Source organism: Prionailurus bengalensis, chromosome D1, assembly GCF_016509475.1.
Source record: "Prionailurus bengalensis isolate Pbe53 chromosome D1, Fcat_Pben_1.1_paternal_pri, whole genome shotgun sequence".
NCBI classification, from domain to species: domain Eukaryota; kingdom Metazoa; phylum Chordata; class Mammalia; order Carnivora; family Felidae; genus Prionailurus; species Prionailurus bengalensis.
In genome coordinates, this window is record NC_057346.1 from 9,649,126 (window position 1) to 9,720,781 (window position 71,656).

The 71,656-nt window shown below is 43.1% G+C and overlaps 2 protein-coding genes across 3 annotated transcripts; both read left to right on the forward strand.

Annotated features, from left to right (window-relative positions):
* The first annotated feature begins 5,279 nt into the window (after positions 1 to 5,279).
* HOATZ (HOATZ cilia and flagella associated protein) lies at positions 5,280 to 31,280 on the forward strand. Of its 2 annotated transcripts, XM_043579284.1 has the most exons (7): positions 5,280 to 5,418; positions 7,514 to 7,987; positions 8,992 to 9,062; positions 17,122 to 17,220; positions 28,057 to 28,116; positions 28,699 to 28,751; positions 31,091 to 31,280. In XM_043579284.1, the coding sequence occupies exons 2-7, from the start codon at positions 7,759 to 7,761 to the stop codon at positions 31,146 to 31,148; spliced, it is 570 nt and encodes a 189-aa protein (XP_043435219.1). In that variant the 5' UTR covers positions 5,280 to 5,418; positions 7,514 to 7,758; the 3' UTR covers positions 31,149 to 31,280. The 2 variants fall into 2 exon arrangements, with proteins under 2 accessions (XP_043435219.1, XP_043435218.1); XM_043579283.1 differs by lacking the exon at positions 17,122 to 17,220.
* A 3,262-nt stretch (positions 31,281 to 34,542) lies between these two features.
* LAYN (layilin) lies at positions 34,543 to 58,677 on the forward strand. The gene is made up of 7 exons (XM_043579286.1): positions 34,543 to 34,922; positions 37,893 to 38,190; positions 44,321 to 44,478; positions 49,116 to 49,148; positions 49,764 to 49,847; positions 51,931 to 52,027; positions 54,753 to 58,677. The coding sequence occupies exons 1-7, from the start codon at positions 34,838 to 34,840 to the stop codon at positions 55,114 to 55,116; spliced, it is 1,119 nt and encodes a 372-aa protein (XP_043435221.1). The 5' UTR covers positions 34,543 to 34,837; the 3' UTR covers positions 55,117 to 58,677.
* Positions 58,678 to 71,656: the final 12,979 nt, after the last annotated feature.

Genomic DNA, 71,656 nt, shown 5'->3' on the forward strand with positions numbered 1-71,656 from the left:
ACTTCTGACAGAAAGTGTATTTTTTTTATTTTTTTTTATTCTTTATTTTTGAGAGAGAGACAGAGAGACAGAGTACGAGCAGGGGAGGAACAGAGAGAGGGAGACACAGAATCTGAAGCAGGCTCCAGGCTCTGAGCTGTCAGCATAGAGCCCGACGCGGGGCTCAAACCTACAGACAATGAGTTCATGACCTGAGCAGAAGTCTCACACTTAACCAACTGAGCCACCCAGGAGCCCCAGAAAGTGTATTTTTTAAATAACCTAAGTAAGTAGCACTGTTTTATAAAGCCTCCAGCAGATGCTGGAGGGTCAGTGAAAAATAAGACGTCATACCTGTCTTAGAGATCTCATTTATCCTCGGCACTTTAACTATTGCACCTTTAGAATAACTAAATCTCTCCTTTCCGGAGTTGCAGCCCCAAATATCCACCTTTACCAAGGTCCTTTCATCACCTAAACATGCCTGACCGTAAATGCATCCTGATTAGCATCTGACTACTTTTGCCTCCCAGTGTCTTCATTTGTCATTGGAAACTGGAGGTTCATTTTGGTCTCTCTCCACTTTAGTCACCAGGTCCTGTGCACTTTCCCTCCCCAAGCCTCTCCCATTCATACCATATTTTCTACATCACTGCATGCCAAGGCCAGTAAAATAATTGCCTAACTGGACGTTGAGGCTCCTCAGTCTCTTCCTCTTCTAATCTATGCCACTTTATTAATCTCCATAGAACAACACATCATGTAAGTCATAGCCCCATCAGAAGAATGAGATTAAAACTCTCTGGCCTGACACCTAAAGTCCCCCACGATCTATTTCTTACTTACCCACCTCTCTAATCTTATTTCCCCAAGTACGGACACACTCATTGCTCTCCCAACTGACCGTGTATGTTATGGTCTCCATGAATTTGATCGTTATGTTTCCTTCATGAGTTGTTCCTGCTACCAAGAACATCCACCTCTGTCTTCTCCCCTTATCTGAGTCCTATTTTTTCTTCTAGACCCAGATTGATCCCTTATTTTCCATATAGCCTTCTCCATGTCCCCACCTTTGGTGATTTGCTTTTTCTTTTTCCCTAAATACTGGCAATAATGACACTTATGTAAATTGTGCAGCCACTAGAAAAAACACTATGAAGATTGCTCAAACAAAATAAAAATATCATATGATTCAGTAATTCCAATTCTGGGTATTTATCCAAAGAAAACAATTAACACTGATTTGAAGAGATAACATTTGCCTATGTTTATGGCAGCATTATTTACAACAGCCAAGATATGGAAGAACCCAAGTGTTTATTAATAGATGACTGAATAAAAAAGATGTGGTGCATATATAGATATGCCATGGAATATTACTCAGCCATATAAAAAAAGAATGAAATCTTGCCATTTGTGACAATGTGGATGGACCTAGAGGGCATTATACTAAGTGAAATAAGTCAGACCGAAATACAAATACCGTATGATTTCAGTTGTGTGTCGAGATAATTATCTATTATTAAACATTAAAAAATTAAAAATTAATTTTAAAAGAACAATGAAGCTTACATTAGTATTAAGAAGTCTTGAAGCATCTATTAATCTAACCATCTTGGTACTTAAGTAATTATATATAATATAAACATATAAATAATATATGAATAGTATATTGTATATATTAATATTAATATAATTACTAAACCCTTTCTTAATTAGCTGTGTATACAACCTGTCTATCTCTCCGACTAAACCATAAATCCCTGGACTGTGTTCTTTCAAGATGGTTAATAAGAAAAATGTTTGTTCGTACCGTTAAAGCCTTAACAAAGAGCTCAAGCAATTTTAATTACGAAGTCTATTTTTTTAGATTGTTTCTGATTTACTAAAAGATAAATTAATTGAACATTTTCATATTGAAAGCAACAGTATTGATTAATCAATAAATATAAATAAGAAGCTAATGAATCTGGGGCAATCTTACTAATGAGAGCACAAGGAAATGGAATCAGAAGTATGAAATTATAAAAACTCCTGACAGCTCATTTTAGCTGGAAAGAAAATCTCCTGTCATAATTACACAGATTCATTAATTTTTAGCTCTTCAAAGGCACTAGGTTGACTTCAATCTAGTCTTGCATCAACATATACACTAGTTCTTAATAGAGTAGCGTGAATGGTAATAAGGTAGTCTGACATTTATTGGTCTATATAAAAATCAAAACATGGTGTTATATTTCCTAAGAGAAAATATGCATTTAGAAAGTGGGTTTAGGAGCGCCTGGGTGGGTCAGTCAGTTAAGCATCTGACTTCGGCTCCGGTCCTGATCTCGCGGTTGGTGAGTTCGAGCCCCACATCGGACTTGCTACCCTTAGCTCATACACTCTCTCTCTCTCTCTCTCTCTCTCTCTCTCAAAAATAAATAAACAATTAAAAAATAGGTTTAAAAATAAGCTGCTAAGCAGAGCCTAGGTGGCTCAGTTAGTTAAGCATCCAACTCTTGATTTGGGCTCAGGTCAAGAGCTCATGGTTTGTGGGTTAGAACCTCTGCTGTCAGCACAGAGCCCGCTTCAGATCCTGTCTCTCTCTCTCTGCTGTTCCCCCGCTTGCACATAGTCTCTCTCTCTCTCTCTCTCAAACAAATGAACATTTGAAAAAAATGAAAAAATTAAAAAAAAATCTTTCTAAAATGAGCTGCTAAACTCCAATAAATTTCTAATCAGTCTGATTTTTCACTTCTTCCTCTCTAACGGCATCCTTCAAAAGCTATGGAACATAGAATATGTTCAGATGGTGTGTCTGTGTGTGTTAAAAGAAGAAAGTAAGTTTGTCTCCACCTTTTGTAATTCCCAATCCCCATCACTCTAGTCTTTCATCTAGGAGTGGTAAATTTAACCAATGTAAGTTCTCCAAAGCTAAAGCAGAAGGTGTATGTTTTCTATACTCTTCTCGGTTTCCTCCTGATCATTAACTCTCATCGCCTCCCCTTAGCAATCCTTCCCCATCACCCTAATCACCAAAAGCTCAGAAATTCAATAAAACAGTAAACACTCTCCCTGAAAGGTACCTTCCTGGTTTTGTCTAAAACAAATGCAATCTTCTGTTTGGTATTTTAAAACACCACAAGCATTCTTACTTAGATTAAATCATGGGTCTCCCTGGTCTCCAGGCATGCCTAGACATGAACCATAAAGGGAATGAGATCCTTGGAGTTTCTCTAGTAACTACAGGCCAAGTCAACAGCAACCCTAAGAACAAGCATTCTTTAAAAAAAAAAAAAAAAAAGACATTTTTTTCTTGTTATTTTACTTTTTTTAGTTGCACTACCTGCAAAATGAACTGCGTTTAAAAAAAAAATCTATTTCTGGAGACAATGCATCTTGATGACTTTTACATATGTTTTCTTTATTTTTTTTTTATCATCCTTGAAGAACAGCCCTAAAAATATAAGTTTCAAGGCATCTACTGCAACCAGCGCTTTGGATGGCAGCAATCCAACTCAGGTAAGACATGTTAGATGCAACTAATGATCCTAAAACATCAACCAGGAAGAGGTATTTAATATTGTATTGGGTAAATTGACTCGCAATTTGAAAAAACAGAACTGCTTTTATAATTACGTCCTAACCAAAACTTGTAAGTCTGCATGTTGTTAATGGAATGAAAGCTATTTCACTCCTGCACTTATTTATGCGTGTATATTTAACTACAAAATACAAAATTGGCTCTATAGTTATCTTTAGAAAGCTCACAGGTTAATAAGCTCTGATTCCAGCATATTGCCCAGTATGCCTTGGTTTACTGTACGTGTTAAAGAAGTGTGAGGGATTTGTGTAATATGTTCCACAGCATTGTGCCTCTTCCAACCATAAAATGAATGCAAATTATTGTTAGTTATAAATGACCTGTTTTTTGCAATTTAACTTTATAAGTTGATCTTGACAATTAATGTTTTCTGTACCATACATTTGGTACAGTAAAGTTGGTTTCTTACTCTTCACTTTGGTGTTGTCAGAATAAATGATGCGTGTGGCAAAAAATGTGTGTTCATATTGAAAGATAATGCTGTAATACTGAAAATTCATCATTGGAAAGTTCTTCTGGTGGTTTAATAGTATGAGTTTAGAATTTGTTTTGAATGATCTAGATGAGTTGCTCCTAATTCATGCTATTAGAGGCATCTATGAAACCATTTGCTGGGTTTAGGGAATCAATCTCTAGCTGGGAAGTTTTCCTCTGTGGGAAATAATTTAGAACCAAGCATTTGGGGTCAACAGTGAGTGTTCTATACCAGATGCGTGAAGACCATACTGGGGGTGGGGAGTGGGGGGCTACTCCCAACTGAGTTTCACTAAACTGAGGTTATCCTCTCCTGACTTATTCATTGAAGGAAAAGAGGGCATGGAGTAAGACAAGAAGTATTCCTACAGGTCTCCCAGAAATCCTCTCGAACTGTCCTTTTTGTCCAGTCTACTCCAAATACACACATAAATACATCTACATTATCACATGTGGAGTTGTGAGAATAAGAAAAATGTAACTGGTCACAAGACATTGTTTCTCCCTGAATATCCAGATTTAGTCTTGCTTGGGGGACCTACTCAAGCCTCAGCTCCTCCATGAACCTTCCCTGACAATTACAGTTCTCACTGATACCCAACCTACCCTCTTCTATTTCTGCCCAGTTTAGTAATTTATTATATACTGCCTTGAGGGATAAACAATGTGTTCACGTTGTGTTACCACCTAGATTATACACATGGAGGGTAGAATAAGTGACCTTGGGTGCTGAATATATACCAGGTAATTAAATAAATATGTGAGGCCCAAGCTTTGATCTAACTAACGAGTTGGCTGACTGGCTATTTGACTACAAGATCCAACCCTCCACCTCATTGCATGGCCCTCCAAGACTGTAAGAGAAGCCCAAGGAGAAGGCAAGCGTGCGGTCGGGATTCTCAAAGGCAGTCGTCCCACAAGCCAGAGGCCACCCAGGCCTATCTCCATCTGGAAAATTAGAGCCTACAATTTGGTACGAGGCCAAGTTGTTTTCTCTGACGGAGATGGGCATGAAAACTGGGTGGGCGTGTGGGGCTTCTTGGGGAGGGGTAGGGGAAAAGGAGCTCTTTGTCCCTCCTGCCCTATCAGGAAGAGAAACTTCTCAGGAATCTGTGCCTCGGTCTCCAGGGCTTCTTCCCCGCAAGGACCCGCCCTCGGCCCCTTCTGGCAGCTTCCGCCCCTCCCCCAACCCACCCCCACCTCGCGCGCGCCCCGCCCCCTCCGCCTCGGGGTTCCAAGGGCGGTTGGCCCGCTACGGCCACGGTCACTCGGCCGTTTGGAGCTGCGGGGCGCACGGGGTTGAGAGAGCCGGCTCTAGGGTTCGGGCTGGGGCCTGAAGAAACGTTTTCTGGGGCGCACCGGACCCGGGAGTGAGGGAGGTGGGAGCCGGCCCCAGAAAGCGTACAGAGAAGGAAGGGAACCTGAGGGGGAGGGCCCCGGGAGGCACGGGGGACCGGCGCGGGGCCTCGGCAGAGGCTGGGATGAAGCCACCTAGGGTTGGGGGTGGGGGGGTGGCGCGGCCCGCAGGTGCAGGTCCTTTCGGAGCGCTGCCCGCTGGCCCTGCCACGCCAAGTGTATGCGGGGGCCCGGGCAGGGGCCAGCGCATCCCGCGGGCCGGGCGACGGTACCCGGGGAGTCCGGGACCCCGCGCCCTGGTCCTCGCGTCCGGGCACCGTCGGGCGTCGCCAGGGGGGAAACGAGGCCCGGACCCCGCTCGGGGCCAAGGCGTGGGCGCCGCCGACCTTCCCCGGAGCTGCAGCCCGCGGGCGCCCGGTGCTCGGTTTGTAGGCAGTGTAATTAGCTGATTGTACTCTGGTGCTCACAATCACTAACTCCACTGCCATCAAAACAAGGCACAGCATCACCCGCCGCCCCGCGGGCCGGAGGACGCCAGCCACCCTCGGCGGCAAGCGGCGGATCCCGAGCGTTAGGAGAAAGCTGCGCTTCGAGACTCGATGCGTCAGCATTTGCGGGGCACAGCGCTGCTCGCGGAGCACATGGTCGGCTCTCGGGGGAAATGCCTGCACCCCAGGGGGGCGGCCGCTGCTCCGTGCAGTTAAACTGTGAGCTACCCCGGGGAGTCACTGTGAGAGTGGGCCATCTCCTGCAAGCAGGGCGACATCTGGACAGTTGAATGGCATTAATGTAAGCTATAATGACTTCTAGACTCAGGGGACGAGCCCTGAACTTGACGTTTAATGCTGTATGATGTGATCCGTTGTGCCTTTTTTTTTTTTTTTTTTCATGAGTAAGGTCATTTTCACCAACCCACCAACTAAAGGGAGCTACAACTGAAACCATGATTTGCCTATCACCACGTTTGGGGCACCAACTTGGTCTGCAGTGTGTGATGGAAGTGAACTTTTTTTTACCCCCTCTGTGAGTCTAGTTACTAGGCAGTGTAGTTAGCTGATTGCTAATAGTACCAATCACTAACCACACGGCCAGGTAAAAAGATTTGTTAATCGTCCAAATGAGCTGCCTATGCACATCAGTGTGTTTGGGGTGGGGGAGGGGGGTTGGAATACCCAGATACTCCTCATTGGCTATGAATAGCTTAGCCAAGAGAGAAATCAGTATTTTAGCTGCTAAATATACAATGTATTATATATATATGTTTTTATAATTTTTCAACTTCCTTGAGGTGCTTAACCCCCCAAAATTTTAGATATATTGGGGAATATAATTTTTTGCTTAGTTGATCTATTGCCATTGTATAGACTTGTGATCATCAATTTTGAAACTATCTTTCTGTGAGGCTGTATGAAAATTTTTGAAAGATTAAAAAGTGCCATCAAGTTGTAAGTTGTGGTTATTACCAGGTGTCCCCTTTCCTTTCCTGAGTTGGCTGTAGGCCATCCATGTCAATTCCTGCCATGGTAATCACAACTTTGCTGTTGGCCGAAATAGTGAGATTGTTCCTAGATTAACGAAATCTCCCAGGAAAGTGATTCACTCACACTTCATAATGGTTTTTTTTTTCTAAGAATACATGAACATTTTTCACAGTTTATTTGGACTGAGTCCACACATGAGCCATAGCCCCTTCTTTTAAGTAATCATTTAAGACTCTTGCAGAGCACACAGCTTTTAGCCGGACTGATGTGTAAATGCACTTAGGATCAAAATTCAGCTTCTTCCATTAGATTTCCCTGAAAGGATAGGGCGGAGGGGACTCTTTAACAAAAATTTTACACCTAGGTGCTTATCGCCCCGTTTGGATCTCTGGGCTCCCCTAGGCTAGGATGTTAGCCTCCCTGTTGGATTCTCCAACCAATATCCACATAGGGCATGCTGAGCTGTGGCAATCTGGTGTGGAAGGAGGGGGTGGGTTCGGGTGGCAGAGCAAAGAAATTGAAAGCTTTATTTAGATATCTAGATATATTTGGGGGAGAGGGAGCTGGGTGGGAGGTGGGTCGAAGTCTGACTGGGGATGTGAGAGCGTTGAAGTGTTGCCCCACTGACTCCCAACAGGACAAGAAACGCCCCCAACTTGATGTTTTGACTCTGCTATCTGGACTCGCAAGGCTTGGACCCACCCTAAAGCCTGTGGCCCTGAAGACGTGGGCTTTCGGATAGCCCATGTGCAGGCGCTGCACCCCCACACCTATCCAGGAAAAATAAGGACTTCTGGCGTGGTTGTTGCCAATCTGACCGTTCTCTACAAGGCGGGGCTGGGAAAGAAGCCGAGGGAGCTTGGAGAAGCGTCCTGAGTTGCCATGGAAACAAAGCCCGGCGGCAGAGGTCGCCCTGGCCTAAAGGAGTCCGTTGAAATTTGCCCTCAGGGATTACTGGTGTTCACGGGATCTTCAGAACAGGACTCCAACTTGGCCAAGCAGTTCTGGGTGGCCGCGTCGATGTATCCCACCAACGAATCGAAGTTGGTGCTGTCCAGAGGTAGCAGTCAGCGTCTGCCGGTGGCCAGGGCCTCCAGGGGCGGTGCAACTGGTGAGTGGATGCCTCCTGTCATCATCACCAACCTGGAGGATTGCAGAGCTCCTCCCAGAAGTAACTGCAGAACCGAATTCTAAAATAAGAATCTTTCGTTTCACATGTCTAAAACCCTAGACCCACAGCTTTTCAAACTTCTCAGCACTCCTTCCCCAAAAGCACCACTGGTGTATTTATTACATCTAACATCACATCTGAAAGTATCTCTTGAGTTCTGGCAGCTCTTTGGCTAAACGGTAGAGAATAATCTGGGGGGACGTTACATGTTGACTGAATGGGGTGTTTACATAATCAAGTTCACACAGGAAAGCCTCTGAGAAAGTTGAAAGCAGAATCAATATTGGGAGCCAAGTTCCCAGACATGTAAGACATTAGTAAGCAGATATGCAAACTGCTATTATGCAATTTTTATAGGTCTAGAGAGCTTAAATACCTTTCATGCCGTCGTCTTTCCAATAATTGCTTTACTTCCCCTCCGTATTTTTTAGAGAAAATTTACTTCTAGCCTTTTTTCGCTGGAAAAAACATTAAGTACCAAGTTTTATTCATTTCAACATCCTGATTCCTAGATTCTTCAGAAACTAGGTACTAGGTATAAGGAGATGACTTTACACTTTGGCATAACTTTCTGAATTGCGTACCAAAGCTCTGTCTCAGAGACCACCCTATCTACCCAGAGGAGAATGTCTAAATTCCCTACCACATTGAATAGGAATATAGAAATTGGAAACTCTGATACTGCAAATGTGTTCTCTTCAGAGACCTTCTCTTGTCTCTGGACTCTTGTCTTACCTTCTAAAGAGATTAGAGGTTCCCTTTGGCCATAGCCAATTATTCAGTCTCCGATTATTTATGAATCTGGTTTATAGTTTCAAGACAGTACATATTTGTGTCTACCTTCCCGCTCTATTACCTTTTAATATGTATCCAGTTTCGTATCAACCTTATTATAAAATCAGGATAAAATTATTTCAGGTTGAATTTGACTTTGTTTCCTTTAGAGAGTCCAGACATCACTGCTGAAACCCTAAAGACTCAGCAATCTGAGGACAAAGAAAAGTATCTCCAAAAGGTAGGCCAGTATTTCAAGGTCATCTGATTTTCATTAGAAATTCATTATTATTTTCTAAATAAGCCTAGTCATTTGAGTCGCCTGGGTGGCCTAGTCGGTTAAGTGCCCAACTTCAGCTCAGGTCATGATCTCGCAGTTTGTGAGTTCGAGCCCCACGTCAGGCTCTGTGCTGACAGCTCAAAGCCTAGAGCTTGCTCTGGATTCTGGGTCTTCCTCTGTCTCTGCTCTTCCCCTGCTCATGCTGTCTCTCAAAAATAAATTAAAAAACGTTTAAAAAATTATATATATATATATATATATATATATATAGTTATTCTTTTCTAAACACATGTATGTAAACATTTTCTACTTCTTGTATGTCAGCTTGAACAATGAGAGAACCTTTGTTAGAATTATAATTAAAGATTAAAAACTTCTATTAAGTTTTGGCTATTCTCAGTCTCTGCAAAAGCCCACAGAATCAGAGGGAAATGGGGGAAAATGGCTTCACACATTTGCCATCCAATAAATCCCCAAAACCATATACAGTGTTCTAAGAACGTTGCAAGAACTGGAAAAATCTAATAGAAATGGCTATCTTAATAGGTCAGAATTAAATGACCAGAGGGATGAGTCTGTCATCTAGAACCACAGCGACTAAAGGGTGAAATTGAACACATTAGCACAGTCAAATCCACTGAGCATATCTCTTTTTGGCAACATCCCTCCTTTGCTTAAATGGCACAGGCACAGACTTTAACTCCTCAATTAATATGGTGATTTATAGCAACATTTTGTTTGGTTAATGGATAAATTCCATTCCTGTAACTGCTGCTGCACTATAAAAGCAAAGATAGAAGATTGGTTTGGGCCTAATATCTTTAATCACTGGTGTACTGGCAAACTCTGAAAGGCTTATCGGGAAATCTACATAGATTACAGAATAATGCATTTCAGTTTGCTGATTACATTAATTCACTGTATAGATTTTTGGTGATTCTTCCAAACAAATGAGGTGATGATAAATAGTCAGCATTTTCTTCTTTCTTGAGGCTATTAGGTACTGTGTATTTATACCAGGACTTAATGGGTGGGATGGAACCTAATTTTTAGTGAGGTAAAAAGCATTCAAGCCAACTTCCTCAATACTTTTTAATTTCATTTTTGGAAGATATGAAAAACAAAAGATTAAAGACAAACTATTGTCAATTTTTATCACCTTTTGCCAAACAATTAAGATGATGTGAGTTACAGTTGCATGTTCTGCTGATGAATTATTTTTTTTAATGTTTATTCATTTTCAAGAGACGGAGACAGAGAGCACAAGTGGGGGTGGGACAGAGGGAGAGGGCGGCACAGACTCCAAAGCAGGATCCAGACTCTGAGAGCTGTCAGGACAGAGCCTGATGTGGGGCTTGAACCCACAAACCACAAGATGATGACCTGAACTGAAGTCAGACGCTTAACTGACTGAGCCACCCTGGCACCCCTGCTAATGGACTATTATATCAGTAGTCTTAGAACCGGTTTCCTTGCCTCGGGTTCTTCTACATTAATTACTTAATGCTACAGATATTTATTGAGAAGTACCAAGTGCCAAGTACCATACCAGATGCTGGGAATACAGAGAAAGATGTGGTCTGTGATCTAAAGGAGTGTGCAGTCTGGTGGTAGAGACAGCCAACTAAAGACAAGAATTATGATACATCATCATGATAGTTGTATGCACACCACACTGTGGGAACACATTGAAAGGCATCAAAATGAAGCTTAAGGAATCAAGAAATCTCCCCAAAGGAGCTGAGTTTCAAAGAATATATCGATTTGACCAAAGAATATGCAGAGCAGTCCTCCACAGCGCACCGGTTGTCTTCCTAAAACCCAAATCCAGTTACACTTCTCTCCTTCTGTATCAGCATGCTAGGGTAACAAAATAGCACAGACTAGGTGGCTTAAACAACAGAATTTTATCTTCTCAAAGTTCTGAAGGCTCAAAGTCTGAGATGAAGGTGCCATCAGAGTTGGCTTCTGATGAAACCTCTCCTCCTGGCCTGTAGATGGCCAGCTTCTCACCGGGTCCTTACATGGCACAGGGAGAGAACTCTGGTGTCTCTTCCTCGTCTTATAAGGACGCCAGTCCGATCATATTAGGGCCCCACCTTTATGACCTCATCTAACCTGAATTACCGCCCCCCCAAAGGCCCTCTCTCAGAATACAGTTACACATGGGGTTAAGGCTGCAACATAGGAGTGGGGGTGGAGAGTGGGGAGATGAACGACTCAGTCCATCCACCTACTTCCTTTTTTTCCTTGGCTCTCCATTTCTGCAGGATGAAGACCAAATCCTTCAGTATGTTAAGTTCCTTTTTGATCTGACCATAACCTGACCGACTTGTACCATTCTCCTCCTCCTCCCTGAGCCTTCCCCCACCCCCAGTGTAGCCGGCATTGCACAACTGGTTCGCAACCACTAGGCTAGGGCACACTCCATAGCCTCCCGTAGGTACTAGCGAAGTGGGGAATGGGTAAAATAATTTTTGCGGAGTCTAAATAGACAGATTATTCTGTGATATCTGCCAAATTGGACATCAGCTCAAGTAGGTGTGCAATGCGGTAAAGAAGATTCTATTTGTTGAGAGCAGAAGAGGCCCAACAAAACAGCAGGCCCGCAGGAAAGAAATAGAATGTCACTGAAGCTATGCCTTGTGAGTACATTGAAGAGCTTAGTCAGTGCAGCATAGTAGAATGCTGTTCAGACAGTGCCCTGGTACAAAAGGCAAAGGAATCCTGCGGTATATTTCAGATACTACTGTGATGTAGTGTCCATAATGGCCAATTTAGTGAGTATATACCATGTGCTAGAAACTAAGCTGAGCAGTTCCCTTGTATCAGCTCCTATTTGCCTTACGATAGTCTCATGACGATCATTCCCATTTAATCCAACAAGGTTTAAGTGATCTTCTGCTTCCCACAAGTGGTAAGTGGCCGAGCCTAGATTCAAAGCCTGTATCCTCACTTCAAAGCCCATGAGACTCATTTGTGTGATAATGATTTTGGCCATGGCACAGTTCGGCTCTGCTCCCAAATAAGTTAGAATTCAAAACTATAGTGTAAATAAAACGTGTGTGACAAACACTGTTTCCAGCCCCGTGAGACTGTAAGCTGTTTCTTCAACCTGCAATGCGCATTGGTGTCTCTACCTGAAATGCTCTTCCCCATTTACCTCCAAGAACCTAGCTCAAGTGCCAGCTTCTCTGTGCCAGGAGAGGCGACCTAGACGCTAGAAGAATGAATGGCTTCCCCCCGCATCCTCCTATGGCAAGTCACGTACATCTTTCTCACGGTGTTTATCACAGTCTCTGATCCGTGCTATGGGCCTTTGTGTGTGTTCCCGTCTTCCCTGCCAGATTACAGGCACCATGGTGTAGTGGACTTCAGAAACAAAGCCAGTTTGGAAGTCCAACTTTGCCACTTACTATTTGCATGACCTAGAACAACCTATGTAACCGTGAGGCTCAGCTTCCTCAGATAGAAAAAGAGGAATGATAAAGATGGCCACTTCATACACTGATACAAGTCATGTGACGCACCTGGCCGTAGTTTGCCTTCGACAAATGTGAATTCTCCTCTCCTCTGTGAGAATAGAGGTCATTTCATAGTGCTTAAGCCCGATGCCTTTCTGGTTATTGAAACACAATACATATTTGTTGATTGAATAAATAAATGCATAAGTGAATGAATTAATGAGTGAACATATGGTCTATACAATGATGTTTCTAGTTTGTTTAGCCTTTTCCACGTATATCCATCTGGCAAATTTTTCTAGGCTGATAATTTTTGCAAGAATGCTCCCCAAAGCTAATCTGTTTGCAAGTTGGCTTTAGGAGTATGTAGCACATCACTTCTATTCTCAGTTTTGCTTTTATCTCATGGGTCTCTATGTGGTGGGAGAGAATGTGACTCCGTGTAATTATGAAAACATAGAGTCAGTTTTTGGATTCTACCATTTTTCTAAGTCTATTGTGCCCCATTCGTGTTGCTGCCATCACCATTCTAGAAATTTTAGCTTGATGACAGACAAAAAAGTGGCAGTGGGTGGTTCTTTTTAGCTAATAAAAATTTTACAATGATCTGTTTAATTTCAGAGAATCTTCTACATATCTTGAACATATACATTGATAAGTAAATACCTAGTGTGATTTTCATGTTAAAATAGGGGGAAAGTATTTCCCATCAATTCTCTGAAAGGTTTTTTCTTCTGCTGTTCCTTAAAATTAATGAAAAATCTAAAAATTTCATTTCCATATATCTTAAAAGTACCCTTATAAAAGCTTTTTCTCCCGACTGATATTGATTTTTTGGTTGTTGAACTTTTTAAAAACTGTAACGTTATCCTCCATTTTGGAATATTCTCCAGGTATACATTATAAATGCTTTTGGTTAGTGGTCAAAATGCTATTAATCACAACTACTGTTTCTTTGATGGATATCCATGGCAGAAAATCAAAAACAGTTGAGTCTGTCAAGATTAAATGGCTTACTCTGTCCATAAAGGAAACCTTATAGCACTATACTGGACCATTATTCTTCCTTTGAGAGTTCTAAAGTAGTCTGCAAACATTATAATAAATGAATAGTCAGCTAATTTTTTGAAGTCATAAAACTAATTTGCTTTTTAGTTTTGCCACCTTTAAGAAAGCTCTTTAGCTGATTATCTCTTTATGAAAAGAATTATAAATAATTCATTTGCTGGGAGGAGGAAGAAGAGATCAGAACAGTATTCTAAGTCATATAAATAGATGACTTATTGGAAATGTCCATCTGAAATCAGAGTTCTGACATGAGTATGTATAAACTGAAGATTTCTACAAGGAAATTATTCATCTACATAACAACATCCCAGATATACTCTTTATAGGGAATGGGGTTTTAGTCCATCCTATCACATAACCTATGCAGCCAAGACTGTCCATAGTGTAAGTTTTCCTCAAAAGTGAGCTTGCATATATATGGCATTTCCATGAACTGGAAGCAAATCATGCCATGAGAACATTCTTAGGAGAAGAATCTAAGAATCTTCACAATACTTTTATTCACTGAATTATGAAACAGCATGAAAGTGGAAAACCTTAACGGCATTCTCCATTGTCCTATATCCTGTATATATATCTTATATACTATCCTATACTTCAAGGTAATAAAAGGGATGCTTATCAGTTTCATAGATCCAAATCAAAGATGTAGGAAATTTTCTCAGTGTCCTTACCATGATGCTCACATAAAAAAAAAAATCCTCTTTGCTGTCAAATTGATCAGAATTGGCTACCCAGACAAACCTAAATTTTCTCGGTTAACAGTGTTATCGAGCACTTTTTTAGTTTTGCTATCCTGCTCTAATGTAATATTAACGAAGTTCCTTTTCCTCCATAGAACCTTAGGAAATGGTAGGTTTCTCCTTCACCAACAAAAGATACTTAGTCATTTAAATTCCTGTTGTTCCTAATTTGTCAAAGAATTCAAGTGAAAGAATCATAAAAATAGACTGTGCATTCACAGTAACAAGCAAATATTTTGGTAGCAAATGATAATGAAAAGATTACATAAATATGTATGAATTACTCTTTTATATCATCTATAGAAACACTTTGTTTTCAAACATTATTCAGACTTGGGAAACATTTTCAGCTGACAGATGAGGTTCCCCTGTTAATCTTCTTTGCAACTTCTACAGTCCGTGAAAACATACTTGGAGGATAAGGGATCAGATAGACGAGATTTGCAATCATTTACACGAATTCATTGCCTGATACAGACACAGCCGCAGAGTTCAACAGGAACATGTCCCAAATGCATGTCCCAAATCTTTTCTTCTTTCTTCCCTAAGATTTACGTACTTTGTCTTCTATATACATTCACCTTAGGAACAGAATAAAAACATTTTAACCCCTAAGATACACCTGGTCAAGAACCCATACTAATTATCTGCTTGTGAAACATGACTAAATGAAACTATTGAGTGTAGGATGAAACACAATGGGATTATGTAGGTTTTAAAATAATTTACAAGGCAATAGTGGGAATACAGTTGATAGGACAAAGTCACAGTAGATGAGCATTGTATGTTTTCCAAAGGAAGTAATACCAGGAAAAGGCAACAGATGGAAATGGAATTAGAATACGGGGTCAAGAGCAGAAAATAAGGCAGGACCACTGTCCTGGAGTATCTGGGGTACTAGACAAGGAAACAAGAAAGAAATTGAACACAGAGAGAAGACAATATTCCATGTACTAGAACTCTGATACAAGAGAAAGCCTTTGGATATAAACAAGAGAGCAGAGTCCTAGAAGCATAAACCCTCCTCCCCAGCAATCACAACGTTAAACATTTGTGTTATTCCCCGCTGCCATACCCAGAAAACTACTTTAAATCCATCAGTATACAAGATAAACAAATTGACATATGGGATTTTTCTAAGTTTATTTATTAGCATGTGTGTGTACTGCGTGAGAGTAGGGAAGGGGCAAAGAGAGATGGAGGGAGAATCCCAAGCAGAATCCCACACTGGCATGTGGAGCCTGACTTGGGGTTTGATCCCACAAACCGTGAGATCAAGAACCTGAGCTGAAACCGAGTTTGACACTCAACCGCTAAGCCACCCAGGTGCCCTAACCAATGGTAATTTCTTTTAGCCAAGTCAAAAAATGTTCATAAATCAATTTACAGGGGTGCCTGGGTGGCTCAGTTTGTTAAGTGTCTGACTCTTGATTTCCACTCAGGTCATGATCTCATGGTTTGTTAGATTGAACCCCACGTTGGGCTCTGCACTGGCAATGTGGAGCCTGCTTAGGATTCTCTCTCTCTCCCTCCCTCTCTCTCTCTCTCTCTCTCTGCTCCTCCCCTCCCCCCACCTTTCTCTCAAAATAAATAAAAACCATTTTAAAAAATCAACCTACAAACAGTTGTTCTACTATAGAGATAAACACTTAAATAACTTTTTGAGGAAAAAAGACATATTTTCATAGTTACCTTAATTCAGTAACTTATTAGAGAAAACTTAGCTATTATTTAGGACAGTATATCTAAGTCTTGAAACTTTTATTATAAAGGATACATTTTTAGAGCACTGAATAACTAAAAACAGAAAGAAAAAAGGTAGTTTTTAATGATGCTTATCATGTTTTATGTATTATCTTTGCTTTCTCTGGAGTTTATGACCATAATGCTTCCAGCAGACATAATGTAAATGTTGGTATGGGTACAGACACTCGCCTGCAATGCGAGGTTGAATTCAACATTGTGTAGGGCCCACCCCATACAGGTGAGGCTCCATACTGAAATGTAGAGTCAGATGGGGCCAAGCTGAACTTTACGTAATGTTTGCCCAAAGCCGCCGAAAACTTGGTAGCCTTAAAAAAAGATGTAAGCAAGTCAACAGTCATAGCTGAAGAGGCAAGGCCAAGCTCAGGCAAGAAGAGGCAAGCAAAGCCATACAGTACAATGAATCATGAGGACAAAACTTAGGAGAATATGTTTTGGAAGAACTGGGCAAGATTCACTCAACAAATATTTTTTGAGTACCTCTGTGTTCCTGGCACTGTGCTGGGCACTGGAGTCCAGTGGTGGAGTCACCAACATGTTGTAAAGATACAAATTCTATCCTTATATGAAAGTTGCAGTCTAATCAGGGAGAGCGATATTTGTGAAAGAGTTCTACGTGATATTGGGCCGACACTGAATAGGGCAGAGTTGACCCAATCAAGGGAACAGGAAGGATTTCTGCAAAGACTAACCGGAGATTTAAAGGAAGAGTGGGCATTCATTAGGCCAGAAGCAGGGGTGTTGGGAGCTTTGGGGGAGAACATTGCAGACAGCAGAAGCAGCTTTGCCAAGACCCTGTGCTTCGAAAGGCATAGGGCATTTCAGAAGCTGAATGGCCAGCAATGCAAAGCTTAGGCCACCATAAGAACAATAAGAAGCCACTGAAGGGTTTTACATCGGGGGGGGGGGGGGGATAATAATATTGGGTTTGTTTGGAAAAGTCAGGAGACTGACTATAATACAGAGAATGGTTTCCATTAGAATACATATGACAGAACTGAGAATGGATTGGAAGTGGCCAGAGCGGAAGTGGACGAACCAGAGTGGAAGCCATTGCTATCATCCAGCTGGGAGGTGATGGTAAGCTTGGATTAGGAAAAGTAGGTTTGGGACAGATTTAGGAAGCAAAATAACCAAGACTTAAGTCCTATACTGGATAGGAAATGTGAGACTGCACAAGTTATCGAAGATAACTCCGAGTTCTCTGGATTGCACAGAAGGTGCCGTTCTCTGAAACAAGGAGCATCGGATAGATGAAGTTCAAGTGTTGCGTTGGTGTTTTGTTGGAGTGGGGAGGGGTTGAGAATTCAGCTTAGACTGTACAAGTGTGGGGTGCCTTTGAGAGAAGCAGGTGGAGTTGCCAGTCCCGAAACTCAGGGAAGTTAAGGGCCAGGGATGAGATTGGAGAGCCATCCAGTGGGAAGTCCCCCACCCCCTCCCTCTTGCAGCCTAATGGGCAGGACAGGAAAGACACTCCTGAAAGAGGAGGCCAGCGCTATGAATACACTCACCTTATCTATACCCATCAATATGATGAAAACCTTAGAGACTCAGTAGTTACTTGTTTGCTGAAGACAAGCCTTAATAATTATCGCAGACTGAGCCATCAATAGTCTATAATTCAATCACATGTAGAAGTACCCTTAATACATCTATGCTCTAGTGAGTTTTAAAATGCAATGCTCATTTTGTGCTCCTATTTTCCCCAACATTAAAATTCAAATCTCACTTATTGCTTTTTTAAAAAAATAAGTGCCTTTGAAAGCAACATTAAGCAGTTTTAAAAATCACTTGTACTTTCGTGCGTTTGTTTTGCGTGAATGTTTTAAAACAAGAGCGATGCTCTGCAGATAATTAGTACTGATTTCCATTAAAATATGTGTAACAGAACCAAGAAAATAGATTTCTTTTTATTCTTCACAATAGATAAGTTAATATTTTATTGGAATCTACATTTAAGAAAAACTGTGTATTGACTGTCTCTTATGTAATGACTGATATGTTTTTCTCATTTTAGTAAGCTGTCATTTTTTAAATGAAAATTATATATGTCAGAGCTTGGAACTGAGCCAGGATCAAGCAATTTCCAGGAGGTATGGAAAGGTGCTTAGGTATGCATCTTTTTCCTGCCAGTCAGCGTTCTTCCTCCAGTTAATAGCCCTCTGACATCCTCCATCCACTCTCGTGGATTACTGCTGGTGGGTTTGCCTCCTAAAATTCAGACTGGAGAAAGCCTTTTCCTTGATTATTCATGCTGTCTTTGAGAGTACATAGTAGATCATTTGAGGTCCAACAGTTCAGTATCTTACTACATAGCAGGTATAAATTTACTATACAGAAATTATAGAATCTACAGAGCAGAGTTCAATTCATAGGCACAGGGGATGGTAGTAAATTTATAGAGTAAATTCATAGTTGAAGCATTCTGTTATCAAAATCAACATGCTAGCAGTTACATACCGCCTTTTGGAATCAAGCCAAGATGTGAGACTTTTTACCCATACCTAGTGGTACCTAAAGCCCCTGGTAATTTGCACCTTCCTCAAGTTGGCATGGCACGTGGAAGAGACACAGAACCTACTGACGATTGCATCTGTAGAACAAGAACTAGAATTCACTAGTGCTCCTGTTGGACTCCCAATCATAGGCATAGAATTAAAAGTTAAATTTAGGAGTCTCAAGAAAAAAGATCAGCTAATGTCCTTAACTTGTGTTAAACTACAGAGCCTTGGCTGAATATTATAAATTTGGAGTGTGATTCCCATTTAATAGTTAACTTTTAATCAAAAATCCTATCATGAATTTATATTATTTTTATAATATATTATAAAATTATATTTATATTTATATTAAATAGGATCTTAGCTCATCAGTTTAAAAGTACTACCGTAATTCAACTATTCGTTGCCCTTCAACCACTTTTTGCAGAGGGCTACATGGTAGCATAAAATAAATAACTTTGATCAAAGCTGACCTCGAGCTGGGTTAGCTCCCCACTCTGCGTGTTCCCATTTTCTACTAGAATACAAAGTTTTTCTGAGAGCAGACTACATTTGTCTTACTCACCATGGTTAATCTGAATCAATTCTTCATTTTCAAAATGAAGACTGAATGAAGAAATCATCTGTCACGGGGTGTGTGTGTGTGTGTGTGTGTGTGTAAGTAAGTGTTCCAAAATCTCCAGGGTGTGTTGGAAGTACTGTAGCAAAAGAAGCAGAGGATATGGAGTCAAACAAACAGTGTTGGGAATGAGCTTGAATCCTTGGTCCCGCCAGTTACTAGTTAGTTACGTGACCCCAAGAAGAGTGGTTAATTTTTATGTGGTTGAGTTCTTTCTAACTGTAAAGCAGTAATAATAATAATAATACCCATTTCGCCGTGTTATGAGGGTTTAACGAGTAATCCCTTGCCCAAGGCCTGTCATCCAGCCGTGACTCAGTGAAAGTCTGTTTTATCTTCTCTGCTCTCCCTTTCTATTTCCTTTTAACCCATAATTGAAAGGTTAGAGTACAGCCAGGTATAAACCAAGCTTTAGGATTAAATGAGATGCTTTGACTAACAGGGTAAAAGGGTGATGATATAGATTATCAAATGATGTAGATTGTCATCCAGACATGATGAGTAGATGACGAAAGGCGCCGTCCCCCAGGGTACCCATGTCCCGATTAAAAGACACAATCAAGATTGGCTTGCCCATACTGTTAAGGAGACTCTCATAATGTTTCCCCATAATCCTATTTTATGTACCACCTGAAAAAAAAATTGTCACTGAAAATAAATTTGGAAATATCAACTATGGAAAGTTCACCAAAAACGTGTGGCCAAAGTTAGTTAACCCTTGCAGGTAAATACCGCCTCTCTATGCAAGTATAGATTAAGAGGTGAACATCATGGTGAAGGTCTGGATCAGTGGTTCTCGACCAGAACCCTATCAAAAATCCACTGGGACAGGAATATTTTCAGCTATACAGACCCTTTGCAATAGTTCTTGGAAACCTAGAAAAAGACTCTAGTATAGAAGCTAAGTGAAGCCAACATGCTATTAGAGGTGGTAAATAGCAACGACAATTAGACCCAACTCAAGCCAAGGCAAACCCGACTGATGAGCTAAATGGTGACCAATGTTACAATCACCATTAAAATTTAAATTACAAATATCACCCTAAACTGAGTGAGTAGTATAGGTTTGGTTTGCCTGTTTATTTTGTTTTTGTGTTTTAGATGGATGAGACTGTTTGTTATTTCTTGGATCTGTTTGCTAAGTTTTTTTTTCCCCCTAGGAAATTGTCCATTTTGTCTACATTTGCAAATTTCTTGGTGTAAAGGATTCATAGTGTTTTTTCATCATTTTTAAAAATTTGTTTATGCTTATTTATTTTTGAGAGCAAGAGAGACAGAGTGGGAGCAGGGGAGGGGCAGAGAGTGGGGGAGACGCAGAATCCGAAGCAGGCTCCAGGCTCTGAGTTGTCAGCACAGAGACCGACGCGGGGCTCGAACTCACGAGCTGTGAGATCATGACCTGAGCTGAAGTTGGACGCTCAACTGACTGAGCCACCCAGGCTCACCCTTTAGTCATCTTTTTAATCTCTGCTGTAGCTCTAGTTATTGCTTCTTTTCATTTGTAATCATTTGTATATTTTTCTCAATAGTTTTTCCAAAAGATTATCTATTTTAATAGTCTTTTTCCAAAAACCAACATTGGCTTTACTATTCTCCATCATATTTTTGGCTTCTACCTTACTATTGATTTGTGTCACTTCTTCCTTCAATTTCAGGTTTGTTCTTATTTTCTTTCTACCTTCCTTCTCTTTTCAGTTTGTTTCTTAATTGTCCATTTTATGTCTTTTCTAACATAAGCACAACTATAAATATCCCTCAAAATACTATTTTTGCTTCACCTCACAAGCTGGATAGTATTTTCATTATTATTCCATTTTAAGTATTTCTAAATTTCTATTTTGATTTCTAATTTGTCCCAAGAATTATTTAGAAATATGCTTTTTTAAAAAAATTATTTAAATTCAAGTTCGTTAACATACAGTGTAATATTGGTTTCAGGAGGAGAACCCAGTGATTCATCACATACATACAACACTGAGTGCTCATCACAGCAAATGGCCTCCTCAATGCCCATCCCCCATTTAGCCCATCCCCCACCCACCTCCTCTCCAGCTACCTCAGTTTGTTCTCTGTATTTAAGAGTCTCTTATGGTTTGCGGGGCACCTGGGTGGCTCGGTAGGTTAAGTGTCCTACTCTTGATCTCAGCACAGGTCATGATCTCACAGTTCGTGGGTTTGAACCCCATGTTGGGCTCTGCACTGACAGTGCACAGCCTCCTTAGGATTCTTTCTCTCCCTCTTTCTCAGCCTCTCTTTCTCTCTCTGTCTCAAATAAACTAAAAAAAAAAAAAAAACACAAACATACAAAACTGTTTTTATTTTATTTTTCCTTCCTTTCCCCTATGTTCATCTGTTTTGTTTCTTAAATTCCACATATGAGTGAAATCATATGATCTGCGTCTTTCTCTGACTCACTTATTTCGCTTAGCATAATATACTCTAGTTCCATCCATGTTGTTGCGAATGGCAAGATTTCATTCTTTTTGATCACTAATATTCCAGTGTGTGTGTGTGTGTGTGTGTGTGTATCACATCTAGAAGTATACTTTTTAATTTCCAAATGTTTGAAATATTCTTAAGATATCTCTTTTTATTTTCTAAATTATATTGTGGTCAGAAACATAGTTCCCATTTTCTACTAAACCAAGCTTAACCAGAGCTGTCTTTATGTCAAGTTCCTCAATATGATGCCATTCAACTATCCTACGCTTTATACTCCTCTTCCCCCAAAACACGCATCTTGCCCCAGGAAAGACAGGCTTATCATCATCTTTAAGCATCTTTCAGCTCATTCCTATTTCCACGTCTCCGTTTATTTTTACTTGGACTGTTACCTTCATGCCATTGCTGAGCATGCTTTTTCTACTGTGGTCATTAAGTTACCCCAGTGCTGCTCTGGCTGCCTTTCTCCCTTTGATGCATAATTTTTTAAATCCTTAGATTGCTTATTTTGGAGCTCCTTTAAGGTTCTCATGAAACTTTCTACATGTTTTAAAATTCTAAACTTATATTAATATTTTAGATCCAGCAATGGATATGTTCAAATATTATTTTATATGTACTTTTTTTCATTTTCTGATGTTTGGACCATGAGTATATATTGCATTTATATTCAATGGAAAGAATTTGTAAAAAATTTAAATTTCCATGTAAATTAATATATTTACTCCAGTATTTTTTAGGCTATTTTCTTCATGTTTTTTTTTTCCTTTCAGAAGGAAAGGAAAATCATTGTATAATATGATACTTTGGGAACTAAAAAAAAGCACATATGCTGTAAATCCTTTATTCACCTCCTTATGTAATCCTCAGAACAACTCCGAGAATTACCACAATTACCCCTATTTTATAGATGAAGAAGCTTAGGCTGAAACATGTAAGTGACTTTTTCAAAGTCACACAGCTAAAATCTAGCAAAGGCAGTTGGAACCCAGGTCTACCTGTCAATGGAACCAAGGTGCTTAACTACTATACCCTACTGGTTCCAAGAGTTTCTAGATTCTCTAAGTATTGGGATGGTTGCCAGGCAACTAGGCAAAGAATTGGTTTTAAAATCAATTCAGTACTCTTCTAAAATCATCTTAAGATTAAATTCAGTAGTTCAGCTTATGCTGTGGTCATCTATATTCTTTTGGTAATGTAGATAAGTAATCAGAGAATTACACACGTATGCTATTTCTGATGAATGTTTCAGTCAAAAAATTTCAATCATAATCCAAAGAAGAAATGGATTGTTCATATGAGAACCAGGTCTTGAGAAGAAAGGACCTTTCTTTCAAAGACTAGTATTTATTAAGAGTTTCTTGTATAACTGAAGATTAACTAGGGAGAAAGTTTATAATGCACTGGAAATTTGTGGGCAGAGGAATTTGCACTGCATAATTAAGGGCAAATCATCTCTTCACTAACCCTCCTCATCTTGCCTTTCTTCCATCCAACTCTATCCAGCAGCTCACCCATAGGCCAGAGATGGAATCATCAGTATCCTCCTGTCCACAGAGGATGGGCAATCCATCCTCTTTTTCCCACTTTTCCACATTTTGAAAGCATTGGAAGAAAATTTTTCTCTAATAAGAGTAATAATAATGATAATAATGACTACCGCTTATTAAATGTTTACCATATGCCATGCATTCGGTAAAACAGTTTGTATGATCTCCAGTTTTCACAACAACCTTGCTTGGAAATGAGAAATCCAAGACTCAGAAAGTGGCTCTTGGTTTTGCCCAGGATCACAAACCTCTAACCTGTGGGTTAGTGATTACTGTCAGAGGGAAGAAAGGAGGAACAGGGAGGGTATTTAAGGTACTACTTGCCATTAATCATACAGCAGAACTGAGATTCCAACCCAAGTGTTTGACTCCATAGTCTGTGGAGCCGCCCATGTTGTTTGGCTCTGAAAAGTCAAAAAGAGAAAACTAAGCCCTTTAATTCTTGAAGTGACACCAAAATGTATTAACCATCTATGAGATATTAACTATCCTAGTTTCCTGGAACCACGTTTTAGTCCAGAATTTATTTTTTTAAGAATAGTATATGGGGCGCCTGGGTGGCGCAGTCGGTTAAGCGTCCGACCTCAGCCAGGTCACGATCTCGCAGTCCGTGAGTTTGAGCCCCGCATCAGGCTCTGGGCTGATGGCTCAGAGCCTGGAGCCTGTTTCTGATTCTGTGTCTCCCTCTCTCGCTGCCCCACCCCCATTTATGCTCTGTCTCTCTCTGTCCCAAAAATAAATAAAAGTTGAAAAAAAAATTAAAAAAAAAAGTAATGTGCATACTTTGTTTAAAAAAAAAAGAATAGTATATAAATTAAATGTATAAATATAGAAGAAAATACCATGTTAAAATATTTAAATTTAGGGGCGCCTGGGTGGCTCAGTCGGTTAAGCGGCCGACTTCGGCTCAGGTCATGATCTCGTGGTCCGTGGGTTCAAGCCCCGCGTCGGGCTCTGTGTTGACTGCTCAGAGCCTGGAGCCTGTTTCAGATTCTGTGTCTCCCTCTCTCTGACCCTCCCCCGTTCATGCTCTGTCTCTCTCTGTCTCAAAAATAAATAAAAGTTAAAAAAAAATTTTTAAAAATATTTAAATTTAAATTCTGATCTCCCTATATTATTATTTGAAGAACTAATAAATCATATGGCTAAAATTTCTTATCCCATTAATGAATACAACCAGAACACTGTGCGTAGAAATGATTAGTCTTTTGTTGTTATGAAATTAACAAGTAAATTATTTATCCCTACTAGTAGGTTAAATTGTAGAGATTTTCTCTTACCGCTGAATTTGTTTAATTATCAAGGCAGAGATTTATTAGAATAGTTGGCACTGTTTTTGTTCTGATGACACGGTTGCCTGCGGTAGTTTTTTCTTATTCATTCCCAGGAAGCACATCCAGAAAGCAGAAATCAAATCATATCTGAAAGCTTTGTTTCTGGTGCATTATATTATAAAACTGATCAGGCACTAAAATCCATTATAGTAAAAAAAGGACCTGAAATAAAAGGACAAATCAATTTCTTTTTTAACATAAAATCTATTTGAATTATTTATTATTATTATTATTTTTTTACCAAGAAAGGCAGGGCCAGGGGATGAGGTGAGCAGGGATTCAAGGAAGGGGGTGCTGGGAGCCACCATATGAGTGAGGTAGAGGCCCCCTAGCAGGTGCCCACCTGGCCAGCCCAGCCAACTTGCTCCGTCCCTCACTTAAAAAAAAAAAAATTCTACGATTAGAGCCCTGGGTGATGTTGCACATGCCATGAGAGCACAGTCTACACCATGGTGCTGGTGCCTCAGTGCTGGCCAAACTCCAGAGTCAGTGACTCTCCTACCACGAATATGCACTTGGTCTGGACAGATCATAGAATAAACACATCTCTCTTTTTAAGACAGGTGAATTTTTAATTTTAGTATCATTTTAGATCTTGTAACTAAATATGTGTCTGTACGTGAGAAGCATTATGTCAATACAACTTGCCTATGGCTACCCCATAGTTACACACAAAATAATCATGTAGTTTTGTCCATAAAGAATCTTCAGAACTATCCATTGTTTAATTTCACTTTCTAAAACATTTTTCTTTTTCTTCCTCTTCTTTTTTTTTTTAAATTTCCCCCTTAGGCCAATAATTGTGTATTAGAGCAATAGTTTCATTCACATGTTGTGACTCAATCAATTCAGCGTAACAAAACTTCATGGAGTATCATCTGCAAGGCACCGCTAGGCTCTAAAGAAGGATAAAAAGAAGGATAATACCCTGAAAGAGTCATGGTAGCAACTATGAGATTAAACAAGGAAAGTAAGATCCATACCTTAATAAAGGTACAAAGTGCTGTGTAATCACAGTACGGGAGCCATTGATTCCCGTTGAGCACATGTGTAATGGGAAAGTTGGAGAAGAAACCAACACTGAACACCTACATTAAAAACATCCCCGGTCCTTATCTACAGACATTATTTTATCCAGTCCCTAGCAAGTTTGACAGGTGTTATGAAATTCAGCTTCGTTTTTGCAAGTATCCTGAATTAGTTTTCTTTCAATAACCGTGATGTTATGTGAGACCTAAAATTCAAGTGAAAGGTAGAAATCCTGTCCCCAAATAAGAACTTCATAGGCTTATAAGAGGCAAGATTCACATGCTGGGAGCAAAACGAGGCAAAGCCAAGGCACAGGTGGACCTGGCCCAGCTGCTGATTTCTCCTGCCCCCTGGGCTCCTTTCCTCCAGTCTCTGTGGAGCTCACCCCACGGTTGTAGCTTCGCCTGCCAGCGGCGTCCGGGCCGAAGACTCGTCCTGAAGAACTACTGCTTAGCGACGCAGCAGCCTCCAGGGCTTGGCACACCCAGCTTCCTCCGCCTCAAAAGAGTTCATCCCCATCCTGTGTCTGTTGCTTTCTGGTGACCACCACTTGGAGGAACAAGCTTGTCGCCTCTGGGACATCTTTGAGTCTCCCCTAGAGACACACACCCCCCGAGTCTGAATTAAGGGTCCCTTGTCAGGTCTCTTGATTGCAGCCTATACAAACGCCTTCATGGCACAGTTGAAAGTATTGTCTGCAATTACCTTGCAAGCAGGAATTGTGCTGTTCAGCCCCTAGCACAGTGATGTTACATCACAGGTGCTCGTCACGGATGGAAACGCGTCTCCCCTGAAAAAAAGATATGTTCGAGTCCTAACCCCCAGTATTCTTCAGAATGTGAAATTATTTGGAAATAGAGTCGCTGTAGATGAAATTTGTTAAGGTAAGTTATTACCGGAGTAAAGTGGGCCTTATAAGTGTCCTTTTAAGACGTGAAGACAGAGATACACAGCGAGAAAGCAACATGCCTACGAAGGCAGAGATTGGAGGTCTAGAACTGCAAGCAAGGAGTGCCACAGATGGCCAGCAGCTACCAGAGGCTGGGCAGAGGCCAGGGGGATCCCCTACACGTCTCAGAGGGAGCTTGGCCCCACCAGCCCCTTGATTTTTGACAGAACTGTGAGACAGCCTCCAGAATTGTGAGACGATAAATATCTGTTGTTCTAAGTCAGCCGGTTCATGGTGCTTCGTTACCCCAGCCCTAGGAAAAGAGTGCAGTGTTCAGTCAATTCGGATGGATGGGTGACTTCCAAGTTTTTACCTGGCTATGTCAAATCTGTGTCTGTTCCCAGTTATTTCCTGGTTGTAGCCTTGATCTGAACAGAGCTGCTTTCATTTTATTTGGCCACTCAAAGCTACAAATTTTAGGGGCACCTGGGTGGCTCGGTCGGTTGGGCGTCCGACTTCGGCTCAGGTCACGATCTCGCAGTCTGTGAGTTCGAGCCCCGCGTCGGGCTCTGTGCTAACAGCTCAGAACCTGGAGCCTGTTTCAGATTCTGTATCTCCCTCTCTCTGACCTTCCCCCATTCATACTCTGTCTCTCTCTGTCTCAAAAATGAATAAACGTTAAAAAATTTTTAAAAAAAAGCTACAAATTTTATTTGTCTGATTTTCAGGTTCTTCTTTCGTTCTCAAATACTCTAGATGCAGTGTTCTCCCTGGCTGTCTCCAAAACTGAACATAACTGGATTGTATGAAAGAAATTTTGTACCCATACTTGCCTCTTTTTATATAGTCTATATGTTGATAAATCTTCATGCCTGCACTAAATTAGTGTTTTAAGACATAGGAAAACTTACCTGAGGGTGTCCTTGTCTCAGTATCTAAGGCAGAGGAGAGATGAGAGAATGAGGTTCCATTCCATGTGCACACTGCTGAGAGCCGTCTTGTTACAGACTTAGGTTGTGGCCTGCTGTCTGAGTTTGCTGATCTTGCGGCTTACTACCATTTGATGGCAATTTAGTGGGGTGGACGGTAGCTTGGGCTTTGTTGTCAAATAGAGCCGGGACTGACTCCAGATCTGCCATTTCATGGCTTGGGTAAGTTATTGAACCTTACTAAACCTTGTTACCTCCTTTATCAAGTGGGGTAACAGTAGTGATGAACTTCTGGGTTATTACAAGAAAATAATGGCATAATGTACATGAAGTTCTCAGCATAGTTTGTGTAGCAAAGTCTTAATAAAGGTTATTATTAGATTATTAGATGGGCACAAAAAAATCCCTTCCATTTAGTATGAAAATCATATTATTTTGTAAAGTAGCATCTTCTGGAATAAACTGTGTTACACATGAAAAGTATAAATCTATCATGGAAATTAAATACTTTTAAATTCTTCCAAAGAACACCGGAAGGCAAATGCAATGATATCTACCCTTCACAGACAAAACCTTTATCATTGAGTCAAAGACTCACTCACTTTTTTTTTTCCTTTAAACAGGCTAAAAGGAGAGATGAGATTCTCCAACTCTTAAGAAAACAAAGAGAAGAAAGGATCTCGGTGAGATCGATAGGCTCTCAGATACATTGATCTGGAGGGGCGAATTATGGCACATTCCCAGAGGTTTATAGATTGTCCCCAGATATGTAGATACTCATGGCCCAGAGCCTTCTATCTACTGGAGTGAGGGCAGGATATAGACATCAGGTAGTTTTGCCATCTCCAGAGAACGCAGGTCTGCTGTCATAGAAGCAAGGTGATATGGTCAGTGGGTCTGCCATCACCCATCGTAAGGCTATAGGATATTCCCATGGGCCCCCGCGGTGCTGATCTTCGTTTTCCAGTGATCGGTCTTGCTTAGATCATACCAAAACAAATACTAAATGAAGAGAAACATAATAAAAATAGGAAAACAATAATAGCACCCCCTAAACTTACGGATGTACAAACACCTGCTCTCGTGAATGAACCCTAACTCTCTTAATCTGGAACATTTCTAACCCCACAGTCTCCAGATTTAAGAAGCTAGTCTGTGTAAACTCCATGGTAATTCTCCCTCAGATTTTTTTTTTCAAGTAAGGAAATTTCAGCACAAGAATTAAAAATTTTCCTTTCTGAGTTCTGTTTTGCTTTTGTTTTCAGAAAGAGCTGGTTTCCCTTCCTTACAAGCCAAAGGCCAAAGGACACAAAGCAAAGTAAGTTTACTTCTGTCAAAAATATTCTTACCTTTCTAGATTCCCCCCGTAGAGAAGCACTTCTTTTTTCATACTCCCTTTGCCCCCTGCCCTCAAATCTTCTAACAACCCACCCACTGTATTTACGGGGCCTTGAATAAACCTTCTCCCCCTCCACTTTAAAGCCTGTGTGCCCACTTGCGTATCTGGGCGATATGCCAGCATGAAGTGGTGCAAACAGGACAACAAATGAAGCCTGGATCTCTGTACACATTCCCTTCCCCTCCTTTCTCATTCCGGGCTATTGTACCCACCTGCCACCACGCCCTCTCAGCTCCCCACTCCCTTCCCCACGTCCAGCCCTGTCATCTGTAACAACTCAGCGGGTCTTTTCGATTACCAGCTCCAATCCCACCAAAGCCACATCTAAGGATGCGAAACCTAGGTTCATGTAGTGGGGGCTTTAGCCTCACAGTGAGGGGTTAATAGCCTTATCCCTGCAATCATGTTAGAGCAGGAGGAGACACTTGGTCCCGAAGAGTTTAAAGGAAACACCCTATTTAAAAAAAGAAGCCCTATTTAAAAAAAACTCTACATTTTTTGTTATTATGACTGAAAACTAATGTGGCTAACTCAACATTAATTTTATAAATATTTATTTGCATACTGTATTCAAGGAAGAACAGAGAGTAATAGAATTTTGGTTCTTATCCTACTGGTATTGAGGCTAACTCCCTTTAATATTATCAAAGGAATTCTCTTTTAAAAATAAATATATCTAGGGGCGCCTGGGTGGCTCAGTCAGTTAAGTGTCCAACTTCAGCTCAGGTCATGATCTCATAGTCCATGAGTTTGAGCCCCGTGTCAGGCTCTGTGCTGACAGCCCAGAGTCTGGAGCGTGCTTCAGATTTTGTGTCTCCCTCTCTCTCTGCCCCTCCCCTGATCATGCTCTGTCTCAAAAATAAATAAAAACATTTAAAAAATTTTTTAATAAATAAAAATAAATATGTCCACACTAGTTTTTTTTTTTTAAGTTCTGAAAGAAATGAAAGATCATTTAATCACCTGTCTTTGTTGTCCACATAATAGCCAGCAACTTAATTTCTTACTTTTTAGCCAGATGATTTGAATTAGCTTCTAAGGGTGAAGCAAAACTAGTCCAAGGGGAAGATTCATTTACCTGATTCAAATAATGGGTGAAGACTGGTACTTAACTAGCATGGGCTCATGGGTCTGGGCGCTTCAGGTTTCCGTGCATATTTTTACAGGAATGCTCAGAACATTCCTGCTACCACCCATGTTGATTCACCTACAAAATCATTTCAGGCTTGAGCAGATAATGCTTTACATGCCTGCCTACCTCCTTTTGTATTTGAGCTTACCCTTTTTCCCTCCTCAGCCCTGGAGCCTTAAATGTCATTCTGTTCACAGGGATCTTCCTTTCCTGAGCTTCTTCTGCAGTCACTGTCTGTACCATTCTTCTGGCAAATAACCACACGCTACTTTGCACCCGTGTTTTATAATCAACTCAACTCATTAACTCCTAAATTATTTAACTTTTCACGTACTGTGGGCTTGTCTGCCCCTGCATTGTAAGCTCAGTGAGAAACTGGGCCACCCAAAGTGACTGACACACTGGCTGCATGTGGGAATTCAGAAAATATTTGCAACAAAAAATTTTAGCTCAAAAAGAGCATGTAGTTCAGTATTAGCTAATTTAGAAGGTGATGCTTTTATAGTGCACATTGTAAACATTTTTAATTTTTTGAAATATTTTAGATACAATCGTAAAGTACTTAAATTTGCCCTCTTCCTCCTCCCTCCATCCTTTCGTGTCCGCCCAGCCTGCCCCCCCCCCCCCCCCCCCCCCCCCCCCCCCCCCCCCCCCCCCCCCCCGCACACACAGATACACCTTCACCATGCTCCTGCAACAGATCTGATGATAATCTAGGTCCTCTTCGGTCAGAAAGGACTAGAAAGTGTGTTCCTGCTAAGGTTTTAGTATCAATATGTTTATTGCCCACCCCAGAAATATTTGCATCTCAAAAGAGGTCTGACTAGAAGAAGCAATGGGTAATCCAAAGAAATCAATAATCAATGATGAAATCTCAGAAGTGTCACTCTCAGGTGAGCAAAATATATTTAGGGTGGGCAGTCTTCTCCCAAGCCCTTCAAATCCCACCTCACTGCATAATGACCCCTCCTCCCACTTGCATGTTGATACTTGGTTGCAAAATCTAATGCATCCCCAGAATCCAAGACAGTTACTGGGGAAACTTTGAAAAGCTGTTTCCATACTACATTGTGTTTACAGCTACAGAGTTCTGTGTATTAAAACCCATTCATGTTACTGCCCACAGGAAAGTGATACCAGAGTCAGACAAGGAAGACCAACAGGAGGTCAAAGCCTTGGACTAACTTGATGGACAAATGGGAGAGGATGGCTCACGTAGATCTTTACTTTTGAAACAACCTTCTCTTAAGTCAGGATCATTCGGATCACCTTGCTAAGATAGACAAAGAAATAAAAGTTAAATGCGCAGGCTTCTAGGGATGTTACCAGTTATTGAAAGCTTGTGTCTGTTTTACTTGGTGGCTCCTACTGTGTTTGGCATTACACGATCATCTCGCCCATCTTACACTTCTCTAACTCCTATGTATCTTGTTCTCATCTGAAGGGTATATCCGGAACCGCCAGATATGATTCTGTATTATGAATATCAGATAAACAAGAAACAGGGGCTTCACATGCCCCAACCTGAGACCATTAGTAAAAACCATAAGGACATGGGGATGAAAGGGCCTTCCTGAAAACCTTAAAGTCTTCTTGCTGTAAAAAATACATATAAATAAAAATAAAATCCATTTTCAAAAATTTAGTTTACTCAGTTTCTGGAACATGTCCGAAGTCAGAAATTATGTCTAGTTCTGTAAATAGCTGGCTTGACATTGAGAGATCTAATACACATGCACGTAATCCCATTGCCAACCTCCCTCACTTTCAAAGGCACATACTGGAAAAGAGAGGGTTAGGTATTTGATTCGTCCCTTCTGTGTTGCCTAACTGGCAGTCTTAACTCAGGGTTGTACGCTGTGCTCCGTGCTCAGCCGAAGCTCCCTGCTCTATTAAGGACCACCATTCACTTCGCTCTTGGCCCCTACCTGCCACTAATGGACATGACCCCCATCAGAGGCGACTCCCACCCAACAGCACCCACAGAAGAGTGGCTGACCCACTGGTCAGAACTCAATCACAGGGACACGCCAAACTGCAAGGGAGACTGGGAAATGGTCTTTAAGTGGGGGACCATCTGCCTCGTTAATACTTAGGACTCTCCCTAAACGAAGTGGCAAATGGATACTGGTGGACAACTAGTTGTTTCTGCCACAACACTCTTTGGAGAAAAATGTTTTGAACCAAGGGAGGTAGTCAGGCCTAGAAAAGGGAAATTTAGAAAATGACCGATTGGCAATCCCATCTCAGCACTATCAAGAATAAAAGGTACCCCATCAGGGTGATTGATAGATTTGTCTGCCAGATAGACATATATCTCTTGTAAAGTTGGACATTGCAAGCTGTCAAAGCCTAAACTTTCAAATCATATAACTAACTCCCTTTGTTGTGATTCCATGCTCGCTGAGAAATCTCTTGCCTGGAGGTAGAGTATGTTCTCAACACACTAATGCCAAGATCGGTTGGTTTGACGATAATATTTCTCAATGTGTGTGTGTGTGTGTATGTATATATATGGGTAATATATATACATGTATGTATATAAGTGTGTATATATATCCTCTGTTAGATTGTGTTTGGGCTTGTCAATCTAAGGGTGGGACCTTGGACCAAGATAATTTCACCAAGAAAAATTCTTGCAAGTGAGCCAGCCAGCCTTCCCCAGTTGGCAGGGCTCTGCATTACCTGGTGTAATGGTTGGTATTTGCTGCAACAATATAGCAAAGTGATCTGCAACATTTATTACTGCTCACACATCAGCAGGGTAGCTGTGGGGGTGGGGGTGGGGGGCCGGGGCTAACTGATCTAGGCTTGGCCCTGAGGGCTCTACTGGGGAGGTCTGCTTCTCAGGTCTGTTGATTGACTGACACAGCTTCCTTCCATGGGTCATCTTCTTTGGGATGTACATGGACCAGTGGGATATTTGAGCCAGGTTCCTCTCAGACCATGGCAGAGAAGCAAAAGAACAAACAAAAACATGCGAGGCCTTTTCCAGTCTAGGCTCAGAAACCTCTGACTTATTCCTTTGGCCAGAGAAGTCACATGTCAAACACAAAGACAAGGGGTAGGGAAATCCACTCAGCCCCTTTAGTAGAAGTGCAAAGTCACACGGTGAAGGGTGTGGACACAGGACCTGTGGAGAATTGGAGTTGCTGTTGTAATCTATCACATTAGGCTGACCACGTACCTTAACAAAGGCAATGTGAACCAAGGGCCAGAGCATCAAAGGGAGAAGTCAGGGCACAATTTAATTATTTGAGCCAACATAACAGCTCCCCTATGTTGTAACAGATGCTGTAATACTGGAAAGAAATCCTTTTCAATGGACATTTAAAAACCTGGTATCTGCACACTTACATGTCTGTTTGCCCCGTCAGACCTTCTCAGAACTCTTAAGGGGACCTTTAGTGACACCAGGAGTTCACTGATAACTTAGACAAAGGAATTGCCAAAGGCCACACAGACTTTGAGGACAAGCAGAATATCAGATGCCACCTCGAGTGTTTCTGTTCACGGTAGCAGTCCCCCCCTCATTTTGAGAACCAGGAATTTCTAGAAAGGATGAAGGTTGGATATGAGATCTAATTCACACATAAAGACTGCTGTAAAATAAGCTTGCCATGAAAGGTCAGTCCTCCTCCTGCTGACCCTTTTTTCTACAGTGGCAGGGCTTCCTTACATTAGCAGCTGAGACCGAAATAGATTCCCTCCCACCCACACCCACACCCACCCACCCAGGGGCTATATTAAGTCCTTTTCCTCCAGAATTGCGGTGGCTCCAGCTGCAACCAAAACCCGAAGTCCGCGGCCGACACAGGGCTTCTGCATGGCTCCACAGCTGCACGGGGGAGAAGGCAAGGAAATCCGAAGCACCTTCGGCCACTTAGTAGCACTTCAGTTTCGGTACAGGAGGCTCGCCTCGTTACTGGAGTACGTTTGAAAACACTGTTTACTATAAGCAGCAAATGTGAAACACGACTACTGCGCAGTTTAGAAGAGGGAGCACACGCATCGAGGGCTGAGTTGGTGAGGAAATCTTCACGGAGGGATCGCTCTGTCCTAGGGAGGCTCCTCCCTCTCCTACAATCCGCCCCCACCCTCAACAGGTGCTCTGCAAAGAGCGGTATTTTTTCCGGGCTGGGTTCAGGGACACTCACTGGCTTCAGGTGCAGCGACACTCTTCTCAGCCAGAACTCCAACTTAGCCACCGCCTCTGGACACTATCCACTCTGTCCCGTAACTTGTCCGGCCACTGGCACACCGCCCACTTGAGCATCTGTTCTCTGCACCCACCCTTCCTCTCTCGGGGGTAGCCCTGAGCACCCGGACTGCAGCCTACGCAGCCCCAGGGAGGTTTTCGGTGCCTCGCCTGTCCCACCGGGCCACACTGCAGAGCCTAGGGCGCTGGGCGAATCTGGCCAAGTCTCCCGGGCGTGGGGTTGAGATGCGGTCGTGATCTTAGCCACAGTGCTCTCTTCATCAGATTTCCGATAAACCAGACTGAGACGGTCCTCGGCCCTGCGCCCTGGGCAAACGCAGGATCTCCGTGGGCAGCTCAGGGCGGGGCCGGCGGGGGGCGGGGGTGGGAGCGGGGAGCGGTCTCCCCTCCCCGGCTCGCTCCTCTCCGGCCAGCCGGGTCTTTGGCGCTGAGCTCGCCGGAGGAGGCCGTCGGGGGGCGGGCTCGGTGACGTCCCAAGGGGCGGGGGGCGGCGCGCTGGCTCCGCGCCCTCCCCGCCTCCTTCGGGTGCCGGCTCCGTGGGTCCTCTGGAGATGCTGCCGCCCCCGCCTTTGCGGTTTCCGTGCACGCAGCTGCGGGTCCCTCCGCTCCACCGCCGAGGCGCCGCGGCGTCCGAGGGCGCACCCGAGCCGAGCCATGCAGCCGGGAGCCGCGCTTCAAGCCATGCTGTTGGCCGCGCTGCTGGCGGGGCCCCGGGGCGCCACCGGCCGCCTGCTAAGCGGTGAGTGAGCGCGCTGGGGCGGGGGCTGCTTCCAGGTCGGGTTCCGCAGAGGCACCGCCTGCACCCCACCTGCTGCTGGCCGTCTTCGAGGCCGCGGCGCCTCTCCTGCGGCCCTCTGCAGGGGCTGGGGGCGTCCCCGCCCCGCTGGTGGACCCAGCCCTCCTGCGCGCCCAGCTTGCCTAGCCCAGCGGCTGAGACCAGCGCGAGTCCCTGGGTATCCTGGAACCCTCAAAGGCCGTTCCCCGCCCTGAGTTCCGGGCGGTGGGGGACATAGGCGGGGGGCGGGGGGCGGGGGCGCAAATCTGCCCCAGGAGGTGCCCCCTCGGCCCCCCCTCTGAGTACAGCCCGATAGTTGCCAGGACCCCGGCGCTGGCCGCGCTCACCAACTCTCCTCCAGCCCGCTGGGGAGATCTCTTGCTCCTGGAGACGGCGGGTACAGTGGGGATTCTGGATCCGCTGTGCGCGGGGCACCCAGCCTGGTACCTCTAGTCTCTTCTCGGGGTGATGGGGGGCGCGGTGGGGGGAGGATGGCCAGATCCAGCTCTGGAACCAGAGCGCTTAGAGATCGGGAAAGAACCCTAGTTAGCGCGGGACAAGCCCCGCCTGACTCAGGGGAATGACTGTCTGCTTCCTTCCTCCTGTCGTGCCACTGCAGCCTCGGACTTGGACCTCAGAGGAGGTACAGTGCTCTGGCTTCTAGCCTCTTGCGTTTGTTCTGCATGTCGGGGGGTGGGGGAGGGAGCGGAGAGAATGTCCGTGCCCCTTTCTCAGGTCTCCCGGGCGCCGACAGATTGGCGGTAGGGGATGGCGGAGAATGGCAGCCGCCACTGCGTTATCCCTGCTTGCGGAGCTGATGGAAGGGACCCGCAGTTGCTTTCAGGATGGGGGTGGACTGCCTGGTGGCAGAAGGTGGGGGGTGGGAGTGCATCTGAATAAAGCTGCCTGGGTCAGGGCTGCATAGGCTTTGTCCTAGGTCGTGGGGAACAGAAGCCCTCGCCCTTCCCCTTCCTGCAAAAGAGAAGAGAGAGACACTTCCTGAAGGCAGGGGAACCAGATGCGCCTCAGGCATCCTTCCAGCTCTGGCTCTCTGTCTGGCACTCACCCGCTGACTTGCGCTGAGGAGCCAGGCTGGACCATACAGGAAATTCGTTTAAGGTGTTATTTTTTCCTTGGTAAACCAAGGGCAGAAAAGCGAGGACTGCCAGTAAATTCAACTCCAGTTTCTGTCATGCTGTGGCCAGGTTGTAGGTCCCTGGGGCTCATTTTCCGTCCGCCCCCTCATTTGGAGCCACCTTTAAAGAATCACAAGAGCTGGGCTGGGCCAATATCCTCTCCAGGCAGCACTGCAGCCACAGCCTCTCTGCCCTCACCCTCCCTGGAACACCTTCTTAGTGCGAAATGTCTTGCTTTTGAGGCCTCCTAATTTGCTAATGTGCCAGTCCTGTTGGAGTTCTAGCAATAACAGAAGAATAACAAAGAAAAGGGAGAAGATGCAAAACTCTTATAACTTGTTGCTTATTGAGGATGTCCTTACAAAAGCGGTAAAAGAAGCAATAGAAACGAGAATTCGCAGGAGTCTTCTGGGTTATCTGTATGTGCTCCCTTCCCATTTAGCACTGAAAATGCCGTTAAGTGTAGCCCTTGCCCCATATTGTGGACACTATTGGGAATAACGAAAGCTCTCTGTTCGCTGCACGGCTGCAAAACAAATTAGGAAAATGAGAACGTTCCTTGAGGGCTGGGAAGAGGCTCCCAAACCAGAATCCTTCATCCTTCTGTCTGTGGTAGAAATTCACACCCACGGCCCACAGTCTGGCTCTGACATTGCGAGGGACTCCCCTTGTTGAAATGTGGTTTTCACTTGTACGCTTGGGTCCAGAAACATACGCTGTGTGCTTCTGCAGGCCAGGAGCTCGTATTTGTATCTGTATTCCCAGGACCTAGCACAGTGCCAGGCACAGAGTGGACCCTCAGTACATGCTGGTCGAACAAAGTTCCAGTGCAGCAAGGCTTCAGGCACCCAGATGCAAGCTAGGGTGGGATGTTGTTCCTTCTCAGTAGAATCCCACACATTTGTCTGAGGTGGTGCTCAGTCCTTCTGGTGTTGGTCAGATACCACACATCACATAGGCTCCCAGTGCAGCCTGAAACTGCGGTGGCGTGGGAACTGAGCAGCATAGTTCAATGGTTATGGGCTTGACTCCGTAACCAGAATGGCCTTCCGACTCCAGTGAAGATACTGATAGCTATGTGACTTTAGCCAAATTATTTAATGTCTCTGAGCCTCAGTTTTCCCATCTGTAAAATGGGGCATAAGCAAATCTACAGCACAGGATGATCAGGAGAGTTCAGTGAGATAACATATGTAAATGCAAAAGCCCTCAGCGTAGTTCATGCCACATGGTAGGAATTCAGTACAACTTAGCTGTGTCTTGAGGCAAGTTCAACAACAGACAACCCGCACCGACCTGATGCTCTTAGCTTCCGCTCACACCACAGACTGGGTGACATCTCAGTCCTACTACCTAGGCAGAGGGTTCCAGGATAGAGGAGCCCACACCCAACTTCAGAATACCTCTCTTACCTGAAGGAAGCACCAAACAGAGGTAGCTCACGCTGAACCACACTATCCCCTGAGGCTTCCCAATGATGTGCCAGTGTTAGATGTGTGGCTTGGGGTGAAACCATAAATCTTCATTCACCTTTGTTCTAAAGGATAGTCAACAATGTCTGCTTTTCAAGAATCTGTGATGGAACGAACGAAACGTGGCGTTCTTACACAATATAAGCGTCAGGGTTTAAATCACTGCATCTCCATGCCGGAAGGGGTGTTAATTTGCTCTGAGAAGCTAAATGACATTACACAGTCCACCGATGAGTAATCAGAATCCCTGCCCAGGGATAGCTCCATTCCCATGCCCTGGTATACTTCGGGGAGTCCTGAAATAGGTTGGCTTCTATTTTCTCTAGGGCAGCCGGTCTGCCGGGGAGGGACACAGAAGCCTTGCTATAAAGTCATTTACTTCCACGACGCTTCTCGAAGACTGAACTTTGAGGAAGCCAAGGCAGCCTGCAGGAGGGATGGAGGCCAGCTGGTGAGCATCGAGTCTGAGGATGAGCAGAGACTGATAGAAAAGTTCATTGAAAACCTCCTGGCGTCTGACGGCGATTTCTGGATCGGGCTCAGGAGGCGTGAGGAGAAACAGAGCAATGGCACAGCCTGCCAGGACCTTTATGCTTGGACCGATGGCAGCACGTCAACATTCAGGTAAGTGTGTGGAATCCACGGCAGCCAACTCACTTGACGTAACTCAGAAAGGGGTTGGGCTGAATCCATGGTGCCAGGTCAGCGGGGAAGAGGAGAAGACCCAGCCAGGCAGAACCCTGAGGGGACAGCACCAGAACAGCCACTGACCAAAGCAGTGTGGTGAAGGTGGTGGGATCTGTGCCCAACTCATGTCCCAAGAGCTCTGTCCAGGTGGCCGTGGCCCGGAAGCGTTGTTTTAATAGCAGGTGATGCTTGAAGTGAAATGGTTCTGGCTGTCCAGCCTTTTGGATTAGAACCCCAATGAGAAATTGAAGGTCTGTGGAGCTAAGACTCAATATAGGGCTCCCGACCACAGGGCCCGGATGGACCAAGAGGGGACTTGAAGGATCCTGCATTTTGGAGGGCCCTTGTAAACCCACAGCGCCAGGACTTACTGATTTCACACCGCACCCTGGCACCATGGCTTTGCCACGGTCCCTCCCTAAGAAATGCAGTGACATGGATAAACATCAAAAGATAGCAAAGTCAAGAGGCAGACATAGACTGGAAAAGTGTAACAAACTACAGTGTTACTAGATAAAGAGTTTATAGAAGTCATTAACACGCTAAGAGTTTCTGTAAGTCAGTAAAACCCCAAAATATAAAGAGGCCAAAGACCTGAGCAGACCGTTGAAAAATAGAAAATCTAACTGGTGAACAGTCACATGGGGGAAAAAGGTTTGAACTCATGATCAGTCAAAAGAATGCGGATTAGGGGAGCCTGGGTGGCTCAGTCGGTTAAGCGTCCGACTCTTGATTTCAGCTCAGGTCATTCATGATCTCATGGAATCGAGCCCCGAGCTGGGTGTGGAGCCTGCTTAAGATTCTCTCTCTCCATCTCCCTCTGCCCCTCCCCTAACCCCTCCCCACAAAAAACAAAGAATGCAGGTTAAAATACATGGTTTTACCTGTTACATTTAAGACAGCTGATCATCCTCTATCAAAGTCTACCCATTGTGCTGACCACATCCACACCTTCCAGGAGTAGGAGTAGCCCCTACAGGGTTCTGGGCCTCTCTTCCCGGGAGAAACTTGAAAAAGGCAAGTTCTTAGGATGAACTGTACTTCCCATCACTGTCGCTAGTCCCAGGGCCACAGCTGATACTCAGTGACCTCCCTCCTCTACTGCAGCCCAGATTCCCCTCTCTCTCTGCTCAGGGAACCTCCGTGGCTTACCTCGTGGCAGGGACCCAGACCCTCAGCCCTGAGGAATGTGAAGCCCCAGTCAATGTGCACTTCTCAGGCTGGAGTGACTGCACTTTTCCATCTGCCATCCAAATTGGGTGTGTGAATACCCACAGGAACCCAAGGAGACAACCTGGATGCCAAACATTTCTCCCTGCCCAGGATAGGTGATAGCATAGCTACATCCTCCTGCAATGGGGGCCCGTTTCCTCCTACAAAGGTAATCACTGCTCCTCTTGCCCAAGTGGCAGCCATCACTCCTAGTTTAATAAGACTTGTCCAGGGGTGTGTGGGTGGCTCAGTCGGTTGAGCGTCCACCTTTGGCTCAGGTCATGATCTCACCATTTGTAAGGTCGAGGTCCACATCAGGCTCGCTGCTGTTAGCCTGTCAGCGCAGAGCCTGCTTTAGATCCTCTGGCCCCTCTCTTTGCCTGTCCCCCCATTGCACTCTCCCAAAAATAAATAAATATTAAAAAAAAAAAGACTTTTCCTAGATCTCCTGGGGGAAGTATTTCCCCTTTGGGTCCTGGCACATCTAAAACCCACTGAGCCCAGCATTGCAGAGACAAGAAGCACGGATTCCCCAGTGGGTCACTACCAGTGATGGTAAGCAAGCCTCCTCCTGTTTCCACCCCCTGGCTCCCAGATCCATGTGTTCTTGCTCTTGGGGACACGGGATGATACTTGAGCCTTGGAGGATATTTTGGAGGATGATCCTGCCTCCCTGCAAAAGTATTGCCTCTAAGCTAGTGCTTCAGCTGTGTCGTCCATCATTCTGTCAGACTGGCAACTTCCAGATGCTGCAACATGTCATATGACTAGTAAATGCCCCAGCAACGAGCCCCTGCCACACCTCCTTTGCTATAAAGTAGGTCCCATGGTCCAATGTGTCCTGGTAGATCTAATACTGCGTAAGCTCTGGATAGCGGTGCTGACTGAGGCCCTGCGGCAGGAAAGGCAAACCCGTACCCAGGTTGTACGTCTATCCCTGTCAAAGTGAATCCTTGCCCCTTTCAGGATGGAAGGAGTCCAGTGCAGTCAACTTGCCACCGAACGCCAGGCTGGTGTTCTAGGATTGGTGTTCCTTTAGGGACTTAGCTTTGGTCTCCGTTGCTGGAAGGGTCAATGTTTGGCAGTAGCTAGATCAGCTTTGGTGAGTGGGAGTGGGTACTGTTGAACACGTGCATAGCCTCCATCCCTGCCACCACGGCTACTGTAGTGAGTATCTGTTGTGCCGGCCCCAAGGCAGCTGATACCAGGCTAGCTGACATCAACGGGCCGAGTCGTTTGTCTCCCTGGTCGTTTAGTGCCTCTTCAGTGCTAGAGGCTTTCTGCTGGGTTTTAACGTGTGATAGATCCTCATACTTCATGCCTATTCCCGTATGTCTATTCACATCTCCCTAGCCGAGAGTTCCCTATCCCCAAACTTCCCCTCTTTCTCCTTTTAGACTCCTGATCAGCTGGCCAAGTTCTGTGCCTTACCCCTGAGTCCGTATATATTCTGACCTCCAGTAACTTCTCTTTCTGTGCCAGGTAGTTGACTAAGTATACCATCTAAGCTCTGGCCAATGGGAGGATGTCCCATTACCACTCGGTCTTTCAAGGCCAACTCTGAGTGGGGTTGTAGTGCAGCAGCCGTCCATTTGGAGTTGTACTCACATTCTTGGCTGATCTATCCATGAACCGAATTCAGACACCTCTATCAACTAGTCATAAGGGGTTCCCTTATGCAGCTATTGGTGTAAGCTGATGGAGAGTCTTTGGAATGACAGTGCTAGAGGCTATGGCAGCCTGCTCTACGTGCTCATACAGTGCCCTTTGGTGCTGAATATATATTGATTCTGGGCCTTCCCATCCCAGGACTGGGTATGTCCGATAGTACCTCACTCACAATGGGTAAGTTGAATTGCACGGTCTCTTGGTGCTCCCTGCCTAGTAGCAAGCCAGGAGCTGCTTTGCAAAAGGTGATTATCTCTCCGTTTCAGAAGACGTGACCTTGCTATAGAATCCTAGGGGTTTATATTGTGATTTTCGCATTGGGGCTCGTTACAAATTCTGTGTGGCATTATTTTTCCCATCTGGATACCTCTGCTAATAGGATCTGCTACATAATAAGTCTGCTTGCATTACAGCCTAGACCTGCTTCAGGGTCCTTTTTCTGCTCTTGACCTCACTCAAAGCTGGCCGTCTTAGGTGTCAGCTGATATATGGGCCAGAGCTGTATGTCCAAGTGTGAAATATGCTGTCTCCAGCACCCAAAGGTGTTACGCTTCCTACTTCACATGATTCTAAGATGCTTCAAGATGCAATATTTGTCCTTCAATATGAAAGGGATGATCTGGAATTCCCTAGATCACTAGAAACCTACACATTTTCATGAAGTGGCAAGCTCTTGAATCTTCATAGCGTTGACATGTAATCCTCTGGAGCACATGAGTCTTCCTAAGCTCTTCTGGTTCAATTAGCATGGTGTCAGAAATATAGCAGACCAGTGTGATTTTCTGCAAAATGTGTAGGTAGTCCAAATCTCTTCATACCACATTATGACGGAGGGTTGGAAAATTAATATAGTTCTCAGGCAAGATGATAAATGTGTATTGTTGTCCATTCCAAGTGAATGCAAATGGTTTTTTATTCTCTTTCTGGTGGAAAATATTGTGTTTACCAGATCTGTATTGTGGGTACCCAAGGGCAAGTTAACCTGCTCTAGCAAAGACACCGTAGAGGGCACAGAAACTGTAATTGAGGCTTCTACTTAGTTGTATTTATGCTGTTCTAGTGTCATCCTTCAGGATCCATCTGGTTTTTGTAGGAGCCGGACTAGTGAATTAAATAAAGGTACGATGGTGAATAACACCCTTGCATTGTCTAGAATGGTGGTACCATTTTCTGTGATCTTCCCCTCGGTAAGATACTGGTTTTTTTATTTACTGCTTTGGAGATGTTGGGGAAAAGCAAAGTCTCAGAAGCTTCTACTTGACCTTGTCCACTATTACAGCTCTTACCTCACGGGCTAAGGAACCAACGTGGGACTATACCAACTACCAACTATGGCTGTTCAAGTCATATATCTGCAGACTGGTAAATGACTGCTGGGTGGGTCCCACTGTGAGCTGGTCCTGGGCCAGAGCTCTACTCAATACCTGGGCTCAATATGCTCCCACTCTAATGGGTAGTCTTTTTTTTTTTTTTTTTTAACGTTTTATTTATTTTTGAGACAGAGAGAGACAGAGCATGAACGGGGGAGGGGCAGAGAGAGAGGGAGACACAGAATCGGAAGCAGGCTCCAGGCTCTGAGCCATCAGCCCAGAGCCCGACGCGGGGCTCGAACTCACGGACCGCGAGATCGTGACCTGGCTGAAGTCGGACGCTCAACCGACTGCGCCACCCGGGCGCCCCTCTAATGGGTAGTCTTGATGATGTTTCAAGTCTTTGAATATCAATGTCACCTTGCATCCTGTGCCCAACAGTCCTTATGATATTTGGGTATCTCCTTTCCCCCAGTGTATGGTTACTCTACTAAATGGCCATAGGCACCTTTGGGAGAACAGGAAAATTATCCCCATGTGTACCAACCATGGCGTTGCAGTGTCCTTCCTCCTGACGACCTGGCCTCTTCTTCTATCAGTGAATTCCAAGCCTGAGACCTGGCTCAAGTCCACAAACTAGGTGCCAGGCATAAAATTCCACCCATTCCATCATCGGTGAAATGAAATAACATAAAGCCATAAGGCCAGTGGGGAAGAGAACAAGGCAAGTCAAGTTAGGAGGTCCACCAACTGGGTTGGAAAATGGCCTGGAGGTAACTAATGGGGTAGAGCCCAGCCCAAGTCAGGGCCCCCAACTGCCCAGGCACAATGTCCAAATAGTGCTGCAAGTTCAGTTATCGTCCAGGCAAATTCAACCCCGTAGGCATAGCAAAGGACCTTCCCTTTGGTGGAGGGCAACACAGCCCTCAAGCAGAGCCGTACTGAGGTGCTGCAAGGAGACCTGTCTCTCAGCTGCCTCTTAAGGAGGGGCTCTGACAAGATCCAGGCAAAGCAGCAGCGCCCAGCTAAATAATCTGAGCATGAGGGTGAGATCGGGGCCTCAGAAGGAAGCAGCTGAGGTGGGTAACCACGCAGACTATAAAACCCAGCCCTGAATCACTGCATGCAGCGAGTGCTCACAGCATTCAGACTCTCTGTGGAATCCAAGGCCCTAAAATGGGACCCATATACTCAACTGGGTGGCGGCACCATTTAATTCCAAGTACCACCGGATAGTGGAGCTCAGGCTGCTCACGGAGCTAGGAAGACAAAGGCAAGAAATGTGGCAGCAGAGGCTGAAGGAGGGGCTCATCTGCCTGATGAAGGGAAAACAAGATAAAAGCTGAAATTAGACTAGGGGGGCCCTCTGCTCTGTCCCTACCCCCTCACCTGCCTTGACAGCCTCTCCATTTTGGAAAGTCTTGCTCAGATGCTCGAATTTTCCCTCTACTTCCTAGGGCTAGAAAGGCAGTTATGACGGTTGAAAAGCATAAAGAGATATGAGCGAGGCAAGCTCTGGCTGAGAGGAGCCATGCCTCTTGTCAGTGCGTCTGATTTCTACAACAAAGAGAAACAAAAGCCGGTTCGCAAAAAGCAAGCAATAAGATCATCCCAGACTGCTTCTTCTCATAATTGCTTTGCAGACATCATCTGGTAATATATTCCTCCCCGCAGAGAGCCTGTGGCAAATGTCAGATGATTGGTTGTGATGTCCACCTTAGAAAGCACGTGGTTCTACGTACTGGCAACACTTCAATTCCTCCCTCTGTTACTGTCTCCTGACGCAGAATCCTACGTTCATGGTTCACTGGAACTCGATGGGAAAAGTCTGGGGCTTCCTTCTCCAATTGTCTCCATTGTTGACCCCTTTCCTGCAGGAACTGGTACGTGGATGAGCCTTCTTGCGGCAGCGAGGTCTGCGTGGTCATGTACCATCAGCCATCGGCACCTGCTGGCATCGGGGGCCGCTACATGTTCCAGTGGAATGACGACCAATGCAACATGAAGAACAATTTCATTTGCAAATATTCTGATGGTAATGAATCCTTCCCCAAGTCATGTGGCTGAATCCCCAGCTGCCTCTCTTACTTCATAAGCAGCTGCTAGTTCCCAGAATTTGTTATGTGGTCTCTGAGAAAGCTTGTTGGGAATGCCAGCGGTGTTGAACACTGGGGAATGCAGTGACAGTTCCTCGTGGAGGAGTACTTCTAGCAAAGGAGAGGAGTGTCTGATGCTAAGAGAAGGGATGAAGCAAAGAAAGGGTCTAATTTATGTCTGACAAAGCAAGAATCATGACAAGTTCAGGAAACAAAAAGCCCTCTAAGTGGACAAATTCTTATTCTTTCCACATGTGAGGTTGGCTGTAGGAACTTGGAAAAAAAGAAATATGAAAGGAAGCTGGCCATTGTTCCTGCAAGTCTTCTAACAGCCATGTGACATTATTTTCTGGGGCTTTAAGGAAACAGAATAATGACCCGAGGAGGTAGATAATGGAGTACACCGATTTCACTGGCCTTGGACAGATAGCGGTCACCTTGAGGAGCAGGCTTAAACCACCTTGCAGATTCACCTGGCGTTGGCTTCTAGGTCTGTTAAGGTTTTCAAATTGGCTACAAGCCTGCAGTCTCACTCTCCTGGGGTTTCCCAAACTCCCCCATCGTAACTGGCTTAGATCTAAACTTACGTGATTTTTTTTATCTGTCCCTGAAGTTTCTCAGATCCCTAAAGCCAACTGCTGGGTCCCAGCCCTCACCTTTCCTGGTGAGAATAATCCTGTCATTCTAAACTCTTTGAACTGGACTATGCTCTTGCTCTGGTTTTTGCTGCTTAAGGTGTTTTTCCTCTCTCTCCCCCACCTCCACCCCACCCCAGGTGAACTCCTCCCCACAGAGACCTGGCCCTTCCTGCCACACAGAGCTGACTCAGGCAGGGAGGTGGCTGAGACGGGGCTGGCTTAGCAAGTTGCCTCTTTAGAGCAGTAAAAGCAAAACTTTCCATCACTCTGTTAATTATGTCCTATCAGCTCTGTGGTTTAAAATGTAATTTTTAAACATTTTTTGAAGGAAATGTGCAATTTTAAAAGTTCTTTTCATACCTTTTAATTTTTGGACTTTGAACCTAGTGTGTATATATGTGTATATGCATATATATACATATACATACATATATACATATATGTGCATATATGTACACGTATGTACATATATGAAATATTCATAATATAATATTCATATATATATACACACTATTCTTTGTTGCTTTTGCTATTACTTGAATGACACCAAGTCCTGACAGGAAAAGGATTAAAAAAAAGATGTACAGGATTAATGAGGAGAGTATAATAAAAGGATATTTACAGAAGTGTGGCAAAGAGAAAGAGACGGTGAGGTGCCCAGGGATTAGCCACAGTAGGACGCTGTTACTACCCCTGAGCCCAAAGGAGCAAGTGGAGAGAATGGTTTTAGCAGAACCCAGAGCTCCCATGAGCTTGGAGTCATGGAATAGGAGCCACCCACGAGAAGCCATAACCATAAAATGCAGCGACTGTCAAACCGTGGTGGTGATGCAGGAAGAGAGCCTGGGGAGTAAAGCCTGGGACCTCTCTCTGCTCTCCTGCCTCTGCCTCCCATCAGCTAAGCCCAGTCAGAAGTGAAAAGGCAAGGGAGTCCCAATAACACAGTGCATAGACGTCAGCCTCCTGGGACACAGAGGAGGGCAGACTAGATCTGGCAGAAGGAGGTGAGCACGTGGAGAAAAACTAACACGTTGTCTTTATGTGGCCATCCATGTCCAGGATGAGTTCATGCACCTTAGCCATACAAGAAGCTGCACGAGCAGCTCTCTTCACCTCCACTCCCCCATTCCCCTGTGCACGTTGTGAAGCTGCCCACCCACCTCCCCTCCATTCCCCTCTGCACTCTGTGAAGTTGCCCAAGAGCTCTTGACTGCTGTTCCCTGTGCTTGAAACACTCCTCCCTTTTCCCAGACAACTCATCCTCACCTTTGGGGTTCACGTTGAACATCACCTCTCAGAACGACTAAGTGCAACAGGTGATCATGAATTGGATCCTGGAGGATGATGATGGTTTTGTATAAAGCGCAGCTTTAGGACAATTGGCAGAATTTGCATAAGGTGCATAGATTAGGTAATAGACTATAAATGACAATATCTTGGTTCTGATCACTGTTACTGAGGTTATGTAAGAGAACCCCTCCACACACATATGCATGTGTCTGTATGTGTTCTTCGTACATATGTGGGTGTATATGTAGGTATAAGTAAGAATATAGATAGACATAGATACAGAGAGACAGAATAATTAAATAAATGAAATATGATAAAATTGTAACTTATGGGTGAAGGCTATATGGGTATTCCTTGTAGTATCCTAGCAAATTTTCATAAATCTGAATTTTTTCAAAATAAGAAGTTAAAAAAAATCTCCTCTGGGAAACCTCCCAAGGGCCCCTCAAAACCAAGTTAGGTGTTCCTCCTGGGAGGATCAGAGCACCTCACACACACAGTATTTTAACTTCTATTTATAAGTTTCTGCCTTTCACTGCCTGGTTGACATGAGGTCTGGAAACATGCACTTTGGAGCAATGAATCCCTGCACCTGATGGGCTAGGGGAAGGTCATCCAGGGCGGTCCCAACAGGAAGGCACACCATCTATTATGCCAGAGTAGCAAGAGACTGGTTGAATAACATCTAAAACTAGACAGCATGACCATGTAGAGCAGGTGGCACGCTAGCCAGGGCTGAACTCTGGCTTACGTCTGAGGTGTGCGAAAGGCGTAGGTGTATCCAGTGAAAATGAGAGACAAATCATCTGAGGCAGTGCATTGCAAATACATCGTAGGGAGTGATGGAATGCTGCGTTCGTGTTGTGCCATGTTTAATGCAGTTTTGCACCGTGTTGGGACCATGGAGGGACAAGAAAATGAATACATCATGTGATGTTCTTGAATACACTATGTATTATCATGTAATGTCACAAATTAGTGTTTGTTAATATCATCCTGTGTTTCCATATGCTATGGCCATCCCAGAGAGCGTAAGGACTCTTCTCGTTTGCTGTTGCGTCTCCAGTACCTAGCTGAGTTTGTCTCCTTGCAATTTTAATTTTCACTTGAGTCGTTTGGGTCAAATCCCAGTTCAGCTACTCAATAGCTATGAGATTCGGACAAGTTATTTACTCTCCCTGTACCTCAGGCACCTCGTGTACAAAACCACCGTAGTAAGAGCAACCACCTCATTAGGCTGTTACCAGGGTAAATCATGTTCGTTTTTATAAAACACTTAGAACATGATGATGTTTCTATCATATAGCAGGAACTATATAAGTGGTTTTTTTTTTTTTAATAAATGAATGGATTTGCATTGCACACACACTTACAGGAAGATGATTAAAAGTTTCCTTTCTGAATGAAACTTCAGAATGGCCTTGGCATCCTGGGCTTAGGACTGTGAATTCCGAAATCACACCCTTAAGGACCCCATCCCTATGAATGCCAGAGCATCTGATTAGCATGAGAGATTTACTACCAGTACCTGAGGGTCACACACTCTCAGCCAAAGGTAAAAGTATTCAGTGTAGATGTTCTGTGCAACCTGATTGTCCTGAGGCTCTTTGCAACATTTTGAATGACTCAGGTTCTGGATCACCAGTGTCTGCCTTGGGGCTGGCAGTGGTCTGCTTACCTACCCCCCTACAACCGCTTCCACTGCTTGGACATCGTGTTTGTTACCCTCTAAAACATCCCTAGTGAGAGTTGTTAAAATGTCTTGTATTGCTTTTTCTTTGCTTTGCTTTTCTTCTTCTTTTTTTTAGATTGTTTTAAAATTGAGTCCTCAGTGTAGCTGGGGAGGGATAGGGATTACTGTTGAAACTGGATTAGCCATATGTTGGGTGATGGTACATAGAAGTTCATTATACCAGCCTTTCTATTCTTGTTTATATTTGGAAATTCCCATATTTAAAATTTTAAAATACTTTGGGGCTGGGTAGCTCAGTCAGTTAAGCGTCTGACTCTTGATATCATTCAGGTCATAATCTTACGGTCGTGACTGCCTGCATGAGGCTCTGTGCTGACAGCAAAGAGGCTGCTTGGGACTCTCTCTCTCTCTCTCTCTCTCTCTCTCTCTCTCTGTCCCTCCTCCTCTCCTCTTTCTCTCTCAAAAATAAACTTAATGAAATAAATAAAATTTTAAAATACTTTTTTTTAAAATACCCAAGTAGGGGCGCCTGGGTGGCGCAGTCGGTTAAGCGTCCGACTTCAGCCAGGTCACGATCTCGCGGTCCGTGAGTTCGAGCCCCACGTCAGGCTCTGGGCTGATGGCTCAGAACCTGGAGCCTGTTTCCGATTCTGTGTCTCCCTCTCTCTCTGCCCCTCCCCCGTTCATGCTCTGTCTCTCTCTGTCCCAAAAATAAATAAACGTTGAAAAAAAAAATTTTTTTTTAAATAAAATACCCAAGTAAAGCTGGGGGAAGGCTAGTCTTGGTGAAAAAGTGATTCTTTTGGCTTGCTAACCCAGTTCCTAGCATTGAGTAACACAAAATAAAGTTTATCGGAAGACTGAGTAAATAAGTGGATGCCATCATTTGGCCAGTTTCATTCAGATGGCATGGAAATTTACTTCCTATTTTCATATTTGTTTCTTTCTGCCACAGAGAAGCCAACAGCTCCTTCTACAAAGCCTGGAGGTAAGCTGTCATTTCAGTTGGGTTCATTTGGACTGTTTCACAGGCCCCCTTTATGGGTTTAGAACCATAGGGTCTTTAGACCAGACTTTCCAACAGAAAGAGCGCGGGTGTTAAGTCATGCCTTTCGGAGAGGTAGATGCCACGTGCAGCCCTGTCAAGTAGTTCATTAATCTCTCCCTGGCGTTGCCGATTTCTCCCAAAGCTGAAAAGCAACAACCACAAATTCAGTTTGGGATGTGACTTGTCATTACTGACAATCTGAGAGGAATAATTCCATCTAATGAGAAAAGAAGTGAGCCAAACGGATAATTTATGCTCCTAGAAGTGAGTCATTGGCCCTTCCCTTTGGCACCTCTGTATCTTATGTGCCTTGACGCCAGCTGCCTGCTGTCCGTTTCAGTACATGATTCTTGGCCGCAAAGATGCCAGGAACTTGAAGGCAGTTGAACCTGTAGGCTGGCAAACTCAACCCTTAACTTTTCTATACTTTTAAATGGCCCGAGTCAAACTGCTCCTCTTTTTTGGGGATCCCACCCACAACCTGGCCACCCTCAGAGACTATCTGGATTATGAGGCCTTTTCTCTGGGGTCTCAAGTCGGTATGTCTGTCTCCAGGTGAAGGAACAGAGCCAGCAACACCCATGCTTCCAGAAGACACAGGGAAAGAAGATGCCAGAGAGACTTTTAAAGGAAATAAAGGTATGGACCCAACTCTCCTGGGGGAAATAGATGACGGGACTCTCCCGATCACAGATGACCAAGGTTACACTTTCTACTTTGGTCTTTCCTGTAACCACTTAAAAAATGAACTAGACAGGGCATCTGTGACTTTGCAGAAAGTGCACGAAGTTTTGGGGTTTGTAGTGAAACCACAGGGGGAGAGTAGTCGGCCAGGAGGTGAAATGCCTGCCTGAGGATGAGGATAGATAGGGCTGGGGGACGCCCAGCACTTGTGGGTGGGGGCGGGGTACCGAGAGAATGGCTGTAGAGGAACAAAGGGGAAAAACCCAGGCCGTGAAGCCAACAGGTCCGACCTTGACATTCACTTGTGAAACAAATAGAGGAAATGGACACAAACATTTCACAACTGGAATCAAGAAGGATCAGAGAAAAGGGGGGTGATAACTGGGAGCGCTGATGGAATTTCCACCTGGGCTCTCACCTGGAGTCTCAAAGAGGGAGATCTGGGTTTATGTGGCTGGGCAACTTTTAAAAACCACTTCATTTCTCTGTGCTTTAGTTTTCATGTTCTGCGTGACAGAAGTAACGCCATGTGTCTCACGTATCCGAGAGCCTCACTGTGGCCGTCAAATGAAATCGGATATTGTAATACTGCAGTTCAGTTCTGGCATTAGCCACGCCAAGCTAGGACAGAGCCCACAGGTTAAGGGCACAGTCTGCAGCAAGTCACTTCAGACATCAGTCATAAGTTCAGGGGTCCCCAGGCCACCCCCACTTCTGGTCAGTTGGCTACAAATCCAGAGGATGCCCACAACCCCCTCAGGTTTGATAGCTCACTAGAACAACTCACAGAATTCAGGAAAACACCATACGTAGGACTGCATTTTATTGTAAAGGATACAGACCACCACCAGCCAGCTGAAGAAACAGGTAGGGTAAGGTCCGGGAGGGTCCTATGTGGGGAGTTTCTGTGTCGTCTCCCTGGGGCATCAGGATGCATAATCACCGTGTTCATTACATAGGCATGATTGATTTGGTCATTGGCCATGAAATTGAACTCACTCTTCACGCCCCCTCCTGTCCTGAGACCCCCGAGGAGCCCCCTTCCTGAGACATCTTACCAGCATAAACTCTGATATGGTCGGAGGGGCTCCTGAATAATAAAGTTACCCCTATTACCTGCAAAATTCCAAAGATTTAGGGCCTCTCTTCCAGAAGCAGGTCAAATTTTATTATACAACCGATAAAATGTGTTAAAATGCTTTGAAAAAAGGACAAAGGGCTCTACAGAGGTGGGTGGCGTTTTCAGTGCTCATCGGTTTTATGGCGGCATTTAAAGTGGGTTTTGCTTTGGGCTCTTTGTTTGTGTGGTTGTTAGGTTTGCAGCCTCACAGGAAAACAAAGCAACAGCTTCCAGAAGGTTGGGAACCTTGGACCAGTGGGAGTAAGAAAGGGGTCAGGTCCCAGTCCTTGATTCCTCCTCAAGCCCCATGACAGAAAATTCTTTGGTTCTAAGTCTTAAAGGATAGGTCGGGATAACAGACCTCTGAATGTCCTCCACAGTCACTGCTCTTGGTCCCAACTGGATCCAATTAGTCTTAGTCAGATTTGTTGGAAGGTTACAGTCTGATTCATGGGCTTCATGTGACCTTCTCTTTCCTGGTAACAGCACCGAGGCTCAATTCTTCTTCCCTCCCTCTTCCCCACCCCACCTCGGGAACTACCATTTCTGTCCTGAGAGCCAAAGACATCAACACTGCCCAAGAAGCCCCTGCTTTGTTAAGGGACAGGAAGGATAAGAAAAGAGAGGATCTCTTTCCTCTGGGGGAAAAAAAAACAAATTTAATTCAAAAAATGCCTCTCTGATATTTTGCAAGAGACTCCAACACTTAAACTTCTTTTCTCTATTACTTAGGATAACAAGATAGGTAGAAAACGCTCACTTATTGAAACTAGAAGACTTTGCCAACTGGGTAACTGTATACCAATTTCCTTCCAGGAATGCGCTCTTTGAAATACTCTATGTTGATTATGCTTTTTTAAGCCTGTTTTGAAGCACGTAAAAACCACTGATGCTGATAATATGCAATTTTCTTTTCAGAAGCTGCCTTAAATCTTGCTTATATTCTAATCCCCAGCATCGTCCTTCTCCTTGTGGTCATCACAGTTGTGTGTTGGGTTTGGATCTATAGAAGGAGGCAAGTAAAACTGTCGTTGTGTGAGTCTTTGTATCTTCTGGACTCTTTGAGATTTGGATATTGCTCTGTTTACTTCATTAAAAAGCCATAGCGGCTCCAAGAGAATCACCATTGCAGATTTGAGAGTATATTCTCCGATGGGCTCAGGACATTCAGAAGTACTAAGCATTTGTGCTTAGTTGTGACTAAGAGAGTGATCTTATATTCTTTCATTTTTGCGTAAGGAAGATTTTACATGACTTGAGGGGTGAAACTGTGTTATTTGCCTACTTTGTATACACACATCACTCAGCACAGTACTTCCTTGAATGAATACTCTCACTCCAAAAATGTTTGTTCGTTGGGGGAAGGAATAAATAGTGAGCCATTGAAATATGACTGTTCCAGAGCCTTCTGGCAAGCATCTGCAATGAAATCACTTTATTAAAAATGAAATAGCTCAGTCTCTTAAATGGACTTTCTTTTAATTCAATATACAATTATAGATTGCTACCAAATAGCTCCACTAAGTAGCCTAGAGGACCTCTATTTATGAATCATGGGCCACCATTTTTGAGGGACCCACAGCTACTCTCAGTTGCTTTTTTATTCCCCATCATCATGCCATACATAGAAGAAGGCCAGTATGCCCATTTTACAACAGAAAAACTAAGGTCCAGTTTAAGATTTGGCGCCCTTCGATGACCATTTTAAGATGAATTAGTAAAATACCAATGCTTAAGATTTGACTTGTGTAAACCTTTGTATTTGCTTTAAGTTTTGACTTGTTTAAGATTTGCCTTTTTAAGTTTATAGTCTTGATTGGACTTTAAGATTTGACTCCCTTTGATGACTATTTTAAGGTGAATGAGTAAGATATCAATGCAGAGTTGACCCTACAACAACAAGGGTCTGAACTGTGTGGGTCCACTTATACATGTTGTGGGTTTTTTTCCAGTCAATACAGTATAGTACTGTAAATGTTTTTTTTTTCTTCTTTATCACTTTGTTTTTTTTAATGTTTATTTATTTTTGAGAGAGAGAGAGAGAGAGATCACAAGCACAAGCAGGGGAGGAGCACGAAGAGAGGGAGAGAGAGAATCCCAAGTGGGCTCCATGCTGTCATCACAGAGCCCAACATGGGGCTTGAACCCACAAACTATGAGATCATGACCTGAGCTGAAGTTGGACGCTTAATTGACTGAGCCACCCAGGCGCCCTGTGATTTTCTTTTTTTTTTTTTTTTTTTAATTTTTTTTTTCAACATTTATTTATTTTTGGGACAGAGAGAGACACAGCATGAACAGAGGAGGGGCAGAGAGAGAGGGAGACACAGATACGGAAACAGGCTCCAGGCTCTGAGCCATCAGCCCAGAGCCTGACGCGGGGCTCGAACTCACGGACCGCGAGATCGTGACCTGGCTGAAGTCGGACGCTTAACCGACTGCGCCACCCAGGCGCCCCCCTGTGATTTTCTTAATAACATTTTCTTTTCTCTCCCTTACTTTATTGTAAGGAAACAATATATAATACATATAACATGCAAAATATGTGTTAATCAACTATTTACAGTATCATTAAGGCTTCAGGTCGGCAGTAGGCTATTAGTGGTTCAGTTTGCCGGGAGTCAAAAGCTACATGAAGATTTTCAACTGTGTGGGGGGTTGGCACCCCTAAGCCCTTCATCATTCAAGGGTCAGAAGTAGAACCTGCTTCATTTAATAATAACTTCCTTATAGGATCATTAGAAGGATTAATTCATGCAGAATGGGCTTACAGTAAGCAGTCAAAATATTAGCTCTTACTATGATTATTTTTATTAATTGATTCTCTTTGATCTAAAAAGAGAATTCAGTTAAAAGTTACAAATATATTTTCCAACTGCTTACTCTGCAGTTGTTTTTGTTTGTTTTGTTTTGGTTGGTTGGTTGGTTTTAATTTTCCTTCCTTGCTCTATCTATTTAACACCTCGCCAGGATTTGGGAATTGTGACTTTGAAGCTGGAGTCTATCTCAGGGGGTTTTACCTTTTTTTTGTGCCACAGACATCTGTAACAGTCAAATGAAGCCTATGGACTCCTTCCCAGAACAATATCTTTAAATATATTGCAATAAAATATATTGGATTACAAGGGAAGCCATTATACTGATACAACAGTTTAGCAAAATATTTCCAAAAATGATTGTGATTTGGTAATACATGCATTTCTTTATTAATGCTTCCTTATCTAGTAGTGGATATGATTACCATAATTTTGAAACAGAGATGAGTGTAAAATATTTTAAGGCCTCTATGGCAACTGTGATGTGATGTGAAAATGACCTGTGATTTCTGTTGGTGATCGAGTCAAAGGTATTACTAATTCTGCTCTAGTTTGTTGCCTACATTCAGAATTGAAGGACAGGCTCACTTTCACTTGGAGATGAGTTTTTTTTAATGTGATATTTTTCCCCATCCAATTCTATCCATGGACCCTCTGGGAGCTCTGAGGATCCCAGGATAACCACCTCTGTTCTATGCTCTTGCAGCAGTGAACGATAGCTATGCAATCGCTTTGAATACAACACTTCCCCGTTTTGTTACCCCACCTCACCCCACCCCGAAGCCCTGACCTGTAAGTTTCGGTAGGTGAGAAAGACAGTGTAGTGATTGCCCAGGCTGGCCTTCTCCTGCCTGAACAGGAGACACGGGGATATTCTCAGTCCCCTTGTCTAAAATACTTGGCCCCGCTTTTCTCTCCTCCTAGGAAAGGGGAGCAGCCAGGCCCCAGCACGAAGGAGCAGCACACCATCTGGCCCTCTCCTCATGTGGGGAACAGCCCAGACCTAGAGGTTTACAACATCATTCGAAAACAAAGTGAAGCCGATTTGGCTGAGACCCGGCCAGACCTGAAGAACATTTCATTCCGAGTGTGTTCGGGAGAAGCCACTCCCGATGACCTGTCTTGTGACTATGACAACATGGCCGTGAACCCATCCGAAAGTGGATTCGTGACTCTGGCGAGCGTGGAGAGTGGCTTTGTGACCAATGACATTTACGAGTTCTCCTCAGACCGAACAGGGAGGAGCAAGGAGTCTGGATGGGTGGAAAATGAAATATATGGTTATTAGGGCACATGAAAAACACTTGAACAAATGGAAATGGGAACGAAAAGAGGAGCAAAATCTCCTATTTTCTGTGAGGAAAAGAGAATGTGTATGAAAATGCTCAGTTCAGGTCTTGGGGGTAAGCATGTGACCCCCATTAGCCCCTGTTGGATCCCCAAGTTTGGCCAAATCCCCAACCCCAGCTCCTCACCCAGATCAGCCTTATGAGAAAGCACCTTGCCCACGGTCAGGCACATAGTAGAAAAGAAATGTCAATAGACTGGTTCTATCTGACTTTCAAGGGAGAGTGACTTCCCTGGCAGGGATAAGTTTGAGGCTGTGGGACTTGGGAAAGCCATCTCTGGGTTCTGGTTTTCTCACTCTGCTCTGTTTTATATATATATATATATATGTGTGTGTGTGTGTGTGTGTGTATATATATATGTGTGTATATATATATATACATATATATATATATATTATATCTCGGCAGCAGATATAATCACAACGAGACAGAAACTACAGAATCTTTTCAAAGCCCACGTACTGTGGCATCAGGCTGGCCAGTGTACGGACAAATCTTAGATCTGTTTTGTTTTTTTGTTTTTTTTTTTTTTCAAAAAATCAAATCAAATCAAAAGCAGGAAGCAGAATGTTAGTCTGTCTGTGTCTACAGCCCTTCCTCTGCATGTAACCTCAGGGGACCTCTTTTTCTTTCTCCTCGCATCCAAACTTGGACATATCCAACTTGGAAATACGTTACAAACTAAAACTGGAATGTGAGTCTCGGCTTCTAGGCTCCTTTGTGTGCCCAGCCCTGGTAGTGCTCTTATTCTCCTCATGTGTTTGTTTTACGGCAGCAGCAACATGGTTTGGCTGATGATGATAATGATTCTTCCTTTGTGTTATGGGACTTATCTCAAATACTTTTGGACTCAAATCCACAGAAAAGTTTCTTGGCCCAACATCAGCTGTTTACACTTTGAAGGTCTGCAGGCTCTTATCTAATATCATCAGCAAACCCCTTCTAGCTTATTATGTTAAATTTTCCAATGCTTATTTATTTTTGAGGGAGAGAGACAGAGTGTGAGTGGGAGAGGGGCAGAGAGAGAGGGAGACACAGACTCCGAAGCAGGCTCCAGGCTCCGAGCTGTCAGCACAGAGCCCAATGCGGGGCTCGAACCCATGAACTGGGAGATCATGAAAATGAAGTCGGACGGTCAACCGACTGAGCCACCCAGGTGCCCCGTAACCTTTGACCATATATCTTACTTTTTTCATAGTTTGTCAGCTTGTCTCACACACGGAGCCCCGAACTAGACGGAGTTAGCTGGTCTGGGTCCGAGCAGTATCACGTGCAGTCAGTTGTAATCACTGCCCGATGGCCGGCTACACGGGGGCAGGGAGTAGGGTGGACAACAGAAACATCACTTACGCCTGCTCCCAGGAAGTGTATTTTGTGGACTCACAACATATAAGCAAAATGAGTGACCCCGTGGTCTGAAGGACTGATTCATTGCTCCAAAACATCAAAGCTCCCATTTTGCTTCAGATGTCCTGGGTCTATAATCTATCCCTTTATCCTCCCCTGTGTCACCTACTGGGGCCCCTGTTAGGCTGCACCCCCATCAGGGTGGGGATCCAGTCTGCCCTGTCAGCATTGTAACTCCCACACTCCAGACGGCACCTTGCACAGAGTAGACCATCAATATTTGTTGAATGGATGAGCAATTCATTTTTCAGGCTGATACAGCAGAGTCTATATAGGTCAGCTAAAAAGTTTGCAGAACTTAAAAGTTCATACTCCAACTGGGTGGGGGAGGTAACAGTTATTTTAGTTTAAAAAGCATTCCTATTGCCTAGGAAGAAGGAAGTATGGCAACAACAAACAGAAGTTGGTGAATTGTGTCAACAACTTGCTTTAAGTCGCTGAAGCTGGTAACTAAAGGTTCATGGGACTCAAGTGCAGCTGCAGCTTTTTACCCAGGCCCTTTATATTTGCCTTTACATTTCCCTGACTCTCCTTGAAGGAGGTAGATCTGAGGCTTGCGCTCTGGTCTCCTGGTTCGGTCACCTCTCAGATAAGTCCTTTCGGTGTCGCATACTCGCTGTCTCAGCGATTATCTTAGCTGTGCCTCAGGCGGACGAACTGGGGTTCAGTTACAAATTTGACAAGCCGTTCAGGAGCTCCTTGCCCACCGTTCATCTGCTCCCAGCCAACAAGGGAAGTCCGGTGAGTCCAAGCAGCTGCTTAGGCTTTTGATCCTAGGGGACTCACCCCAACTGGTGCACCAAACTTTGGCACCAAATTTAGCTCCTGCGGCAAGGAAATCGTTTTGAGTTTGGGTTGGACGGATGGCTCTTGGTGAGTACTTTGTGTGCAATGGCATGTGACCTTATGTCTTCCTCCCTCTTGGTTCGATCGGTGAAGCTCTGACTTTTGGGGAGGAACCAGGGCTCACAGAGGAACTCTGGGCTTCATTTGGCTTGTGTGTCGTTGCAACTTTTGGTATCTTTGAATAACGCTAGCCATGTTCTAACTGGGAAATGAGAAATGACCGTTTGATCCCCACAAGCTGCCCTTTGGGCTGTATTCTCCAAATTTGGGCAATCTTTTTTTATTTTTTATTTATTTATTTATTTATTTTGCAACACTACTTGGCCACATTATCCGTTAGACTCCTGAGAAAAATGACCAAGTGGTGTGTCTGTAAATTAAAACCCCATCTTGCAATTAGGTTTGGTTTATAAGAGATGATATCTGGAAATTGAGCCTTTAAGATTTTGTTAGCATCTTGTCTGTGTATTTGTATGGGTGTCCGTGTATATTGTAAATGTGAAATGCTTTCTCTACCTCTGGATGGTATTCCTAAAATTAATTTGTAAGAGAGCTCTAGTTGGCTTAAAAGCAAGCACTTAGAAGAATTGGGCATTCTAAAACTCAGAAAAATGGGAACTGACCCAAACATTTTTCAAGTTGATGTGGTCTGGGAAAATATTTGGTATTAAAGCTAATTTCAGGTTGTTAGTTCTATTAAAATGGACCTGTCTTGAGAGTTGTCAGCATTATATGTAGAACTTGTGTTCTACCTGGGTTTACTGCAAGTCAAGGAGGTTCATGTTCTTTCTATTGCAAAATTTGTCAGAAAAGAAAAAGTGTATAGTATTGGTCTATCACCATTTTTGTTGTTTTAGTTTTTTTTTGTTATTTTAGTTTCTGTTTTGTTCATTTGGGTTTGTTTGGGGTTTTTTTTAGAGAAAAACCTTAGTACTTTGTCTAATGCCTAATGAGGCTTTATGGGTAATCTAAGAACAAATAAACAACCAAATAACTTCAATAAATGTCATTCAGACTACCAGAAATAATAAGGGAAATAACTCTGCAAGCAAGGTGAGACTGGTTGTTTAAAGAGGGAAAACTTAGGACAAATTCTGATGTAAACAGGCAAGTTGAGAAGATTTGTGAGAAGGGAATCTTTGGAAAGGAATTTTTTGCATGGTTGAGGCTAAGATTATGGAGGCTAATAGGTAAAAAAAAAAAAAAAAAGTTGATTTTGGAGTGATCAACACCTGGGGAAAAGAAGGGAGAGTAAGAGATATCCAGCTGTGATACAATATCAACAGAAGTCTTAACTGATTCTCTGGGGAGTTCTAAAGTAGGCTCACCCTTGGGAACCATCCTAAGAGCAAAAGTCATGCACTTTTATAATAGTCATGGTATGTGACCAGCTGAGAAGAGGGCATGACCTTGGCAAGGCAGCTGTCTTCAGTCAAGGCAATCCTTGATGATCTCTGAGAGTTGAGGACTGTTGGCTGCCTTTCTCCAGCTGAACGCCCTGCATTCCTGATGGAGATTCTGATCAGAACATCCTATATCAACATGGAAGATGACAGGCAGGGAAACAGAGACCACATAAGTTTGCTTAATTCATCTTGTTGGAATGCATGAGTTTTAATGTCAGAAGTATACTGGTATAAGATGGTGTTGTAGACTCTGAATCTAAAATTCTCTCTTGTCTAGCAAAACAGTGGGACGCAGGATTGAAAGTGAGGGATGGCTAATGTCCAGGAAAAGACAAGAGCCCCGAATAAGGGCCCTTGCCCCGCTTTTATTAGGATCAGAAGGCTTACAAACATGGTGATGGACGTGCATAAAGGGACAATGAATCTGTGAATATTAACTTGTGGACATGAGGGAAAGGGAGTCTTGAAGATACTCGTGGTTTGGGTTAATATAAAACAAAATCCAGGTGCTGGGTAGTCAGGAGGAGGGTTGTTTCCAGCCGACAGGAGGCAGCACCTCTATTTACCTTAGCCAGCCTTGGGGCTGAAACAGGGGGAAATAACCTCAGGGTTGACAAGGCACCTTTTCTTTTTTTAACCATCTCGGCTCTGGGCTGCTTTGCCTGCAGCACAAAGGTCCATAGTCCAATTCACCAATTTACCTAACCTGGCCCTATCCTCCTGTGAAAGCAGCTTTCTGCCGTAGTACTAAATTGGGGGTGCTTCCACCCTGAACATCTAATCTTGTTTATTTCATATACCTATGTATTGGGCACCTTTGCACTGTACCTATTTTAGGCCTTTGCCTCTCCCTCCCTATTCTGGGGGCTCTGCACCCCCTCTCTTTTTCTGGCACCTTTGCACCTCCCTATTCTAGAGGTGGCTTTGAACCCCCCTATTCTTGGGGTGCCAATCTGGTTTACCCAGACTCAGCTGTGAGCATTTTATGGCTTTGTATTTCTTTATGCCTTGTTAACCCATTGGTGTAAGCCCAGGGGATTGCTAAACTTATCCCCCACAGGATGGGAGTTTGACTTTTCTCCCTGTTAAAATGAGTTTTCTTGGATTACTGGTCTAAGTTATAAACAAAGGTTTTTCTTTATCTTTAATCTGCCTAGAAAAACAAAGTTTCTATTAAAGTTGAATCTTCTCAACATTAAAAGAGCTAAGTTTTGTTGACAACTATACAACTCTCTGCATTTGCCTCTAGAATCTTATTGCCACCTTGGATAAATAGATAACTACATTTTGTAATGATCTAAATCTTATTTAGGCATGTGCTTTAAAATCTTGTGGATATTTCAGAAATACTTTCCAAATTAACTTTGTGACCACTCTAGTTACTTCCAGATGAAGATTGGGGTTAAAGGAAGGGAATATTTCTGCACTCGTTGAGAAATATTCCTTAGTTCCAGGTTGAAACCCAGCATTCTGCAGTTCCAGGATTTGTGAGTTCTTGTACTGGATTGCATCCAAGGCCTTAGAGGGGATTGGTTGTACCCAAGTAGTACTTACTGATTTCTTGAGATGATCTCTCCCCCACTAAATAGTACTTTCATGTCTGTCAGAAGCTTGTTGGTCCAAGCAGTGTTATTTTTGATGTTCTCCTTGCTAACAGCATGTAGGGAACCTGTGGTTTGTGGTGGGACCACCAAACAGCAGTGTGTCACCCATAATGGTGCATTGATGAATATGGTTAATCATTTCTTCCACAAGATACTCTGAGATAAGGGTTTGTTAGATTTCCAGCTGGCTTTAGAGGCAGCGTGGTGTCCATATCCCCATTCTTGAGCTCTTCTGAGGTCCTCTCATCCTCCTTGGAATATTGGGGTTAACATTTAGTTAGAGAGTTTGGGAGTCTTTGTACAGGCTGCCAACTTGGCTTCATCTGCCCAATTGTTCCCTTGGGCAATCATATAGCAGCGGATAATAGCTGCTGGGTCACCACTGCATCTAGCTCTTCATTGTCCTTGATCTGTAAAGCTCTCATCTGTAAACATCTCAAGATCTGGATTTCTGGGTATTAATTTTGTATCCTTTTCTGAATTAATTTATTACTTCTAGTAGTTTTTTGGTGGATTCTTGAGGATTGTTTTATGTACAGTATCATGTTGTTTGCAAATAGTGACTATTTTACTTCTTCTTTACCAATATGGACATCTCTTACTTCTTGTCTTCTTGCTATGTCTAGGACTTCAAGTACTATGTTGAATAAAAGTGGCAAGAGAGGAAGCTCCTGGGTGGCTCAGTCAGTTAAGCATCTGACTCTTGATTGTGGCTCAGGTCATGGTCTCACGGTTTATGCGATTGAGCACCACATCAGGCTTTGCATGGGTGGTGCGGAGCCTGCTTGGGATTCTCTCTCTCTGCCTCATACTGCCCCTTCCCCACTAAGGTGCACATTATCCTCTCTCTGTCGGCCGGTGTCTCTGTCGGCCGGTGTCTCTGTCGGCCGGTGTCTCTGTCGGCCGGTGTCTCTGTCGGCCGGTGTCTCTGTCGGCCGGTGTCTCTGTCGGCCGGTGTCTCTGTCGGCCGGTGTCTCTGTCGGCCGGTGTCTCTGTCGGCCGGTGTCTCTGTCGGCCGGTGTCTCTGTCGGCCGGTGTCTCTGTCGGCCGGTGTCTCTGTCGGCCGGTGTCTCTGTCGGCCGGTGTCTCTGTCGGCCGGTGTCTCTCTCAAAACAAATAAATTTAAAAAAAGTGGCAAGAGTGGATATCCTTGTGATGTTCCAGACCTTAGAGGGAATCTACCACATCTTACCTGTGAGATTTTTATATATGGCCTTTATTATGTTGAGGTACATTACCTTTTTCCCCATTATATTGAGAGTTGCTTTTACCATGAATGAATATTAAATTCTGTCAAATGCTTTTTTTTTTTTTGCATATGTTGAGATGATCACGACTTTTATCCTTCATTTTGTTGATGCAATGCCAGATGTTGATTGATTTACGAACACTGAAACATACTTGCATCCCAGGAATAAATTCCACCTGATTGAGGTGAATGATCTTTTTTTAATGTATTGTTGTAGAGAGTTTAATTTTTGTTGAGGACTTGTACATCTATGTTCATCAGGGATGCTTGGCCTGTTTTCTTTTTTTGGGGTGTTTTTGTCTGGTTTTGGCATCAGGCTAATGCTGGCCTCCCTAGAATATTTTTGGAAATCTCTCTTGATCTTCTGTTTTTTGGAATAGTTTGAGGAGAATGGAATGTTTGATGGAATTCACCTGTGAGTCTGTCTGGTCCCAGACTTTTATTTCTGTGTAGTTGCTGTATTACCAATTGAATTTCTTTTCATAAAAACTGTTAAGATTTTCTATTTTTCCCTGGTTCACTTTTGGAAGGTTGCATGTTTCTAGGAATTTATGCACTTATTCTGGATTGTCCAATTTATTGACATATAATTTTTCATACATTCTTACAAAATCCTTTGTATTTCTGTGGTGTCAGTTGCTCCTTCTTTCTCATTTCTGATTCTATTGATTTGGGTCCTTCCTTGTTTTTTCTTGATGATTCTAGATAAACATGTCAATTTTGTTTGTCTTTTCAAAGACCAGCTCTTGGTTTCATTGATTTCTTTTTCCTATTACTTTTTTAGTCTCTTACTTCTGCTTTGATCTTTACTTCCTTTCCTCTACTTACCTTGGGCTTTGTTCTTCTTTTGCTAGTTCCTTTAGGTGTATAAGGGTAGATTTTTTTTTCTTGTTTCTTGATGTAGGCCAATATTGCTATATAATTCACTCTTAAGATTATTTTCTCTGTGTCCCAGAGATTGTGGGCCATTATGTTTTCATTTTCATTTGTTTCCATGTATTTTTTTGATCTCCTCCTTGATTACTTCATTTACCTATTGGTTGTGTGTTTGGTCTCCACATGTTCGTGGGTTTTTTTCGTTTTTTTTCTTGTGATTGGTTTCTAGTTTCATACTATAGTGGTTGGAAAAGATGCATAGAATGATTTCAGTCTTAAATTTATTGAAGCTTGTTCTATGGCCTAATGTGTGATCTATTCTGGAAAATGTTCCATTTGCACTTGTAAAGAAGGTGTATTCTGCTGTTTTTGGATGCAATGTTCTAATATATATGTTATGTCCATCTGGTCCAATGTGTCATTCAAAGGCATTGTTTGCTTACTCATGATCCTTTTGGGTGCTCTATCTGTTGATGTAAGTGGAGTGTTAAAGTCCCCTGCTATTATTGTGTTACCATCAGTTTCTCCTTTTATGTCTGTTACTATTTGCTTTATGTGTTTAGGTGCTCCAGTGTTAGGTATACAGATCTTTATAATAATGTTGTCTTAGTGTTGGGTTTATACTTTTTTGTCTCCTGTTAGTCTTGGTTTTAAAGTCCATTTTGTCTGATAAAAGCATTGCTACATGAACTTTTTTTTTTTTTTTTCTTCATTTGTGTGGTGAATGTTTTTCTATCTTCCCACTTTTAGTCTGTAAGTGTCTTTAGGTCTTGGGTAGATAGCATATAGAAGAGTCTTGCTTTTTTATCCATTCCACCACTGTCTTTTGAATGGAGCATTTAGGCCATTACATTTAAGGCAGTTACTGATAGATAGGTGCTTATTGCCATTTTCAATTGGTTTTCTGGTTGTTTTTGTAGTTCTTCTTCGTTTCTTCTCTTGCTCTCTGTGTGATAGATGAGAATCTACAGTGTTTTGTTTGGCTTTCTCTTTATTTTTTGTCTATCATAAGGTTTGGCTTTGTGGTTACCATGAGGCTCATATATAACATCCAAAGTAAATATCAGTCTATACTAATTAGGTTATTTAAGTTCAAACACATTCTAAATAAAGAAAAAGAAGATACCCTTTTTTCCTTTCTCTTTTCCACTCCCTCCTCTACGTTTATGTATAGGTTGTCATATTTTACATCTTTTTATTCATAGCTGTCTTATGTCTAATTGTGGCCATTTCTTTTCCACTTTTTTAAACATTTCTTACAAGGCTTATTGGTGATAAACTGCTTTATCTTTGTTTTGTTTCGGTTTTGGTCTGGGAAATTCCTGATCTCTGTTTCAAGTCTGAATAAGAACCTTGCCAGGTAGAGCGTTCTTGGTTGTAGGGTTTTCCTTTCAGCATTTTGACTACACCATGCCACTCCCTTGTGACCTGTAAAGTTTCTGTTGAAAAATCAGCTGATAGCTTTGAGGTTTTCCCTTGAATGTTTTGTTTCTGTTTGGCCATTTTTAAGATTCTCTCTTTATCTTTAGTCTTTTTTTTTTTTCTTAATTTTTTTTTCAATGTTTATTTATTTTTGGGACAGAGACAGAGCATGAACGGGGGAGGGGCAGAGAGAGAGGGAGACACAGAATCGGAAACAGGCTCCAGGCTCTGAGCCATCAGCCCAGAGCCTGACGCGGGGCTCGAACTCACGGACCGTGAGATCGTGACCTGGCTGAAGTCGGACGCTTAACCGACTGCGCCACCCAGGCGCCCCTATCTTTAGTCTTTGACGTGTTTCTAATTATGTGCCATGGTGTGGACCTCCTTGGGCTTGTCTTGTTTGGAACTCTGTGCTTCTTGGACTTTGATGTCTATTTCTCTTCCTAGGTTAGAGAAGGTCTTAGTTATTTCTTCAAGAAAGTTTTCCACACATTGGTCTCTTCTTCTTTTTCTGGGACCCCTATAATGTGAATGTTTTGTTTACTTGATGGTATCCAAGAGATCTCATAATCTATCCTCATTTTTAAGTCTTTTCTCTTTTTGCTATTCAGTTAGGTGCTTTCCATTACCCTGTCTTGTAAATCATTGGTAGGTTTTTCTGCATCTGCTAGTCTACTGTTGATTGCCTGTAGTGTGTTGATTTCAGTTACTGTATTCTTGAACTCTGGTTGGTTCTTTTTTAATATTTTCTATGTCTTTATTGATGGTCTCGTTGAATTCTTCCACTCTTTTTTTCTAACCCAGTGACTATCTCTAGGATCATTACTTAAAACTTCTTTAACAGGCATATTGCTTATCTTTGTTTCACTTTTTCTGAGATTTTTTTCTTGTTCATTCTTTTGAAGCATACTCATATGTCTCCTCATTTTGCTTGACTTTCTGTGTTTGTTTCTATGGATTAGATGAACTGACTACTTCCTCAAAACTTGAGGGAGCAATTCTGTGTATGGTGTCCCCTATGCAGATTCTTTGTGCTTGGCAGCCCAGTACACTTTTGACCTTATTCTACTGAGGCAACAAGACCATTTCTACTGCAAGTTAAAGTGCATTTCTGATCTATCATCGATTTAGATCTGACCCCTCAACAAATTATGATATTCTGTGGAGCAACAGCAAACCTCCCAAAAGAGGGAGAGAGGTTTCACTGAAATGCAGGAAGACATCTGCTGACCATGAGCATTATAAGATCTTCATTCTTTCAAGAGGCTCACAAAAAGGCCACATGACCCCTAGAGGGGGTAGGATTTGGAGCCCCCAGGTGTGATTTTTGAGTCACAAAACCACTTGCTTATAAAGGTGTTAGTTCTTATTACCATAGGTGGCGTCCTGCTGGTTGGAAGTTTGGATTTAATAAGCTGTAACCTCCCTTTTCATCCCAGTGCATGAATTTCAGCCATTGCCATTTGACCCCAAAGAAGCTGAAAAAGGAAACGGGGCAAAGATGCTTGGTGGTAATTTATTTTTCTTCTAGAATCTCTAACAGCTAATCTTATGAGAGACTGAGTTAGATAGGATTGAAGCTGAGGAACCCCACCCTATGCCACAGATCCTCACAATTTCACCCCCAGGCCTACCTGCAAGGCAATGAACAAGAATCTTCAATAAACAGTTGGAGTAGGCAGCAATGCATAGTGTGCTACTTGGCAGATAACTCACCTCAAATCACCTCTTGCTAGATTCAAAGAAAAGACTCTGCCCCATTAAGTAGGCTGGAGAGCTATCAGCAGTTTGGGAGATTTAGAGCACCTCTTCTGTGTGGATGATAAAGAGAATATAGGAGGGAATTTTACCTGTGAGGGTGGCCCCCAAAGGCCCACACCCAGGTCATTGCCACAACTTGCTTCCAGGGCAGATACCACTCAGGTTGGATTGAAATTTAAAAGGAATTATAGATGTAGGGATCTTGTTTGGTTACTGGTATGGACAAAGCAGAAAAGACACCTTGAGACATTTGGAAAAATTTGAACATGGACTGAACATGAGATAAAATTAAAGATTTACCTTTGTTTTATTAGAAGGGAAAATCGCCAGTGGTTTGGTAAAAGATAAGAGTCCTTATTGGTTAAAGAGGTTTATACTAAAATGACCTGATTTCTGAGATTTGTTTTAAAATGTGTTAGCTAGGTAAAAGGTAGAGAGGATGAATGAAAACAAGATAAGCAAGCTGTTGACAATTTCTTAGAGTGAATGAGAGACATAGGCTCATTGCATTCTCTATTTTTTTATTCTAATGTTAGATATTAAAATAAAAATCATTCAATTCTTTCTTTAAAACTAAAAAACTGTTTTTAATGTTTGTTTATTTCTGAGACCGAGAGAGACAGAGCATGAACGGGGGACAGGGAGAGGGAGACCCAGAACCCGAAGCAGGCTTCGGCTCTGAGCTGTCAGCACAGAGCCTTACGCGGGGCTCGAACTCACGGACCGTGAGATCACGACCTGAGCTGAAGTCAGTCACTCAACCGACTGAGCCACAAAGGCGCCCCATCTTTTTTAAAAATTAAATCCAAGTTAGGTAACAGAGTGTAATAATGATTTCAGGAATAGAATTCAGTGATACATCTCTTAAATACAACACCCAGTGCTCATCCCCACAGTGCCCTCCTTAATGCCCATCCCTCACCCAATACCCTGCCAGCAACCCTCGGTTTGTTGTCTGTATTTAAGAGTTTCTTATGGTTTGTCTCCTTGTGTTTTTATCACATTTTTGCTTCCCTTCCCCTATGTTCATCTGTTTTTGTTTCTTAAATTCCACATAGGAGTGAAATCATATATTTGTCTTTCTCTGACTAATTTCGCTTAGCATAATACCCTCTAGTCCATCCGTGTTGTTGCAAATGGCAGGATTTCATTCTTTTTCATCACTGAGAAATAGTCTACTGCATCTATATACCACATCTTTATCCATTCATCAGTTGATGGACATTTGAGCTCTTTCCATACTTTGGCTATTGTCACTAGCGCTGCTATAGACATGGGGATGCATGTGCCCCTTCAGCATTCTGTTTTTATATATGATTGAGAGTTTGGATTGAAAAATTTTTTTATTAAAAAGAAGGGAAAAGGAGGAAGAATCACAGGTCTCCAGTCCCGATGAGGAAGGAAACTCTTTTTGTGATAGAGGGTAAAGGAGAGTGAGTGGTGTAGAAACTCCAGAATTTCTCCTTACAGGAAATAATAATCAAATGGCATGAAGAGAACAATGGAACTAGCTTAACATTTAGCTAGCATCTACTATGCACCAATGGCTGGTTTCCTGTTTATCATAATAATCAAGATGTTAACTCAGTACTGAGTGAAAAGTACTTTCCTTAACATGTTCTTTAGTCTTCATAATAACATTGTTAAGCTAGATATTAGGAATCCCCATGCTCACTATTCATGGCTTGTTGTATCTCAGCCTCACTGCTGCACAGATGTATTTTCTACCCTACTCTGCCCTGCTCTGTACCCTACCAAGCTGACCCCTGCTGCAGATGGCATCATCCTACTCCCTCGCCAGCTGATTCCCCATACAATTTGGATAATGGGAAGCTCCAGCTTATCTGTGGGCAGGAGGAAGGAAAAGTCATAGTATGTCTTCCCCACCTGCTTCCGCTTTGATGTCTTATCTATAGCAGTAGTTGTGCCCTGTGCAATTAAAACTCCAGAGCAAAGCTGTGAGACAGTAAATCCACTCCTTTTCCTTGTCCCCTCAGCCCTAGGTGGTAACAGCCTCCCCCTGTGGCCAGACTCTTGGTAGATTCCCATACCTTGTTAGCTTCTTGAACCCTATCTGTATATCTGCAAGTACCACTCTGCTTGAAATCTCCTCCACTGACCCATGTGACATAAATTGTTTCCTAACAAGACTCTTAATGATACAGTCCCAAAGGCTATGGAGAGACAGTTAAGGGCTGTTAACAGTGGCATCACGTGATCAGACTTGTATGTTAGAAAGTCCATCATGTCCATAGTGTGAAGAAGAAATTAGAAGAGGATAAAACCAGGGGAGAGTATGACCACATAGGAGATTATGTCAATAATATAGACAAGAGATAATGAAGAGAATAGGGATTAAAGCAAGTATATAAATTCAAAGGACATTAATTAATACTTGGCAGTTGACTGGACCTATAAAAATAAGAATGACCATTACAGTCATTCTGTGCTGGATAGTCAACACAGAAAAACAGGAAAAAAAGGAGTTACAGAAAAAATACAGTGATTGTGTAACATCTAACACTACTCAAAGAGATGAGGCCCTCAAATTACGCTAGTCCATTTCTGATGGTGGTTCTATCCATTTTGCAGACATGCATGCATCAGCAATCATAGCCTGGGACCAATGAATCATGCAACTAACCCCCAGTTCTGATGCCAGGACTGCAACGCAAACTTAGTAAACATAAACTGCTCATCTAGATCTACTGGCAGGAAAAGAAATACTCAGGTTATGGGCCTTCTGGTCTGTATTCTATGTATTTCCTTAAGATGACCAGGTTAGTCTGGTTTATATGTAAGGCCACCATTGTTGCATTCCCATGGCTCTATCTCCAGACTGAGTCCAGTCTACTCTGAGACCTGAAGGATCAGGTTTCCAGATAAATAAAGGACCCCTAGCTTTTTTCTATCCCACTCCACTTTGTCTGGCTAACTCGAATCTGTCCTTTTTTATAACTTCTGCTTCCAGGATATTTTCTACACAAGGCCTTGTGTAATCTCTATTTATCAGCAACTAGTTGAATGCCTGGCCCGTCACTTGTCTTCATTGTTGGGCCTGAAGTACCTTGAGATCATAATATTTGTCAGATTCGTTCTTACGTCTTTTCAGAGTGCCAAGAACAACGCCTTGGACACAGACCAATAAATACTTGTTAAATACATTAATGACAAAATATAACAAGTTGATTCTTTCTTACTGTATTTCAAGTGAAAATACAATAAATAATCATGATACCAAAGCCAAATAAATCCAAAGGAACCTCCAGGAAACAAAAATATGCTAATGTGCCAAGAGGTTTTACAGAATAAGTCCATATGGGATTTTAAAAAACAACACAAGTGTTGTAGGACTTGATTGTAAATTGGATCTGCCAATATCAATGCTGAAGAAGCCAATCCTGAAGCCAAATACCAGCTTTTGTTTCCCAAACACTGATTTACTGGGGACTGCACTCAGAATCAACACCTGTGGGTAGGCGAGTAGGGGTGACAGAAGTAGAACTGGGCAGAGGAAGGAATTGAACTACAGTGTACCTATGCCCAATATCCCACAGAATTCTGGGGATGGTTTTGCCTTTCACGTTGTCCTGTTTGAGGCAAGAGAGTTCACTGGGCATTGGATGTGGGCTGCCCCACTGAGTAACCTTGAATAAAGTGTGTCTCTTAATTTTAAGGCAGTGGTTCTTTACCACAGCAACTTGATACACCACCCTCTACTAGGGGACATGTGCCAGGATCTGGAGATATTTTAGGTTGTCAAAACCAGGAGTGGGTGCTATTGGTATCTAGTGGGTAGAAGCTGGGGATTCTGCTAAACATTTTCTGATACTTAGGGTAGCCCCCAACAAATGTTTATTCAGTCCAAAATGTCAACAGTACGGAGGTTGAGAAACCTTGGTTTAGGGCAATGCTTCGTTATTGACTCAGCTGCGAGCCAACAGCTACCGATGTCCTTATATCAGGAGGAATGATGCCTTTCCCCTTTAAAGGGAGGGTATGGGTGACATACACAGCATCCACTATGTGCCTTCATTACTTTTAAAGAAAACTAATATAGAGAGACCTTACTCTGGGTGCTAGGAGTGCTCACTGCTCCTGGGTTCATCTCTATTTCTAGGTCCTTTTAGGGGACAGAGAGACAGAGACAGCATGAGTGGGGGAGGGACAGAGAATTCCAAGCATGCTCTGCACTGGCAGCACAGAGCCAGATGTGGGGCTCAAACCCACAAAACCATGAGATCATGACCTGAGCTAAAACCAAGAGGCAGATGCTTAACTGACTGAGCCACGATGGCACCCCAGAAAGATGATTTTAATACACATCATTCATTCCTCCTGATAGTTACAATTGAAAATCAGAACTATGGATATAAATCTTAGATTTTGAGAAGCTTGGAAATGCCTTAATCATACCAAAGTTCCTAAAAGGTATCTGATTAAGTCTTTTTTGAATCTCATTAAGTTTACTCTTTGAGGGGGTCACGTGAAAGAGAACTTGACAAGAAAGCATTCAAACATAACTTCTGAAGTTCTTTGTAATTCGGATGTTCTGGGTTATCTGGTGACCAAAACTGTTTTGAAAATGAGGAAAAAGGAGTCTAGCAAAGTTGAGTGAACTTCCTCCAAATTTCACAACTACTTGGTGCCCTGGGCAGAACTCGGACAGGGCCACCTGTCCCCTGACATTGTTTCTTGTTTTCTGAGTCTTCTCCCTACTATCAACACTCTCCTACTGAAGAAATCAGAAAATAGAGCAGAGGGGAGCAAAAAGGAGGATGGCACTCACTTGGGATTTCATGGTGCCTCAGTGCAACGAGAACTCAGAGGGCAGATCTCCATGACGGAAGCGCTCCTCACCCACGAAAAACATGCGTTCGGTTGTTTTCCTAAAGCACTGTTGGGTTGGGCCGTATCTTCCCATTCTCTGCCTCACTTTTGCTAGTGGCCAAAAAGTGATACACAAGCCTGGCCAATGTTGGGCTATATTAGCAAAGTTACAGAATGCAATTAACCAGCCTGCTCAGAAGCAGAATTAATGATGGTGTCTCATTAGTGCCACACACACAAATAAACGAGTTGGCCACAGGGTAGAATGCCTCACTCTTGTTCAAATGAAGGATTTTTAAAGGGTTCTGTCAATCCTTCCTTAGGCCCACTAATCTTTCCCAAGTCAGTTGTTTATTATTTGTCAGTGCTTCTTAAGTTTTTCCATCAAAGTACTAGGAAGGGAGGGCCAGCTACCTATGTGCACACACATGCACACACACACAGTCACCTATGCGTGTAAATGCACAGTCCTGGGATAGTGACCCAACATACTCGAGGTAATAAACATGTCTCTCAGGTCCTGTTTATTTAAAATATTTGTTTAAATCTCATGCTGACTCTGTTGTTCATGTGTAAATGAAAGCTTAAAAGAGGAAGTTTGTATTCCAGGAGATGCAGTATGTTTAATGAAGACTTAGAGAAATCCCCACCCCCGCCAAGTCATGGCACATCTTCTATCCCCCCTTGAAAAACCCAACTTGAGAAACTGATGTTTTACAACTGATTTTTCTGGTTCTGGGGCAGAGTTCGTGCTCTTCAAGGTAGTTTAATATTTTTGTAATTTGCATTTTATCTATTCAACTAATGTTTATAGAGAATCTACTATATTTGCTTTTATTTTAGCAAAATCACTAGTTAAGCTGTGATGATGAAGATGTTTGACATAATTTTTATTTTACCAACAAGGAAGGAAACTAAGTGTATTCAAATTGTATAAAATGTTACTATATTGTCATCAAACATGAAAACTAAAGTAAAACTTAAAGATGTCGATTTTTTCACATACAGTCAAACGTCTCTTCTAAAATAATCACCAAGCATCGATTAAAGTTAAAAGGAAAGATAATATAGATATTAA

Bases quoted from the DNA above. Each gene is read 5' to 3' on its own strand.
- HOATZ (XM_043579284.1), top strand. From the start codon at position 7,759: ATGGAAACAAAGCCCGGCGGCAGAGGTCGCCCTGGCCTAAAGGAGTCC. The intron at 17,221-28,056 runs GTAAGCTTGGAT...TCCTTTAAACAG, and splicing joins CATCCAGCTGGGAGGTGATG to GCTAAAAGGAGAGATGAGAT. The intron at 28,117-28,698 runs GTGAGATCGATA...TTTTGTTTTCAG, and splicing joins AAAGAGAAGAAAGGATCTCG to AAAGAGCTGGTTTCCCTTCC.
- LAYN (XM_043579286.1), top strand. From the start codon at position 34,838: ATGCAGCCGGGAGCCGCGCTTCAAGCCATGCTGTTGGCCGCGCTGCTG. The intron at 34,923-37,892 runs GTGAGTGAGCGC...TATTTTCTCTAG, and splicing joins CACCGGCCGCCTGCTAAGCG to GGCAGCCGGTCTGCCGGGGA. The intron at 49,149-49,763 runs GTAAGCTGTCAT...GTCTGTCTCCAG, and splicing joins TCCTTCTACAAAGCCTGGAG to GTGAAGGAACAGAGCCAGCA.